The following is a 72,089-nucleotide window of genomic DNA, read 5'->3' as shown; positions in this document are numbered from 1 at the left end:
CTTCTACAAAAATGCTCAAGGGATAGTAAGTGCTCTTGCAAACCAAGAGCCGATTTAGCAATCAGAATAAAGTCATCTGCATACAAAATAAGCCTTATACAAATAGATACCATCACCCCCTTTAACCACTCCTCAAGCTTGTCGATATATAAACCAAAAAGGGTAGGAAACAATGGGAAACCTTGCTTGACTCCGATATCACTTCTAAAACTTTCAGAAATGTTTGCTAAAGTTCTAATTTTGACTTTCACCTCTTCATACAACATATGCACAACTGCTCTCAAATGTTTAGGAACCCTAAGTGCCTCCATTCTCTGCCAAAGTTTATCCCTAGGAACTGAGAAATTCTTTTCTGAAATCAACAAAGCAACAAAAGACTTCTTCCTTTTTCTCCCAAACTTTTTTAATGATGTGCCTTAAAATTATGCAATGATTAATGTTTAGGTCTAAATTCTGCTTGCCCTTTAGCACGCTTATCTCTTTTTTCTGCCCACTTGCTAATTTTGTTTTCTAGCATGCTTCCAAATAGCTTTGCAAACAAAGGGTTTATCATGATGGTCCTATAATTGGAGGGATTATTGACGTCACCGCTCTTGAAAAGAGGTATTGCTAGACTAGTTGTCCAATCTGTGGGGAGCCCTTGTTGTATGATGTTGTTGAAGATTTTTGTAATGTGAGGTGCACGAATCTTTGAGCCCCACTTTAGATATTCTGCTTGGAGTTCAACTAAGTCTTTTGCTTTTCCAACACCCAACTTCTTGATACCCATCTCTACCTCTTGTATTATGAAGAGTTCAGTATCAACGTTGACCAAGGGGGGGGTCAACCTTGGGAACCTGCTCATAGAGTTGTCTTGCATAGTCAAACCATTTAGAAGCTGTAATAGTATTTCCAATTTGTATCTTTTTTGGTTGGAGCTCCTTCCAGAATAATTTGGGATTATTTTTTCCAAGGAAGATTAGTTCTTCCCTCCTTGAAACCATGAAATTAGCCTTTTCCTTGCTTAATAACTGCTTGTAAGATGTAAGCTTTATGTTATCCTTGTTTGACTTTTTCCACATTCTCCTTGCCTTTTTGCATTCCTAGTCAAACCAAGCATTAACCGGAAAGCAAATTGTTTCAGACTTCTTAATTTTGTTCTTTTGCACTTTGCAAGTGCGCATTGAATTAAATGTGTTAATTCATGACTATGAATACTGTGAATTGTAATTTTCTCCTTCTCAAATAGCCTCTCTAGCGTCATTTTAAAGGTGTTACAATTTTCTGGGGTCAAAAGAATTCTATCCGGTGGGAGATTTTGTTGGACGTGCTAAATTTTAAACTCTAATTGTATCTTTCCAATCTAAGAAAAACATAAATAAATTGGCTTGTGATCTGATTTCAAATCCCACCGCTGATCTCCAACCAAAATTTCTTCCATTTTCTCACACAAACCATGCGAGCAAATTACATAATCTACCACACTTGCTCCATTGTAAGTATTGCAAGTGAAATTATCGGACTTTGCCCATCTAGTCAAGCCATTACAAATGACTAAATCAAAGGCCCCACATCGAGTAAGCGATTGTTCACCAAAGCGATTGCAGCCCTTGTCCTCTGAAATTCTTTCCCACAGATGATTACTTTCTTCTGTAAGCCAAATAAGGTCACAATCATCTTTACAACAAAGAATGCTAGCTTGTTCACTTGCAGTCCTAGCATTGAAATCACCCACTATAAGGACTTCACCTGGCTGTGAATATGTTGCAATATCTGCATTTAAAGCTGCAAATGGATCTTTGTGGTCAAGCCCTCTACCTTTGTAGATTTTTGAAACCTGTGGCGCAAAATAGCATGTTGCAATTCTGATGTGGTTTCCATTTTCTGATATTTTAAACCAAATGAATTGCTTTTTTTAGTCTTCTTTTTCTAACTAAATGAGACGACCTTCTTTCTCCCTTACTAAAACCATGACACCTCCGTGCTCTTTGCCATTCCCTGCTGCCTTGTTCCACACTGCCATCTTCCAATATCCTTCAAACAAAGGTGTCTTGCACCCTTCATGCGCATGTGTTTCTATGAGGCAAATTCTGTCTCTATTTTCCGCAATAGGCCCTAACCCAGGTCCTCGTCTCCATGAGTAACCTCTGCAGTTCCAACAAACTAATCTTAAGGAAACCTAGGTATGACTTGATTGCTATTATTTTGACATACAAGACTCACATTTGAGTTTTTGTTCCTGTGTTCCCATACCGACCTTGCTTTCTGATTTCCTGTTGAAGAGTTTGTTGCCTCTTCATTATTACCATCTTGTTGCTCTGTTCTGGAAGGAAGTCCAAATTGCGCTATCACAACTTTGCCTTTATAAATCCATGCTCTCTTTCCTTCATCTCTTGCTGCGCTAACCTTTAAAATTCCCTCCCTTCTTTCCTCCTGTTGTTTTACAGTTAAATCTTTTTCTAAGAAAAAACGAGAACCCCTCAAGAGATATTTCTTGCTTAGAATAATATATTTATCACGCAAGCTAGACATAATGACTTTATGGGCCTAGCTCTCTCCCCGTTAAACTTACCCACCCTCCATGTTTGGCATATTTGTCCTTACCATAACAACTTGTCTTTTAAGAAGTCTCTTGCAAGGTCAAAAGTACATTCATTTTTCCCATAGTCTTTCACCCCTTTAATAATTATGTTTGCTACCCTAATTTGTCTTTCCTTGCCCTCACTGCCTTGCATGTTGTCAACCTGAATATTTTTTCTCCTTCCTTATTAACTGAATCGCTAATAACTTGAGCCCAAGTTTTAAAAACTTTGGTGGAATCTCCTTTCGTTTCTTCTCTTGCGTTCTCTTCATGGTTGTTTATTTGGGCAATCATTTTCCCTTTATCCTATAATGATTTCACATTCACCACCTCTATACTTTCCACTACAGATTTCTTTATGTTTTGCACCTCTGCCTTCATGCGTTGCCATTTTGTCTTCCCTATCAGGAGAGCTTCTTTCTTTTAAAATTTTATTGCTTTCTGCTAATGTCTTGTTCTCAGCGGTTATTATATGAATTTTATGATCTCTTTCTTGCCCTTTAGCTTCTAAAACCTCCAACCTTTGTTTTGCATTTAACAATTCTTTCACATAAAGATCAGATGACCAGGTGAGAGGTGTGAATGTGAGACCATATAAGGCAAAATCATCGACGACTTTTCCTTTGGACTTCTTGTTGCCACGTGGTTGTGGAGGAGACTTGTTTGAGTGCTTTTTGCGAAGGGCTCGATTACTTTTCTTTTTAGACCATTTCTTCCTTGTTTGCTCCCATTTTAAATGGGCTATTCTTCGTTTTAAAATGCCCCGATATTTTTGAGACAGGTTTTCGGCGTTAATCACATCAAAATTCATTTGCCGACGTGTTTCAAACCAACAAGTGTGGTTCATCCTCAAGACGTCTCAATTCAATAATTACATCCATGCTCCAATATTGTTTGGCATTGACCCAAACCCACTTGCCAGCTTTGGCGAATGAAGCAATTTTCACTTGGCCTAAGTCATTTGTCTCCACATGTTCTGAAATTTCTGGTTCTTTTGTCATGTTTGAATGCATTTGTCGCTGCTTGCTTGGTGCTCGATACCTCTGCTCTCACACTGTTCACTGCTGCCCACACTGCTCAGCTCATGCTGCTCACCACACTGCTTTGCTCAAACGCCCTGCGATTGGTGCAAATCTAGAAGTTTCATCTGCTAAAATAGGTATCCACTTATCTCCAACAAAAGCGTGTCTTTCTCCAACCCTTATGCAGCCGTTAGCGTCTCCAGTTGATGAATATTGATTCAGGGATCTGCAAGTTTCAATACCTTGATGGCTTCACGGATGAGCTAAATAATGTGTAACTTGGATGAAGTATAAACCTATGTTAGAAAGTCCGGCAGCCTCTTATCCTTACGATCATTTCCATGAAAAAACAGGGGAGAAAAGGGGCTGTTCTACTTACAATCTATCGGTAATACAGGTTGATTTGATTGTTCAAATTGTCATCGAGAATAATGGTATAGTGGTTGAAGCAATTGTTTCTGGACTACCGAAGCTGATTAACAAAATGTGAACATTCTCCTCTTGCACGCAGTAATCACAAGGCGACTTTACACTTTTCTGGGCAGATTTTCGGCCTTACAGAAGCTGGGAAACATTTCAACCGCATGTTCAACACAGACATGAACAATTTCAAGAAATTCACCTGAAAATCGACTAAAATTCCTCTGAAGTTCGTTTGTTTGTTTGGAATCGCGGGAATTTCAATAAGGTTTGGAATAAATAAAAAAATTAAAAACAATGAAAACCCTAAAACCTACCCAGCCGCGCTATCTACACTTTAAACTTCACTCTTGCACTCACTCACAACACGCCCCCACAAGTGGTGACCACTGACGGGGCAACCTGTAGGCTGTAACTTTTGCTATACATCTTGCGGCTCATCCATTCATCGAATCATTGCACGGCTGTTGTGTGTGACCATTGTCGACGCGATGACCACAAGTCAGTGCTCACTTCCCATCATCAGTCTAAAGTCTGGACTCGTGCATTCACAGTTCATTGTTCAGTGCAGGGTCGCCTAATAGGGTTTTAGATCGGGTATTAATACCATGTTTAACCGAATTTCCAAGGATGGAGGAGAGACCAGGCCCAAAAGTTCTGAAATCGCGGGAAGCCTGATATAATGGGCTATGCAGTTGGACATTGGGACCTAGATTTGTGTTGAACTCTGGAGTTGGATGCTGGGTTGGAGTCTCGAATTTCCGAGGCCGGAGGAGAGACGACTATCAATTGTTAGTTGATATAGTGGCCGTTGGAGCAAACCGTCCAAGTGGGTAATCAGTGAGTGGAAGAGCTTTCAGGGTTCTCCGTTCCAAACCTCAATTCCAGTGCACAAGTGCTTTTTGTTTTCGTCAATGCGCATATTTTAGATGCTAAATCTCACTTATCAATAGCTCAGAACCTTGGTCCTTTCCTTAGATTAATTTTTAGACCTAATTAATACTAATCAAACAAAAATTTAAAAACGCAAAACCTTCACGCTTCATGGGCACCTCCAAAATCAATTATTGTAGCATGGAAATATGTCAAAAGAGAAGGTGAAGATCTTACATATGAGTTATGTGAATATCAATTCAATAAATCTTTAACAAGAGAAATGGATCACCTCTTTAATATTAACAATGGAAGTGGACATGATGTTGAAGGGCTATACTAAGATATTTGAGAAGCAAAAAAGAATGAAGTGGAGAAAGACAATTGAACTACAATGTTGGAAAGGTGAGAGGAATATTGGCATGTCTTCCTCAAGCACTATTCATTCTACCTCAATCATTGGTGGCTCAAGTTATAACCCAACAAAAATAGTTGGAACCACAATATTAAATCAGTTTGAGAAACTTGTGGAGAGGCAAAAAGTTGATGATGTTATTGCAAAATAAAAATTATGCATGTGCAATTCACTTTGATGTGGCAAGGAACCCCTATTTTAAAAATGCATTCAAAAAGACCATTTATTTTGGCAATGGGTATGATCCTCCTAGATCCGAGCCTTAAAGACCACTTCACTAAATAAAACAAGAGACAGAGTGAAAAACAAGTTGGTTTAGATTAAACAATGTTGGAAGCATAGAAGATGCAGAATTTTGAATCATGGTTGGTCAAATTTGTGTCATCAACCAGTGAATGCGCTTGTTTATTGCCCTCGAGGGGTATTTTTTCTAAGCAGTTAATGCAATGTATCAAGTGAAAACTGCATAATTTATTTTCAAAATTTTTGATGGAACTATTTAAGACGTTGGGGAGAAAAATGTGATCCAAATTGTCACAAATAATGCATCAAGCTATGTTGGTGTGGGGAAGATGATCATGGAAAATATACAAGCATTTATTGAACCCCTTGTGCAACTCACTACTTGGATTATTGTTGCATGATTTAGCCAAATTTCCTTGGATCAATGAGACAATTCGAAGAGCCAAAACAGTTGCAAACTTCATCATCAACCATTGCCAATCTTCGAGCATATCTAGGAAATACATCTAAAGAGTTGTTGAGGCCTTGTGATACAAGGTCTACCACCTTTTATATTACTCTGAAAAGAGTTGTTGAGGAAAAATACAAACCTAAGAGCTATTTTGTGCATTAGTGAATGGGAGATTATAATGTCCTTTCCCAATTGATAGGCTAGGGGAGGACAAAATAGCCTATCCAACTCATAGGATATAGTCTTGATAAACAGGTAAAACTCAATTTTTCAAATGTTGGGGCAACATTGTGTTAAAGTTAGGTTAGTTGGGGCCAAAAAGATCGAAATTAGGGGTTGCATTCGCAACCCTCACGTTTGGGAGCCCATGAAGGAATCTATAAATAAAAGAGACTTGGAATGAAATTGACATCAACGATTTGAATCAAATATATATGTTTCCTTGATTTGTAGGCTTTAAGTGTTTTAAGGCCCCTTATTTTTACTAATTTCGATGGTGAAAGATTCCACCCTTGTTAGTCATCATTTTTTATTCATTTTTCTATTATTTTGTCTTGGCAAATTGTGGAATCTGGCATTGAACAAGTATATTTGTTCCAACAAACCTGGTAACATTTTCAACCAAGTTGGTTACTCGTTGTTGGACAAATTGAGGTATTATGAGGTAGCGAAGATACAAATTGAAGGACCAAGCCATTCTAGAAGCAACAATCAGGTATTCGGCCTTCCTAGGGTTGCAGATCAATTTTGAAGCAGTGAAGTTTTTTGGGTCGCAAAAGTTGTAGGTCAGGGTTGTAGACTAGTGCCAAAGAGCCATAAACCAAGGCTGAAGAGTCATAGGTTAGGGTCGTAAGCCAATATTCTAGTGACAACAAAGGTGTTTTAGGGCACTGATTGAGTGTTGGATTTCTCCCTAAAGCAGTCCAAAGACAATCTAAGGAAGTAGCCTATCAACTTCTGAAGCAGCAACACTTGTTGTTGTTATTCCTCAAACAACCAAGGCTTTTCCATCACAGTGGAAACTTGGAGTAAGGGAAACTGCACCAATAAACTGAATTAAATATCTAGTTTAGTAGCTACAATATTGATCTAGTTACAATTAGAATTTTGTCTACTAAATTTGATATTAAAATCAGAAATGTACTAGTGATCTTTTGGTAAAGTGGATATGTTGTTCTAGAGTAGTGAACGCTAGCTCATTAAGATTTTTGATCACTATTGGATAGCTTATTTGTTGTTGGGAAATCTTATATTTTTCAAATGAATGGATCTATGTGCATGGTATTGTTTAACCTTTTGACATTGTTATGCTCTTAACTTGCAAAATGATACCCAAATACAGAATATGCGAAGAAAAGATACCCAGAACACAAAATAGCAATGATTTTATTATTCAGAGAGTAATGTTCACTTGCCTCTTCGAGGGGGGAACCTCCAATAGAGTAGAGCTCGACTACAAAATAAGACACGATGCTCCTCGCAGGGAGTCTCTATCCTTTATATATGACTCATACATGCAATACCACGGGCCAATACCGTGGGTTGTATTAATACCATCTATTTAATACTACGGCCCATTTGCAACTAACTGTGGTTCCGTCATTAATTGCAGATTAACCACTTACAATTATTAATATGGGCTTTATTGACTCTTGACTATGACGTGATCCCATTACATAAATAAGGGGGTTAGGGTGGGACCCTAACATGCCCTCCCCCTTAAGACGAGCCTTGTCCTCAAGGCTGAAGCTGCGGAAACTGCTGAAGAATAGTGGCTGGTTCCCAAGTTGCATCTTTCGGAGAGGTGTCTTTCCATTTGATGAGGACTTCCTTAATCATGCAGCCACACAGTTGCTTGTCTCGTGTGTCTAGGACCTGTTCGGGTTGAAGCCAGATGGACCCTTCTTCGTCCAATTTAGGTAGACTGGTCTGAATTCTACAATTGTTCCCGATCACTTTCTTGAGGCATGAGACATGGAAAACTGGATGGATTTTTGCAGTAGGTGGCAAGGCCAACTTGTAGGCCATTTCTCCAATGCGCTGAAGTACTTGATATGGTCCGTAGAATTTGGGAGAGAGTTTCTGACACCCCTTGTCCTTGAGTGATGTTTGCTTATATGGTTGTAGTCGTAAAAAGACCTGATCCCCTTCTTGAAATTGGCGCTCTGAGCGATGCTAGTCTACCTATTGCTTCATGCGGTTCTGAGCTTGATGAAGATTCGCTCGAAGATGGGCGAGCATGGTTGTGCGGTGTTGTAGGAGTTGATCCACTGCTTGTACTTTTGAGCATCCCTTGAGATACGAAGTAGGTGAAGGCGGGACTTGACCATATACTGCTTCATAGGGAGTCATTTTGGTGGTGGCATGATAGTTGGTGTTATACCACCATTCAGCCAGAGGTAACCACTATACCCAAAGGTGTTGCTTTTCTGAAGTGAAACACCTAAGGTAGGTTTCTAGAAATTTGTTGACGGCTTCGGTTTGACCATCTGTTTGCGGATGATAGGAAGTACTGAGTTTGAGTTGAGTGCCTTGTATTCTAAAGAGTTCCTGCCAAAAATTACTGGTGAAGATCGGGTCGTGGTCGGACACAATAGAAGTGGGCATGCCATGCAATTTGAAGATCTAATCCATGAAAGATTGAGCAACCAAAGTTGGTGTAAACGGGTGGGGTAGGGCGCAGAAATGAGCATACTTCGACAGTCGGTCCACAACCACCATGATGACTGACTTGTTCCCTAACTTTGGAAGACCTGTAATGAAATCCATAGAAACCTCCGTCCAAATTGATGCCGGAATGGGCAATGGTTGTAATGTGCCTGGTGTGTTGACGGTTTCCCCTTTGTGGCGTTGACAGACATCACATTCTACTATGAAAGTAAGGATGTCCTTTTTCATGCCTGTCCAAAAAAATGATCTTCTGGTGCGAGCATACGTCTTCTGAAAGCCTGAATGTCCTGCAATGGGAGATGAGTGCAATTCTACCAAAACACAACTTTTGAGGGTGGATGTTGGTGATATTACGACTCTGTCCTTGCAGCGAAGAATATCATCCTGCCACGAGTAGCCCTTGGTGGAATTTGGATCTACCTGCAATTGAGAAATGAGTTGGGAGAGCCCGGGGTGTGAAAACCATTCCCTGCGAGCCTCTTCAATCCATTCTGGAATGGGGAGGGAAATTGCTAGCAGAGTACTTTCCTCCTCAAATTGGCGAGATAATGCATCTGCTACACTATTGTATTTCCCTTTCTTGTAAATGATCTCATAATCATATCCCAGCATTTTGGCTAGCCATTTATTTTGTTGTGGGGAGGATAGGCGTTGCTCCAAAAAATATTTAAGACTGTGATGATCTGTGCGGATTTGGAAACGTCGCCCCAATAAGTAAGGTCACCAGGTCTCGACTGCATGTAAGATGGCCATCATTTCCTTCTCGTAGGTAGATTGGACCAGATTCCTCCCACTGAGTTGTTGTCTTGTGAAGGCCAACAGTCGCCCTTCCTGCATTAAGACTGCCCCAATACCTGTACCCGAAGCATCACATTCAATGACAAAAGATTTGGTGAAGTCAGGTAGTGCTAAGACTGGAGTGGAACACATGGCATTTTTTAGAGCTATAAAGGCCTGTTGTGCTTCCTCTTTCCAGAAGAATGAATTTTTCTTTAGGAGTTGGGTGAGGGGCTTCGCTATGCAACCATAGTTGTGAACAAATTTACGATAATAGCCTGTGAGACCCAAAAATCCTCTCAAGCTCTTCAAGGTCTTAAGTTGAGGCCATTCCTGCATTGCCTGGATCTTTTTGGGGTCCACCTTGACACCTTCACGCCCCACAATGTGGCCCAAATACTCTACTTCTGCCATGCCAAACGAACACTTGGACATCTTGACAAATAATTTATGCTTGCGGAGCAGTTGCAAGAGTAGATCTACATGCTGAAGATGTGCGGCCCAAGTGAAACTATAGATGAGGATGTCATTGAAGAAAACAAGACAAATTTCCTGAGATATGGTTTGAGAATGTGGTTCATAAGGTTCTAAAAAGTAGAGGGGGCATTACAAAGACCAAATGGCATAACCAGGAATTCATAATGGCCTTCATGAGTTCTGAAAGCAGTCTTGGGGATGTCGACTTCCTTCATGCGAATTTGGTGGTAGCATGAGCGAAGATCCAGCTTAGTGAAGAATTGAGCCCCATTGAGTTCATCCAGCAAATCATCAACCACCGGGATGGGAAATTTATCTTTGACTGTCAACTTATTGAGGGCCCTAAAGTCGGGACACATCCGCCACTCCCCATCTTTCTTGAGCACCATGACCACTGGGGATGAATAATGACTAATGTTGGGACGAATGACACCTGATTCCAAAAGTTCCTTGATGATTTTTTCTATTTCATTCTTTTGGGTGAACGGATATCTGTATGGGCGAACATTTGGGGGTTGGACCCCTGGAACCAAGGGGATGCTATGATCATGTTCCCCTCGCGAGGGTGGAAGCTCATGAGGCTTGTCAAAGACCGACAGATGGTTATTTAAAATTTGTTGCATCTCAGGATGAATTGGTAGAGGCTTTGTTTCGACTGCCTGGATGGCATTAAATTGAGCTACAACTCCATGATTGCCCTTTTTTAACAATTTTTCCATCCTATGCGAGCTGATGATAGAGGGGGCTCCCGCCTGGAGTCCACGGAGGGTATGTGTGTAGTTGTTCTGCTTAAAACTCATATATAACTCCTGGAAATCCATTGTGATTGGTCCAAGAGTGCAGAGCCATTCCGTGCCGAGGACAATGTCGCAACCCCCCATGTGTATGGAAAACATGTGGGTTTTCAACTGATAATCCCCCATTTGAAGTTTGACATTTTCATAGCGGCCTTCACATTTCATTGTGCCTCCATCCGCAATTTGAACTTGGAAGTTAGAAACTGCTCGTTCAAAACAATGCACTGCTTCTCCGACGTTTTGATGGATGAAATTATGTGTACTTCCACTATCAATCAAGACTACTATTGGGCGATGTTTAATAAAACCTCTGATTTTGAGAGTTTGAGGGGAAGAAATCCCTGCCAAAGCATGCAACGAAATAACTGGTTCGTCAAAGACATTGTCCTTTTGGTTGTCTTCTTCTAGCGGCTCCTGTTCCTCCAGTGGTGGATCTTCCTCTGTTGAGTTGTAGTCAGTGGCATCAATTTGAAAAAATTTGGGCTCCTTGCATTTATGACCTGGGGAGTATTTTTCATCATAGTAGTAACATAGGCCTTGCTTTCTTCTTTCGGCCATTTCCGCAGGTGACACCTTTTGGACCTTAAGTGTTTGAGTTGTGTTGTGAGCCTATGGGGGGTGTTAGCCTCCTGCTGCAGCAGGTTAATCATCTTTCATGATCGACAGTTTTATATGCCAAATATGTCGTGCTATGCATGTTGTAATGCTCCATATTTGCTACAGATGGCCAAAAAGTATCCATAAGAGTAGGTTGGTCTAAGGGCCACTGCTGTGTTCCAATTTTGATTAAGCAATCCATTTTTGGTTTGAGGCAGTTTTTCAGTTGGAGGTACTCAGGCTGGAGTTCACTAACATCTCTATTTTTCTCATCACCCTTATTGTATAAATCCCTATTAGTTTTTCCCTTCCCCTACTACAATCATGTATATAAATCCCCCTATGTAAATACCCCTCCCTGGCATTATAGCCATAATTCTACTAAGTCAAGGAAATCTCAATCCATCTGGGACTGTTTTTAGCCCATCCGTGTCATTGAGGAACTAGTTTGACATCTGGTCAGCTAGTAACCTCTCCCTTAACCCCAAAAACCCCCAAAAACCCATGTTTTCACCTTCCCCTTGTAAAATTTCACCCCACCACTGTAAAAACCCACATTCCACCCCTAACCCAAAGATCCTGCGCATAAACATTAACTCGCGCCTTTATTTAACCCCGCAAACCCGTTTTCCTAAGTCTATAAACCGCCGCGCATATTAAATTCGGAATATTCCTATGAATATTCCTGCCCGTTAACCCCATATCCCGTCGCGTCCGCCGCCAGCCGTCCGATCCACAGCCCCGCAGATCTACGGCTGGTGGGCATCCTTATCCCCGACGCGCCCGGCCTTTAACGTCTGGGAGTTCGGCGGTTTTGCCGCCGTACTCCCGCCACGCGTCAGGCGCCGGGTTGTGGCGGAGCCCCTCCCTCCGAAATCGCCATCCTCCATAAGCGGTGCGCCACATACCGCTTACCGCCTGGTGACGTCACCAACCCACGTCACCCCTGCACAGTCAACAACCCACGTCACCCCCCTTGTACAGTCACCCGATGAGTCACCCGCCTGCGTGGCCTCCTGCCACGTTTCCCACCACCGTACCTGCCACATCATCGTCCGTACGTGATGACATCATGCTGACATCATCCCGCCACGTCGCCATGCTGATGTCATGCTGACGCCACCCACCGTACAATGCTGACGTCATCAGCCTTTTTTGGACGCAGAGGCGCGAAAGTCGCACTTCGGAGCCCCGGAATCGAATTCTGAGGCAGTTTTTGATGACCACAGGTTTTTTTTGGCCAAAATGGAGAATCTTCACGGAATCTTTAAGGAATCTTCGCTCCATGCAGCCCCAGCAAGCCCGAAAAGGCGCAAAAATGATCCATTTTCTTCACAGAAGCATACCAAAATGATCAGAAGACAATTCCAGATGATACAGAGGCCGAAAAACGACCATTTACTGGTGATTAGACACGCAGCACAGCAGATCAGCAGCCCAGATTTTGTCAGAGAGTATCAGTGGAAGAAAGGACGCCAGAAAGAATCAGTCATGATTTTTTAGGGGCTCTAGGCACCTGAACATTGATGAAACCCCCAGAAAATCAAATCGATAAGCATCAGCCCATCCTTGCTTTCAAATCACCGTCAAGACATTTAAGGCACCAGGACATCAAGAAAGCATAAACCCATACCTATTTATTGCAGAAAGCACTGCAGCAAGCCACCAAGGACAACATCATTCATTCAGTTTTGACACATCGGCCCTGAGCACGGCCCGAGACATTCTTTGCATTTATTTCTAGATAGGATTAGGTCAAGTATTCATTTTTATGACCTAATTAGGTCAAGATGTAATAAAGGAACTCTGCAGAGAGTTTTGCCCTATATATACCACCCTCTGTATAGTTTTAAGGGTTGGTTAATTGATAATTTTCACTAGAGACTCGTTGTGTATACCTGAAATTTTATGTAATCAAAGATTGCTTAAAGCTTGGAGAGCGAACTGTCTGTTGTCGATGAATGTGTTAAAGAGTTGGAGATGGAATTCCTGCGCTGCGGCCTGAAGCAATAAGTGTCTCTTATCTTTGTTTATGTGTTTGCCATTATCTAAATAGCAGGAAAAAAAAAATAGCCTAGAATTAGTTTAAATACTCTCTATGCTCAATTCCTGCTATTTCTTGATGTTTTCTTTTGAATGAATTGGTTATGAACATTGAATTCCTTCTGGCTCATGTTTACCCCAGTTCACCTGTGCTGGCCAATTACCTAGGGATTCTTAACTGCTCCTAGGTAGTGCCTTGTTGTTTCCTCTGCTAATCTGTTCGAGAGATTCTTAACTGCCTCTCTTTCTTTAGAATTCTTGCCATCCCTTGAAACCTGAAAGTTGCTTCTGCTTCAGTTATCTTGCTCCATTTTCCCCTCACTGTTATTAAGGAAAGACAACAGAAGTTCCCCCTCCTCGACTCCACGCCCAATGGTTTGAAACATTCAGACTATACTCAGCCTCTCTACCTGAAAGTGTCAGTTTTCCCACCAAAACTCAATCAAAACCCTTGTGCATCATAACTAGCCTAAAATCACCCCCTTCAACAAAGCTAAATCATAAAGAGAGAGCCCTCTCTGACTGCAGGCAGGCTAGGGCTTGCAGTCCAAAGTTGGTTTGTGGTTACCTCGGCCGTATCCCTTTAGGAGTCAAAAGGGACAACCTGAGTGATAACATAATGGCGACTCCACTGGGGAAATGAATCATGTGTCTATTAGTGTGAATCCTCAATTTTGACCAGTTCGCCTCGTTTTCTGGAGAAAGTGTTCCTTTTCTTTAGGGTTTTTTCATGTTCAGCTCTGATCTGTGACGGTGGACAGAGATCAGACACTTCAAAGTTACATCATCCACCTGGCGACTCCACATCATTAACATAATGGCGACTCCGCTGGGGAGATGAATCATGTGTTTATTAGTGCAAATCCTCAATTTTGACCAGTTCGCCTCGTTTTCTGGAGAAAGTGTTCCTTTTCTTCAGGGTTTTTCATGTTCAACTCTGATCTGTGACGGTGGACAGAGATCAGGCACTTTAAGGTTACATCATCCACCTGGAGACTCCACATCATCCTCATAATAAAGACTCCGCTGGAGAAATGAATCCGAATGAATTATATAAGCAGATCACGTTCTTGATTTGGATGATCATCCAAGAGACCATGTTCTTTCTCTTGCACCAAATTTTGCTGTGCATATTGTACTTTAAAAGCGATTTTATGTCAGATTTTTGTGTTTTTCCTTTGGAAAAGATTGTTGAAAAGCCTCCTTGCACATCAGAGCAACAGCTTTCAAATGTTGTTGAAGATCATCATATAGTCAAGGAGGAACCAAAAATAGAGTCCAGTCTTCTAGTTCCTGTACATACTCCCGTGCCTCGTAAAGTTCCTGAAAGATATAAGCCGCTCATTTTGCCTCCTGTGCTTGTTCCCCTGCCGACAAATCATCCTGAATATCTCCCTAGATTTGATGGAGAGAATGGCACTACTGCCTAGAAACATATCCAGGCTTTCGAAGACTATCTTAATACATTTGAAGTGGAAGATGAAGATGTCAGTCTTAGACTCTTTGCCCTTTCTTTGCAAAGCGAAGCTAGGACCTAGTTTAAAGCGTTGCCTGAGGCGAGCATCTCTAAGTTTCAGCAGTGTGCCAAGCTTTTCCTTGATAGATGGATGAACAGAGGTAATCTCTTCTTGCTCATCGAAGAATACAATCATTTAGAAAGGCATCTAGATGAATCTGTTCAGCAGTTTTCAGACAGATTCAATCAAGTTTATCAAGCCATGCCTCTAAATATAAGACCTCCCCTTGATTTAGCTCTATTGCAATATCCTAGAGCATTTGACACAGAAATGGAATTCTGTCTGAGAGAAAGATGCCCGTCCACCTTGAAACAGATGCATGACATAGCTATGGATGTAGAGGCAAATCTAAGAAGGAGGGAGGAACGACGCAAAGCATAGCAAGAAGAAAGATTTCATAGTGTGTTACAAAAGACAGAGGAAATGATGCAGCTGATCACTATGAAAGTAGAAAGTTCAGAGCACCAGAACAGATCTATTTCACATCAGGAAAGTAGTGACATTCACGAACAAACCTGCCACAAAACAGATGACATATTCATCCAGCCATACATGATGGAGCAGTCTCCTGATATACTGCGTGAATATAATAGCTTCTCTTCTTTCAACTCTCTGCCCAAGGATGATCTGTAGGATGAGGATTATGAGCCTAACGACCAAATCAACCTTGCAGAGGAATCAGATCCTATTTTTGCAGGAAGCAGTATTCAGGTTCAACAACCTGAACCCAATGATCAGCGTGCCCATCTCAGCTATGAGGAAAAGAAAGAAAACGCAGAGTGCGTTGATTTCAGTGAAGGAACTTTACCCTTTTGTTTTGAATCTTTTCAATTTATCAAGAATAACTATCATGCTATATATGATCAAGTGTCACCACCTGTTGCTATTGACCGACTGGAGGTTAATCAAGATACTGTTCCAAAGGTATCGCCTCTAGTTTTTCATCCCCAAAGAGCCATTGAATATCAAATTGAGGGGGACCCAGAAGCAGAAGCATATGACCAGATGATCCAAATGGATCCCCTGCCTCTTTGTTTTCAACCATCTGAATTATTCAAAGAAGAAGAAAACCAGCAGCCCGCACAGATCAGTCAGGCCCTATTCGAGCCAGATTGTAATAAATTACAAGCACCTCTGCAAGTACCGAATGACCTATCCGCTGGCAGTTAGAATAATGAAAGAAATCAGTGCACGTCGCCATCAACAAGCTGCAAAGCTCAGTATCGAGTTGACAATGATCTCCCGACTCCAAGGCATGGTAGTGATCCTAAACCTTTGTACAGTTCTTTAATTCAGCCAAAAAATTGTACATATATGTTGCAGGACAGTTTTGTACAGTATTTAAACACCGCAAAGGAGGTCAGTAGCTTCCTGATCTTCTCAAAGATTGACAAAGCCATAACAAATTGCAAAATCTCAGTTGATGTCATTAGCAAGCACAAGCAACAAAACCCACTCATGTTATTATTACTTAAGTGGCTGCGTTGGTTATTTCACTTCACCTAACAGCAAAATGAGTGCTGGTTAGGGTAGGTAGGTAGGTAGGATCAATAAGGCAGCCAACCAAGAGAAATTTGCAGAACACAACAACAATTGAATGCAAGGCAGTCTGACCTGCTGTTCTTGACTTTTCACAAGGAAAAGCCATCCCCAAGTGGAGCCACTGTTAGCCTCCTGCTGCAGCAGGTTAATCATCTTTCATGATCGACAGTTTTACATGCCAAATATGTCGTGCTATGCATGCTGCAATGCTCCATATTTGCTACAGATGGCCAAAAAGTATCCATAAGAGTAGGCTGGTCTAAGGGCCACTGCTGTGTTCCAATTTTGATTAAGCAATCCATTTTTGGTTTGAGGCAGTTTTTCAGTTGGAGGTACTCAGGCTGGAGTTCACTAACATCTCTCTTTTTCTCATCACCCTTATTATATAACTCCCTATTAGTTTTTCCCTTCCCCTATTAAAATCATGTATATAAATCCCCCTATGTAAATACCCCTCCCTGGCATTATAGCCATAATTCTACTAAGTCAGGGAAATCTCAGTCCATCTAGGACTGTTTTTAGCCCATCCGTGTCATTGAGGAACTGGTTTGACATCTGGTCAGCTAGTAACCTCTCCCTTAACCCCAAAAACCCCCAAAAACCCATGTTTTCACCTTCCCCTTGTAAAATTTCACCCCACCGCTGTAAAAACCCACATTCCGCCCCTAACCCAAAGATCCTGCGCATAAACATTAACCCGCACCTTTATTTAACCCCGCAAACCCGTTTTCCTAAGTCTATAACCCGCCGCACATATTAAATTCAGAATATTCCTGAGAATATTCCCGCCTGTTAACCCCATATCCCGTCGCGTCCACCGCAAGCCGTTCGATCCACAGCCCCGCAGATCTATGGCTGGCGGGCATCCTTATCCCCGACGCGCCCGACCTTTAACGTCCGGGAGTTCGGCGGTTTTGCCGCCATACTCCCGCCACGTGTCAGGCGCCGGGTTGTGGCGGAGCCCCTCCCTCCGAAACCGCCATCCTCCATAAGTGGTGCGCCACATACCGCTTACTGCCCGGTGACGTCACCAGCCCACGTCAACCCCCTTGTACAGTCACCCAATGAGTCACCCGCCTGCGTGGCCTCTTGCCACGTGTCCCGGCACCGTACCTACCACGTCATCTTCCGTACGTGATGACATCATGCTGACGTCATCCCGCCACGTCGCCATGCTGACGTCACTCGCCGTACAATGCTGACGTCATCAGCCTTTTTTGGACGCAGAGGCGCGAAAGTTGCACTTCGGAGCCCCGGAATCGAATTCTGAGGCAGTTTTTGATGAGAGATTTGCGCAAATCGCTCATCGCAGGATTTTTTGGGCCAAAATGGAGAATCTTCAGGGAATCTTTAAGGAATCTTTTCTCCATGCAGCCCCAGCAAGCCCGAAAAGGCGCAGAAATGATCCGTTTTCTTCACAGAAGCATACCAAAATGATCAGAAGACAATTCCAGATGATACAAAGGACGAAAAGCGGCCATTTACTGGTGATTAGACACGCAGTACAGCAGATCAGCAGCCCAGATTTTGTCAGAGAGTATCAGTGGAAGAAAGGACGCCAGAAAAAATCAGTCATGATTTTTTAGGGGCTCGAGGCACCTGAACATTGATGAAGCCCCCAGAAAATCAAATCGATAAGCATTAGCCCATCCTTGCTTTCAAATCACCGTCAAGACATTTAAGGCACCAGGACAGCAAGAAAGCATAAACCCATACCCATTTATTGCAGAAAGCACTGCAGCAAGCCACCGAGGACAGCATCATTCATTCAGTTTTGACACATCGGCCCTGAGCACGGCCCAAGACATTCTTTGCATTTATTTCTAGATAGGATTAGGTCAAGTATTCATTTTTATGACCTAGTTAGGTAAAGATGTAATAAAGGAACTCTGCAGAGAGTTTTGCCCTATATATACCACCCTCTGTATAGTTTTAAGGGTTGGTCAATTGATAATTTTCACTAGAGACTCGTTGTGTATACCTGAAATTTTCTGTAATCAAAGATTGCTTAAAGCTTGGAGAGCGAACTGTCTGTTGTCGATGAATGTGTTAAAGAGTTGGAGATGGAATTCCTACGCTGCGGCCTAAAGCAATAAGTGCCTCTTATCTTTGTTTATGTGTTTGCCATTATCTAAATAGCAGGAAAAAAGAATAGCCTAGAATTAGTTTAAATACTCTCTATGCTCAATTCCTGTTGTTTCTTGATGTTTTCTTCTGAATGAATTGGTTATGAACATTGAATTCCTTCTGGCTCATGTTTACCCCAGTTCACCTGTGCTGGCCAATTACCTAGGGATTCTTAACTACTCCTAGGCAGCGCCTTGTTGTTTCCTCTGCTAATCTGTTCGAGAGATTCTTAACTGCCTCTCTTTCTTTAGCATTCTTGCCATCCCTTGAAACCTGAAAGTTGCTTTTGCTTCAGTTATCTTGCTCGATTTTCTCCTCACTGTTATTAAGGAAAGACAGTAGCAGTTCCCCCTCCTCGACTCCGCGCCCAATGGTTTGAAACATTCAGACTATACTCAGCCTCTCTACCTGAAAGTGTCAGTTTTCCCACCAAAACTCAATCAAAACCCTTGTGCATCATAACAAGCCTAAAATCACCCCCTTCAACAAAGCTAAATCATAAAGAGAGAGCCCTCTCTAACTGCAGGCAGGCTAGGGCCTGCAGTCCAAAGTTGGTTTGTGGTTACCTCGGCCGTATCCCTTTAGGAGTCAAAAGGGACAACCTGAGTGATAACATAATGGTGACTCCACTAGGGAAATGAATCATGTGTCTATTAGCGTGAATCCTCAATTTTGACCAGTTCGCCTCGTTTTCTGGAGAAAGTGTTCCTTTTCTTCAGGGTTTTTTCATGTTCAGCTCTGATCTGTGACAGTGGACAGAGATCAGGCACTTCAAAGTTACATCATCCACTTGGCGACTCCACATCATTAACATAATGGCGACTCCGCTGGGGAGATGAATCATGTGTTTATTAGTGCAAATCCTCAATTTTGACCAGTTCGCCTCGTTTTCTGGAGAAAGTGTTCCTTTTCTTCAGGGTTTTTCATGTTCAGCTCTGATCTGTGACGGTGGACAGAGATCAGGCACTTTAAGGTTACATCATCCACCTGGCGACTCCACATCATCCTCATAATAAAGACTCCGCTGGAGAAATGAACCCGAAGGAATTATATAAGCAGATCAGGTTCTTGATTTGGATGATCATCCAAGAGACCATGTTCTTTCTCTTGCACCAAATTTTGTTGTGCATATTGTACTTTAAAAGCGATTTTATGTCAGATTTTTGTGTTTTTCCTTTGGAAAATATTGTTGAAAAGCCTCCTTGCACATCAGAGCAGCAGCTTTCAAATGTTGTTGAAGATCATCATATAGTCAAGGAGGAACCAAAAATAGAGTCCAGTCTTCTAGTTCCTGTACATACTCCCGTGCCTCGTAAAGTTCCTGAAAGATATAAGCCGCTCATTTTGCCTCCTGTGCTTGGTCCCCTGCCGGCAAATCATCCTGAATATCTCCCTAGATTTGATGGAGAGAATGGAACTACTGCCCAGAAACATATCCAGGCTTTTGAAGACTATCTTAATACATTTGAAGTGGAGGATGAAGATGTCAGTCTTAGACTATTTGCCCTTTCTTTGCAAAGCGAAGATAGGACCTAGTTTAAAGCGTTGCCTGAGGCGAGCATCTCTAAGTTTCAACAGTGTGCCAAGCTTTTCCTTGATAGATGGATGATCAAAGGTAATCTCTTCTTGCTCATCGAAGAATAAAATCATTTAGAAAGGCATCCAGATGCATCTCTTCATCAGTTTTCAGACAGATTCAATCAAGTTTATCAAGCCATGCCTCTAAATATAAGACCTCCCCTTGATTTAGCTCTATTGCAATATCCTAGAGCATTTGACACACAAATGGAATTCTATCTGAGAGAAAGATGCCCGTCCACCTTGAAACAGATGCAGGACATAGCTGTGGACGTAGAGGCAAATCTAAGAAGGAGGGAGGAACAGCGCAAAGCAGAGCAAGAAGAAAGATTTCATAGTGTGTTACAAAAGACAGAGGAAATGATGCAGCTGATCACTATGAAAGTAGAAAGTTCAGAGCACCAGAACAGATCTGTTTCACATCAGGAAAGTAGTGACATTCACGAACAAACCTGCCACAAAACAGATGACATATTCATCCAGCCATACATGATGGAGCAGTCTCCTGATATACTGCGTGAATATAATAGCTTCTCTTCTTTCAACTGTCTGCCCAAGGATGATCTGTATGATGAGGATTATGAGCCTAACGACCAAATCAGCCTTGCAGAGGAATCAAATCCTATTTTGGCAGGAAGCAGTATTCAGGTTCAACAACCTGAACCCAATGATCAACGCACCCATCTCAGCTATGAGGAAAAGAAAGAAAACGCAGAGTGCATTGATTTCAGTGAAGGAACTTTACCCTTTTGTTTTGAATCTTTTCAATTTATCAAGAATAACTATCATGCTATATATGATCAAGTGTCACCACCTGTTGCTATTGACCGACTGGAGGTTAATCAAGATACTGTTCCAAAGGTATCGCCTCTAGTTTTGCAGCCCCAAAGAGCCATTGAATATCAGATTGAGGAGGACCCAGAAGCAGAAGCATATGATCAGATGATCCAAATAGATCCCCTGCCTTTTTGTTTTCAACCATCTGAATTATTCAAAGAAGAAGAAAACCAGCAGCCCGCACAGATCAGTCAGGCCCTATTCGAGCCAGATTGTAATAAATTACAAGCACCTCTGCAAGTACCGAATGATCTATCCGCTGGCAGTCATAATAATGAAAGAAATCAGTGCACGTCGCCATCAACAGGCTGCAAGGCTCAGTATCGAGTTGACAATGATCTCCCGACTCCAAGGCATGGTAGTGATCCTGAAACTTTGTACAGTTCTTTAATTCAGACAAAAAATTGTACATATATGTTGCAGGATAGCTTTGTACAGTATTTAAACACCGCAAAGGAGGTCAGTAGCTTCTTGATCTTCTCAAAGATTGACAAAGCCATAACAAATTGCAAAATCTCAGTTGATGTCATTAGCAAGCACAAGCAGCAAAACCCACTCATGTTATTATTACTTAAGTGGCTGCATTGGTTATTTCACTTCACCTAACAGCAAAATGAGTGCTGGTTAGGGTAGGTAGGTAGGTAGGATCAATAAGGCAGCCAGCCAAGAGAAATTTGCAGAACACAACAACAATTGAATGCAAGGCAGTCTGACCTGCTGTTCTTGACTTTTCACAAGGAAAAGCCATCCCCAAGTGGAGCCACTGTTAGCCTCCTGCTGCAGCAAGTTAATCATCTTTCATGATCGACAATTTTACATGCCAAATATGTCGTGCTATGCATGCTGCAATGCTCCATATTTGCTACAGATGGCCAAAAAGTATCCATAAGAGTAGGCTGGTCTAAGGGCCACTGCTGTGTTCCAATTTTGATTAAGCAATCCATTTTTGGTTTGAGGCAGTTTTTCAGTTGGAGGTACTCAGGCTGGAGTTCACTAACATCTCTATTTTTCTCATCACCCTTATTATATAACTCCCTATTAGTTTTTCCCTTCCCCTATTAAAATCATGTATATAAATCCCCCTATGTAAATACCCCTCCCTGGCATTATAGGCATAATTCTATTAAGTCAAGGAAATCTCAGTCCATTTGGGACTGTTTTTAGCCCATCCGTGTCATTGAGGAACTGGTTTGACATCTGGTCAGCTAGTAACCTCTCCCTTAACCCTAAAAACCTCCAAAAACCCATGTTTTCACCTTCCCCTTGTAAAATTTCACCCCACCGCTGTAAAAACCCACATTCCGCCCCTAACCCAAAGATCCTGCGCATAAACATTAACCCGCGCCTTTATTTAACCCCGCAAACCCGTTTTCCTAAGTCTATAACCCGCCGCGCATATTAAATTCAGAATATTCCTGTGAATATTCCCGCCCGTTAACCCCATATCCCGTCGCGTCCGCCGCCAGCCGTCCGATCCACAGCCCCGCAAATCTACGGCTGGCGGGCATCCTTATCCCCGACGCGCCCGGCCTTTAACGTCCAGGAGTTCGGCGGTTTTTCCATCGTACTCCCGCCACGCGTCAGGCGCCGGGTTGTGGCGGAGCCCCTCCCTCCAAAACCGCCATCCTCCATAAGCGGTGCGCCACATACCGCTTACCGCCCGGTGACGTCACCAGCCCACGTCACCCCTGCACAGTCAACAGCCCACGTCACCCCCCTTGTACAGTCACCCGATGAGTCACCCGCCTACGTGGCCTCCTACCACGTCACTACCACATGTCCCGCCACTGTACCTGCCACATCATCATCCATACGTGATGACGTCATCCCGCCACGTCGCCATGTTGACGTCACCCGCCATACAATGCTGACGCCATGTTGACGTCATCAACCTTTTTTGGACGCAGAGGCGCGAAAGTCACACTTCGGAGCCCCGGAATTGAATTCTGAGGCAGCTTTTGATGAGCGATTTGCGCCTAGGATTTTTTCGGCCAAAATGGATAATCTTCAGGGAATATTTAAGGAATCTTCGCTCCATGCAGCCCCAGCAAGCCCGAAAAGGCGCAGAAATGATCCGTTTTCTTCATAGAAGCATACCAAAATGATCAGAAGACAATTCCAGATGATACAGAGGCCGAACAACGGCCATTTACTGGTGATTAGACACGCAGCACAGCAGATCAGCAGCCCAGATTTTTTCAGAGAGTATCAGTGGAAGAAAGGACGCCAGAAATAATCAGTCATGATTTTTTAGGGGCTCGAGGCACCTGAACATTGATGAAGCCCCTAGAAAATCAACTCGTTAAGCATCAGCCCATCCTTGCTTTCAAATCACTGCCAAGACATTTAAGGCACCAGGACAGCAAGAAAGCATAAAACCATACCCATTTATTGCAGAAAGCACCGCAGCAAGCCACCGAGGACAGCATCATTCATTCAGTTTTGACACATCGGCCCTGAGCACGGCCCGAGACATTCTTTGCATTTATTTCTAGATAGGATTAGGTCAAGTATTCATTTTTATGACCTAATTAGGTCAAGATGTAATAAATAAACTCTGCAGAGAGTTTTGCCCTATATATACCACCCTCTGTATAGTTTTAAGGGTTGGTCAATTGATAATTTTCACTAGAGACTCGTTGTGTATACCTGAAATTTTCTGTAATTAAAGATTGCTTAAAGCTTGGAGAGCGAACTGTCTGTTGTCGATGAATGTGTTAAAGAGTTGGAGATGGAATTCCTGCACTGCGGCCTGAAGCAATAAGTGCCTCTTATCTTTGTTTATGTGTTTGCCATTATCTAAATAGAAGGAAAAAAGAATAGCCTAGAATTAGTTTAAATACTCTCTATGCTCAATTCCTGCTGTTTCTTGATGTTTTCTTCTGAATGAATTGGTTATGAACATTGAATTCCTTCTGGCTCATGTTTACCCCAGTTAACCTGTGCTAGCCAATTACCTAGGGATTCTTAACTGCTCCTAGGTAGCGCCTTGTTGTTTCCTCTGCTAATCTGTTCGAGAGATTCTTAACTGCCTCTCTTTCTTTAGCATTCTTGCCATCCCTTGAAACCTGAAAGTTGCTTCTGCTTCAGTTATCTTGCTCCATTTTCCCCTCATCGTTATTAAGGAAAGACAGCAGCAATTCCCCCTCCTTGACTCCGCGCCCAATGGTTTGAAACATTCAGACTATACTCAGCCTCTCTACATGAAAGTGTCAGTTTTCCCACCAAAACTCAATCAAAACCCTTGTGCATCATAACTAGCCTAAAATCACCCCCTTCAACAAAGCTAAATCATAAAGAGAGAGCCCTCTCTGACTGCAGGCAGGCTAGGGACTGCAGTCCAAAGTTGGTTTGTGGTTACCTCGGCCGTATCCCTTTAGGAGTCAAAAGGGACAACCTGAGTGATAACAGGGGGCGACCTTTAGCGGAGAAATTTGGGCGACTGTATTGGGCTGCTAATGCACGTTCCACGTTACGAGCTACCTTGCAAGCCTCCGTCCATGTGGGAGGGTGGTGCAGTAGGACTTGGGCTTTGATAGCTTCTTTAAGACCGCTGATAAAACATTCTGTGTAGAACACATCTTAGAGACCCTAAGTGCGGAAGGCTAAGGCTTCAAAAGCTGTAATATATTCATCCACTGTACCAGTCTGTCGGAGCTTAGTAGGACAACCCAAAAAAGATGATTCCTGGTCAAAGCGGTCTTAAAGAGATTTGGTGAATTTGGTCCAAGTCCTAGAAGGTCCAGTGCAACGTTGATGCCATTCCCACCATTGCCACCTTTCATTGTCCAAGTACATGCTCCCCAACATAAGCTGAGTCGCATCATCGAAGATGTGATTCAGTTTGAAATACTGCTCCATTTGTGCTATCCATGCCGACGGGTGAGAACCATCAAATTTATTCATATCCAACTTGGGAGGTCGCTGACTGGGTGGTGGGTGGGTGTGCCAGACGTGAGGAGAGTGGCTAGACTCACCCTCATTGTGTTCAGTGTCATTATACTCCTCCTCGTGGGCTTGCTCCTTTCCCTTCGGGACTATTTTCTCGACCATGCTACATAGTCCGGTAAGCTGAAGGTGGAGGTTGTGCATTGATTCTTCAAGTTTGTCCATCCTTTCATTGGCCATCACTTGAGCTCTAGTTTCTACCATACACCAACTGAATTTTTTGAAAATTGGGACCGCCTAAAATTTTTTCACTAAGAAGTGAATGGTACCACCGTGCTTAGCTCGTCGTCCTGATTTTGATAGCTCCTAACGAAGTTTTACTCCTTCCTTATCGATACTACAGTGGCCAAATCCTCAAAATGTCAATGCGGCCAAAAGTCCTTCGAAAATTATACCCCGGTATAGGAACCCTTCACAACGACTCCGATCTGGTGGATCTGAGAGATCTGAATGGTGGATCTGATTTCGGAACAGACTGCTTCTGCGGATCTGATGGATCTAATAGATTGGAATGGCTGATCTGCGAACTCGAGACTGTGGGACTGATGTCTGCTGCTGCTGCACCCCTTTCCACAGGCGGATCTGGAAGAGATGTTGTGTGATCCCCCGATAGAAAAGGAAACTATGGTCTTGAGGAGTGTCATGTGCTACAGATCGCAATATACATAAGGGTCTGGCAGTAGTACTCGGCCCAATGTTTCAGGGCTCTAACTAAGGAGGATCGACCGTACCCTTAGCCGTACAACCCGACTACCCTATCGTACGGGCAAGTAATCTCCCCGAGTGCTGTTCTCGGTGTACTGTAGCCGCAAGACGGCCAACGGTTTATCTATGGCGAGGTTTCAAGGGAGCCTAGGGGGCTTCCGATATACCCAGAGGGTACGTGGAAGACAATCTGTGCGCGGTTCTATCTAATGCGCTACTACTCGAAGGGGTACCCATAGGGGTTACAAGGGAGTCCAACAGACGTGACCACCTCTTGTATTTCCTGCGTGCATGCCTCCCCAAATCCGCAGGTTTATGTGCTCAACGACAGATCCCATGGTTTAAAGACACCGGAACACGTCTCTAGCCAAATTTTTTTTTTGCTAAGAAATGGAGATCCCACCGGCCCTGGAAAGTGCTCTGATACCACTTGTTATGCTCTTAACCTGCAAAATGATACCCAAATATAGAATATGCGAAGAAAAGATACCCAGAACACATATAGCAATGATTTTATTATTCAGAGAGTAATGTTCACTTGCCTCTTCGAGGGGGCAACCTCCAATAGAGCAGAGCTCGACTACAAAATAAGACACGATGCTCCTCGCAGGGAGTCTCTATCCTTTATATATGACTCATACATGCAATACCACGGGTCAATACCGTGGGTTTTATTAATACCATCTATCTAATACTACAGACCATTTGCAACTAACTGTGGTTCCATCATTAATTGCGGATTAACCACTTACAATTATTAATATGGGCTTTATTGACTCTTGACTATGACGTGATCCCATTACATAAATAAGGGGGTTAGGGTGGGAGATTCACAAACTTCTATTTCCTACTGCACAAGGAGGTCATTCCTGATTCAATGTTGAAACAGTACCCAGAGGTACTTTTTCGATCCACTGAACTTCCTGCCCAATCTGCATTATTAAATCCACTCAATCTGATATCCTTACTCCTGGTGTACAAGAGTCCATTATCGATTGTTCCCTGTAAATACCTGAGAACATGGTTTCTGCCCAGTACGCCCTCTTCGGTTCCACCATGAACTGATTGAGGGTGTTGACAGCGTAGTAAATGTTTGGCCTTGTATTCACCAGATACATCAGGGACCCTATGAGTTTCCTATATAAGGTGGGATCATCATCCTTGTCTTCTGATGCATCAATCTTCTTCCAGTTGGTGATCATTGGAGTAGTCATGGGTCTACAATCCTTCATCCCGAATCTCTTCAGGATTTCTGTAGCATATCTCCCTTGCCCAAGGAAGATCTCTCCCATTTTCTTCCAAAATTCCAACCCTACGAAATAATGCATTCATCCCAAATCCTTCATATCGAATTCTATGGCTCGATTCTTCTTGCAATCCCCAATGAGCCTGGATGATCCTGTCAAAAAGAGATCATCTACATAGAGTCCATAATCGATTGTTCCATATAAATACTTGAGAACATGGTTGCTACCCAGTACGCCCTCTTCGGTTCCACCATGAATGGACTGAGGGTGTTGACAGCATAGTAAATGTTTGGCCTGGTGTCACACGGAATCAGTCAAGGGTGCGGACACAGCTGACCTTCCTAGAAGTCTAAGACATTCTAATGACAAACAAAACAAACTGGAGCTATCCTTCTCTAAACATACATTATGATATGAGAAATCAAGTGTTTCGTTCTTACCTCTGTCCAAACGCTGTTGTAGAAGTCCAGGCTTTGTTGATCTAGATGAGCTCCTCCCTTTCTCCAAAACCTGCAATCACCAACAGTCAAACAATTAAATAGCACCTGATTATAACATAAAACAAAGCATATTCAACATATAGACCAAGGAGTACATGAAATAACCCATTAACAACAAGCTATTGAGAAGAATGGACCAATTTGCATTAAAGGTAATCAAAAGGAACCATTACAACCTGAGCCTTGGTGTTGTGCAAGCTCCTTCCAGGGTCCACAAGAGTCTTCCTCTACTTTGACAAAGCTCACCCACTTCCAAATAGAACAAGTAAAGATGACAATCTCTCCTCACAAGCTTCTAAATGGGAGTCCTAATTCCTGCAGCATTTACCCTTAGAAATCTATAGCTTTCAACCTTCTTCCTTCTGGCTCAATGCCTCTTTTTATAGTGCTCAAGAGGAAGTTAATCAGGCCCACCATCAATGGGATAGTCCCCTCTTTGGATGGGATCACTCCCTTATTGATGGGATAAGTTCCTCTTTGATAGGAGTGCATGAACCATCTGGAGGCGCTCAATACTCATCCAAGAATCTTCTAGAATGCTCTAGAAATGACCACAAGTAAGTTTTTGAAGATAAAACTTGCACATTTTAACCTTTTCAGAGGGACGCACCTGCCCCTTTAGATACAGAGCGTCCTTGGACGCAGACCTTATGAACAAAAGGTGCGTACCCGCAGGCAAGGCTTGAGAGAACCTGCGTACCCAGAGATAAACATGTTTTATAAAGACTTTCTCTCTTTCTTGGAGTTTGATATGAATAGTAGAGGCATAAGACTTGCTCAAAAGGGTAGTATGACTGTTGATTGAGCCATACCGACTGTAAATAGCCATGGTGACATTTTTTAGTGTAACAGATTGCCCCCTAAAGTGCGAAGCCTGGAATAGATTAGGGTTTTGTATTATCTAGGAAGGGTGAAGCGCTTTATCATTTCGAGGATTATCTCATGGAGAACCTGGTTGGAACCTGCAATTTTCAACAAAAAATACATGGATAAGATTATATCATCACTGAGGTAGGCATTCCCATACTCAGATAAAAATTTTAACTAACAGACTAACTACTCTGATACAGAAATGATCTTGTAGTACATCATAATCATAGGCTTTTGTAGACAAAGTATGGGCGCAGCCATCTGTTTATGATTAGTCTACTTAGATAATGAATACAAAACTCCTCGCAGCCTGGACGGTAAAGATTTGATCCAGGGTCTTCATTCCTACTTCTCGAATTGGTACGATTCTAGCCATGCGAATAAATGAGTCGATGTCGAACATGGTAGAAACCACTTGATTACCAGTCGATGATGTGAACGGTTAACAAGCGTGAGAGAGACCACCAGTAATGTCAATGGTTCTCAAAGTACCCAGTACAATCCATGAGATGTGAATGAATGAGTTGGTGTCAAACATTTCACGGAATCCTTCGATCGAAAGTCAATGATGTAAATTGACGTCAAAGGCGAGAAACCTGCCATTGATGCATGCAGACTTCAAGGCACTGACGATTTCTAAGTCATCTCTCTAGATAATGTGCTGATGTCGATAGAAAGAGACTCGTTGTAGGCAAGCCCACAACACGAAATCATTGTTCAAGTTGAAGAAATATTGCTGTAAGGACTGACTCAAGGATGGTCAAATGGATGACAAGTATTTTGCAGATGAAAGTTTTGTTTGCAGACCTCTTGAACACATAACGACACGACATATGGTTTGGTGCTAAATAACTCAAAGTTAATTCTCGGAACCCGGTTGAAGACTTTCCAAAGCGGTTTGACTGTGAGGTAAAAGATTTCCCAACCCAGGTGAATGAAAAGTGTCGTGTCCAAGAGTGGTAATAAAGTTTCTTTTGAGACAAAAGGTAACAAATAGGCTCATTTTTCTCTCTTTTCCCCCACCATTTCTGGCAAGTACCTCTTTATTTTTAACAAGCTTGAGGAGGATAACATATGCTTGATTATAAGCTCATCCTTCGGACGAGTCCAACCCAGTTTTGATTCGAACCCTAGGAAGGAGTGGTTCGTTCTTGTTTGTAATTGAACAGGTCCTTTACTGTGAAATGTTTAACGAGCCCAGTATAGGAGAAACTCGGCGTTTTTCAATTTTAGAGAGTCTGAAAAACTTAAGGAAACTCCAAGTTGAACTTTTTCGTAAATTTGTGTCCCTCAAGCCCGAAAAAGTATAAAATAATACTTGGGGGAACCGCTTGATCTTGCGACCAAGGAGTACTTTCATAGTTAGTGTCACTGACCTGAAAAGTAAAAAGCGATCAAGGACACGTCGTTTTATTTCTGTATCGAGTTTGAAACGACAAAAACACGGCTATCTTTTCCTGATTTTACAGTCAGAAAAGAGCTATAAGGGGACTGTCTTTTAATTCCGTTTTAACGAGTGTAAAAGAAACGCTCGGCAATCTTTTCATGTTTTTTAGGAGTCAAAAAAGGGCTTAAAAGATGACTCTAAGGTTTCACTTTTTCGTAAGTTTTAATGAGTTCGAAAAAATGATAAAAATGTACTCATGGTTTTCAATTTTTCGTAAGTTTTAATGAGTTCGAAAAAATGATAAAAAATGTACTCATATGGCCGACTTTCAATTTAATTTACGAGCAGGAAAAGATGGAAAGAACTCGGCATTTTCATTTTTTTTTTTACGAGAATGAAAGATAGCAAAATAATCTCGGGATTTTCATGAGTTTAACGAGTCTTGAAAATAACTGAAATTGATTCGAGATAGGTTTCATTTTTACAAAAGCTTGAAACAGATAAAAACTATGCTTCAAAGTAGTTTCATTTTTTTTTACAAGCTTGAAACAGATAAAACTGTGCTTGATGCCCCCTAAGCATAACTGCTAGAGCGCATGCCCCCCCAGCTTCATTTCATTCAACCAGTTGGATGAAATGAAGGTTGAGTGATGAGATCATTTGAAAGACTCGACCTAAAACTGTAAGAAAATTATGCAAAACACTGAAATAACTAACCTAAATATACAACTTAACATCTATGAGATCTAGTCAAACTCTCGACTCAATTAGAGGAGGATTTGTTTCATTTTTTAACGAGCTTGACACAGGAAAAGAACTATGCTCGGATTCGGTTTCATGTTTACGCAAGCTTGAAACGAAAAACTATGCTTGTTTTAAGTTCACATGCCCCCAGCATAATGACGCAAATCAAGGTACATGCCCCCCAAGCTTCATTGCATTCAACCAGTTGGATGGAATGAAGCTTTACTTTCAAGATCTTGTAAAGATATGACTTGAAAAGGGAGTTGTTTCATTTTTTAACGAGCTTGACACAAGACAAAGAACCATGCTCATAACTACTCTCTAAGATCTACCTAACAATAAACTCTACTCTAAAAACCTTGATTCATTTTTTAACGAGCTTGACACAAGACAGGGAACTATGCTCTAAAATCCTTGATTCATTTTTTAATGAGGTTGACTCAGTAAAAAGAACTATCCTCTGCTCAACTGATTCATTTTTTAATGAGGTTGACATAGTAAAAAGAACTATCCTCTGCTCAACTGATTCATTTTTTAATGAGGTTGACACAGTAAAAGGAACTTTCCTCACGACTACACTCTAAAATCTACCTACTTAACCTACCTTTGTTTCATTTTTTAACGAGCTTGGCACAAGACAAGGAACTATGCTCAAAAAGTTCGCATGCCCCCAGTATAATGATGCAAAGCGAGGTACATGCCCCCCAGGCTTCATTGCATTCAACCGGCTGGATGAAATGAAGGTTTACTTTCAATATTTAACTTGAAAAGGGAGTTGTTTCATTTTTAAGGAGGTTGACACAAGAAAAGAACTATCCTCTTACCTGATTCATTTTTTAATGAGGTTGACTCAGTAACAGGAACTATCCTCTGACCTGATTCATTTTTTAACGAGGTTGACTCAGTAACAGGAACTATCCTCAAACCCTACTTGCTACAATCTACCTACATATTCTAAAATCTAGCTGATTCATTTTTAATGAGGTTGACTCAGTAAAAGAACTATCCTCATACCTGATTCATTTTTTAACGAGGTTGACTCAGTGACAGGAACTATCCTCTTGCATCTAGTTTCATTTTTTAACGAGGTTGACACAGGAACAAAACTATCCTCGCGGCACTGATCATGGCTTCCAACTGGAAGAAAGACATGTCAATGGACATACCTTGATCATGGCTTCCAAGAGGTCTTCATCAGAAGGAAGAATACTTCTCTGGAAGGAACACATGTCAAGGGACTCAAAAGGGATAAGAACATCGTGTTCAAGTAACCCCATAGAGTTTTCCATGTCAATTACCGGATCTAAATCAACAGTGAGAGGCTCACTTACATCAGTAACTGAAAACATGGGACCGGTTGCCACATAATTAACCCGTGGCAGGGTAGATACCACTTTAGAATCAGGAACATTTAGGGTCGTCATATTATTAGTAGTTGAGACAAGATTAGGGAATGAAAGCTGGTCTACAGTCACAATACTGCCATTGTGAGGGAAAGAAATCACGCGAAAGAGTGTCGATACGACAGCTTTCATTGCATAAACATAGTCTCGCCCAAGGAGTAAATTGAAATCCAAGGGACCTCGAACTACCATAAGATCAATACAAACAGTTTTACCTTCCAAGGTAATAGGAAACTTAGGAAGGATCCCTAAAGGTTCACTAATGGTTCGGTTAAAAGCTTTCAGATTCTGCGTAATAGGCGCAAGCTGAGGGGAACCCAAAGCTTTCCAAACAGTTGAGGATAAAATACTAACAAAAGCACCTTCATCTACCTGAGTACGATGTATGTCCCTACTACCAGCCTTAACAATGATTTGGAAAGGGATGGAGGAAGGAAGACGAGGTTCTGTCAGTTTATTCCAATCAAAGGAAAAGACCTCACTACTTGGAGGGGGTTCTGTAGAAACAGGTGAAATGCCCCCGGCATAGAAGAATCTGATGTAACAAGAAGAACCTGAGCGGTATGAAGTTCACTCTCTAAATGGAAAGTGGGATCGATCGAATGTGAAATTGAATCGACCACTTGATCAACTAACGGATCATCAACCTGAGTGACATGAGTTTCACTCTCCAATGGAAGAGTGTGATCGACGGTACTTGAAACGAGATCAATTACTCCGTCAGTTGACGGTAGGTTGGGAGAAAGTTTACGGTAACCAGTTGGAAATTCTTGCTGTGGAACAGTAAGGTTTTCCAACAATGTTGAGGCTTCATCCATGTGAGGGCAAATGTGAGTTTGATGACTCCCTTTGCATAACTTACAAGGAAACCTAACTTTACCCTTTTTCCCAGGAACCTGACTATCACTGGTTGATGGATCAATGGAAAGTTGATGTGATTTTTCTGACCATACTTCCAGGACCTTTGGAATACCAGGACAATTGACAAGGAAGTGGTCACCCTTACAAAGCCTGCAAGGGTATTTGGGTTTACAGTGCATGTCAGAATTTTCCTCAACACAACTAACACTTACAGCCATGGTTGGTGGGTTGACTTCTTGTTTATCTTGCTTCTTCTTCTTCTTCTTCTTCTTCTTCCCTTTCTTCTTCTTCTTAACCTCCTGGTTACTAGCATCAAGGCTTTTACCAGGCGAAGAGGAAGAAATGGAGGAAGAAAAATTAGGTGAAGAAGGTAAAGGGTCAACAGAAGGTTGGTGATGTTGAGATGGTGAACTCTGTTGAGGTGAAGCATCCGGTTGAGGTGGAACAATTGGAGTATTTTGGGCCAACGAAGTTGAAAATAACCATATCGGTAAACCTATTGTAAATCCAGGTAATGACAAAGTAGCCATATAAGGAGGACCAACATTTCCAAAGTAAGGAAAAGTACTAGGATTCTCATTAGGAGGGGTTCCTAGGTTGATAAATTCCGGAACATTTGCCATTATATTCAACTTCAGTGAATTTTATTAACAATCTTAAAACTAAAATTAACAATTCACAATTCACACCTAACAATTAAAATTCACAATTCACACCGATGGTCTCTAAAAGTAAAAACAAACAAATTAACACGCGCTATCAAATCTAGGAGTCAAACCACACACAAACAGTAACCTTCCGGACCAAAAACACTAGTTGGTGATGAAATCCAACATCGCCGAATTCAGTACAGAAGTGGAGGGTGGAACAGTTACCCCGGCAACCTGCTTAATGAATAGACCGGCACAAGTTCCTCCACTTTAACCGTCTCGAAGTGAAGTGAACCCCCCGGAAAATCCAAGTGAGTATAACCGACGTCTGCTCCAGGTACAGTGGGATCTTCCCTCCACCGTCACCTTGGGTAGAATCCTAAATATTATGGTCAGTAAGGTTACCAACGGCAACAAGTACACCTGGGGGAACAGTCTAAACTCCGACAGCACGCAAGGGCAGAGTAGCAAGCTCAATCCCCTTACTGGTTCCTTGACAGTAATCCAAGGTTTACCGATAAGTGACCCCTGGCTCCTCGACAATGGTTAATCCGAGGTTTACCGTTTGTAATACGTACTGTCTGGCGTCATTCCCAACGAGGGAGGATGGATCCCCTCACTGGTTCGGACACGAGCTCGTGCTTCTCCTTTAAGAGGAGCTTTCCCAGAGTGTAAATGTAACAATTGGATTTGATTCTATCACAAGATCAACTACTTGTTTGGTTTCACTGTCTTGGAGAGTTAAGTACTCACCTACTCCAAGACACTAGCCTAAGCTATGTTGGTGCTTCAGAGCCCTAGAAATGTAAAAATTACTAGATGAATTTTAATTAAGCGCTGTGTTATTGAGGCTGTTATTACTCAAATGGGTAAATGGATACGAAACCAATGGTGTGATGACCCGACTCAACTGAATGCAATCGAATATGATAATGTAATCTTTTCAATTCGATGAATCCTAACTAAAGTAAGGAGAGAGTTTCCATTCACTTCCAACAATGCAAAAAATTGATCATTAAGAGAAAATATAACAAATTCTCTAATGCACTAATTTCATCAAGAAAAACTAATGCAAATCAATTCCAAACCATTTTTTATTTTCTATGTTGTGTAAATTCAAATCAAAGAAAACTGATCTAAATCTACGATTGATTTTTCAGAATGTAAACTATGCAATGGTAATCTTAGCACAATTCACTTGAAAAGTATGCAAGTGTAATCTATGCACATTTTTCATTCATATTCTGAAAATGAGAATTCTAATTATGCAAATGTGATCTATGCAAGAGAATTCTCAAACACAAGACGATTCTAATGTAATCTAAGAACCAATCAAGTGCAAGTCGAGAAAATTGGGTGAGAGTTCCAAAGATCATAAAATAAAAACACTCAAAGGCGATTAACACTCATACACAATTTAGCCCCCCCCGGCGAATGAGGGGGAATTTTTTTTGCAAAAACACAAGCAAAAAGATGCAAAATTGTGAAAGGACTGAGACAAACCTCCAAGTAATGACCAAAGGAAATCAAATCAAGAATTTCTCAAAAAAGAGACTCAAAACACCCAATTGATGAAAGCTTAAAGCAGGAATGCCAATGAAACAAGCTTAGGTGAAGATTCTTGGCAAGGGACTAATGGATCTGGGCAGTAAAAACTAAGAAAAAGCAAAATCTAAGAGGAAAAAATGCAAAAAATGGAATTTTCTTAAATTTTAGCAGGGGACGCAGGCAACCAGTTACACCAGCTGCGGGCCCGCTCTGTGCACACTGCGAAAGTGCGTCCAGGGACGCACTGTGCAGCACTCAGAGGGTGCGTCCTTCTGAAAAACTCAAGAAAAACCAAAATAAAACTAATCCTAAGCTAACCCACCCAGAAACAGAAACACAGAGCCAAAAACCAGAAAAATAAACCAATTTTCTCAGAGCAAAGTTCACACAAAGGAAAAGACTTTTCTCATCAATGGAACTCCCCAGCGGAGTCGCCAATTTGTCACACGGAATCAGTCAAGGGTGCGGACACAGCTGACCTTCCTAGAAGTCTAAGACATTCTAATGACAAACAAAACAAACTGGAGCTATCCTTCTCTAAACATACATTATGATATGAGAAATCAAGTGTTTCGTTCTTACCTCTGTCCAAACGCTGTTGTAGAAGTCCAGGCTTTGTTGATCCAGATGAGCTCCTCCCTTTCTCCAAAACCTGCAATCACCAACAGTCAAACAATTAAATAGCACATGATTATAACATAAAACAAAGCATATTCAACATATAGACCAAGGAGTACATGAAATAACCCATTAACAACAAGCTATTGAGAAGAATGGACCAATTTGCATTAAAAGTAATCAAAAGGAACCATTACAACCTGAGCCTTGGTGTTGTGCAAGCTCCTTCCAGGGTCCACAAGAGTCTTCCTCTACTTTGACAAAGCTCACACACTTCCAAATAGAACAAGTAAAGATGACAATTTCTCCTCACAAGCTTCTAAATGGGAGTCATAATTCCTGCAGCATTTACCCTTAGAAATCTATAGCTTTCAACCTTCTTCCTTCTGGCTCAATGCCTCTTTTTATAGTGCTCAAGAGGAAGTTAATCAGGCCCACCATCAATGGGATAGTCCCCTCTTTGGATGGGATCACTCCCTTATTGATGGGATAAGTTCCTCTTTGATAGGAGTGCATGAACCATCTGGAGGCGCTCAATACTCATCCAAGAATCTTCTAGAATGCTCTAGAAATGACCACAAGTAAGTTTTTGAAGATAAAACTTGCGCATTTTAACCTTTTCAGAGGGACGCACCTGCCCCTTTAGATACAGAGCGTCCTTGGACGCAGACCTTATGAACAAAAGGTGCGTACCCGCAGGCAAGGCTTGAGAGAACCTGCGTACCCAGAGATAAACATGTTTTCTAAAGGCTTTCTCTCTTTCTTGGAGTTTGATATGAATAGTAGAGGCATAAGACTTGCTCAAAAGGGTAGTATGACTGTTGATTGAGCCATACCGACTGTAAATAGCCATGGTGACATTTTTTAGTGTAACACCTGGTATTCACCAAATACATCAGGGACCCTATGAGTTGCCTATATAAGGTGGGATCATCATCCTTGTCTTCTGATGCATCAATCTTCTTCCAGTTGGTGATCATTGGAGTAGCCATGGGTCTACAATCCTCCATCCTGAATCTCTTCAGGATTGCTGTACCATATCTCCCTTGCCCAAGGAAGATCTCTCCCATTTTCTTCCAAACTTCCAACCCTACGAAATATTGCATTCATCCCAAATCCTTCATATCAAATTCTGTGGCTAGATTCTTCTTGCAATCCCCGATGAGCTTGGATGATCCTGTCAAAAAGAGATCATCTACATACAATACTAAGATTAGCAGCTCATTCTCTACAACTAGAGAGTAGATATTTGGATATGCGTCACTCTTGACGAATCCCATCTTCTGCAAGTAGCCATCGATTCGACCATACCATGCTCTAGGTGTCTGTTTCATCCCATACAAGGCTTTCTTCAACCTGCATACATGAGACTTCTTCTCATGTGTCTCAAAGCCCTCTAGTTGTTCAATGTATATCTCTTCTTCTATTACCCCGTTCAAAAAATCCATTTTGACATCCATATGATGAATCTCCCATCCTATTTGAGCTTCAAGAGATATCACAGTCATAATAGACGTATATCTGGGTACCGAGGCGAAGGTCTCCTTGTAGTTAATTCCTTCCTTTTGAGCACACCCCTTAGCCACAAACTTGGCCTTGTATTTCTCAACACTGTCGTCGACAACGTATTTGATTTGGTAGATCCATCTCGAACCTACCACTTATCTGTCTTGAGGCCTTGTGTCGGGCATGGAATCTCCCCAAGGCATGTTTTGGGGCTTAAAGCCAAAGTTTTGACCGAATCTTTTTGTAAAATCTCCATGAATTACGGGTGTGGGGAGTGAAAGTATAATAAAGTCACAGGGTTGTCCACCCTAGTTTTTGTAATGTAATGTCGGCTGGATATACCTACCCATGGTCTGCGGACCATGGGATTGTATAAATAGAGCGAAGCTCTAAGTGTATAGGATAACGAAGGAATAAACTAATAGAAGGAAATCATGAGAAGTCTAAGTGATTGAGTTGAAGTCAAAAGTATGTCTTGTTGACCTAAGTTGTCATTGATGTCAATATGGCAATATTCTAGATACCAGATTATCCATGAAGGGGAAGCAAAGCAGATCCATGAAGAGACAGGAGCAAGGCCATCAGGATAGCCAAGCCATAAGCAAGAGTTTGTTAACGAAGGAGTTAACAAAGGAGGCATATCAAAGCTATCGCTTATGCTTAAGAGTATTGCAGAATATCAAAGCAAGAGAGGCATATTGAAAAAGGCAGAAGCCATCAAGGTATGAAGGTATCAAGAGGAGGTCATTGAAAGACATTTCAAAGCCAAAGGAAGACATTGGAGCAAGAGGAGCCATATCGGAGGAGCATCGCATGTAATACATGCCCAAGAAGAACCGAGAGGAGTTAGCATATCAGAGGAGCAAAGCAGAGCTATCGGAGGAGCAAAACAGAGCTATCAGAGCCATATCGGGAGTAATATATGCCAAGGAGCCATATCGGGAGTAATGTATGCCAAAGAAGGACTATCGGGAGCAATGGATGCCAAAGAAGAACTATCAGGGGTAATATATGTCACTGATGCCAAAAAGCAGAATACATATGTATATGCGGAAGAGTTATAGGAGGCGGAAGAGTTAAAAGAGGCCGAAAACATATATATATGCAATATACACTATCGGAGGTAGAAAACATATACATATATGCAATATACACTATCGAAGGCAGAAAATATACATATATCGGAGCATAGAGGCGGAGTATATGTATATATCAGCGATATCATAATCGGCGGGTTCTACAATGAGCCACTACCTGAAACTGACGACAGCGATATATATGTGCGGACTCGACAAGACATATCTGTTCGGATGTATAAACAGGTGAAGTCCGCTAAGTGTATCGAAGCGTGGTTTTTAAGTGTATTTCATATATTCGAGCTTTAAGTCTTGCCACGTTAAAACATCCAAATTGGATATATATATATATATATATATATATATAATTGCGATATGTTGCGGACCCGCTACAACATTATGCAATGGTTTAATATTATATCGCATCCGCCCATCAGAACTCACATATCGCAATATACAAAGGGGTGTCACCCTTGAAAGCACCGATTGTGATATGTGTTGTGGACCCGATGCAACATTACAGTTTAGCTCAATGCTATATCGCATCTGCAGGAGAATCGGCCATCAGCCATCGGCAATGTCATGAGCTCGACTTATAAAAGACCCCCGGAAGCCGCGACTGCTGATTGCGATTACACAACAGACCCGATGCAATTATAGATGCGAGTGTAATAATTTTGAAGTCTGCCCTTAAGCGTTTTGGTCGGTTTTTCCATATATTCCCGTGTATTGCAAATAGTTGTATTGTGCAGGTGATCCGAATTGGATCCTTAAACATTTCTCATGACTGTTTCAAAATTATGTCAGATCAAATCTTATGAATAAAAAATATCAAAAATGACCTTTGGACAATGGCAATTGTGGCCTGCACAAAGCAACGAGTACCCTTGGTCAAAGAGTGTTGATCATTGGCCCATGGAAACCGCGCATGGACGCAAATTGGCAAATGGGAGGCCCGGATCCAGAAACAAAGGTAGTTTCTGATACACGATTAGCATAAATTGGCAAAGCGCTAATCGCATATCGCAAGACAAAACCCTCAAAGAAGAAAGCCCCGAGCGCTCAGTCATGAGGGAAAACAGGAAACCATGCGGAAAACATTAGAAGGCGGGTCCCATGCCCAAAACCGGAAGGATATTGCATGCACTTCGAGCGGTAAGTGGCTTTGGCCAAGTTTAGCGCGATGCCATACACCGGGCGATGCGTGTCCATCGGATGAGAGAGAAAACCACTTACATAGCGTGAGTAACGGTCGAGCAACTTACCCGCACGATATAGACGAAGACCATAGGATCTGGAGGCTCCAGATCAATGGCGGAGAATCAACCCGATGGATGACCGGATTTGAAGGGAAAATAGACTGAAGCACATAAAGATTTGAGGTCCGACAGGACCGATAGCAAAAGAATCAGTTTCACGGGCAAATCCTGGAGTAATGGAAATAATGACCATTCAAAAGAAAACTGACACTCAGTCTGTAAGGCAACAAGTGGCCACCTCTCTGAGCAGCGTTACACAGTGATGATGATGCAGAGCAAGAAATTCCAGTGAATAGAAGTAGGTGATCCAGAGAGCCGGGAAGAGGAAACGAACAGTTAGGGAGCAGATTGGCTTTAAGCCACGAACAGACAAAGAGCAAAGGGGAACAGAAGAGAAGGAATAGAAGTAGGGAGAAAAAAGTGAATTCTAACCTACAGAGCAAAGGCAACATCGAGCAGACATAACAGAGAGAGTCCGAGAGTCTGTGAACTCCAGAGAAGGATTGAGAGGTTCAAGCAACTCCTCTGTGTATACCTCTCAGGTACTGAGTATCAAATTGGACTCATACCATTGAGACCAATTGAGGTCGAGATTTAGTAAGGGGGAGTCTGTGTACTCTAGAGGCTTGGGAGATCCAAGTACCACCCTACTGATCATGATCTGTTAAGTGAGACTCAAATTGAGCTCCTTATTGTAAAATCTCTGCTTAAGACACAATAGAAAAGGCCACCACTGAAGCTGGACGAGGAGACGTAGCCCAGGAGGATTGGGTGAACTCTTTATTAAATTTATTGTGTTCTATATTTTCTTACTGTGTTTCTCTTATTGTTTCAAGTGTGTGTATTTCGCAATCTTATCGATCCGTTGCTTAAAATAACATAGACACACCCCAACACATGAGTCTATAATACCTTCATTAATTAACTAAGATCATTCACGAGTGATTTTCAGATCAAGTGGTATCAGAGCTCCTAGGTTGTTTAAGGTTAGACAAGCTTGTGTTGGATTTTACTGTTGAATGTTAACTAGATGAAAGCTTAAATTAGGAGAAGGAGAGTTGGTTGAGACTAACCCAGAGATTGGAAGAGTATATCCTCAAAAGAAAATGTTAGAGGAAAGTCCCTTGGGGCCAGACCCTCAATTCATAGATAGTTTCCTGGCCATGAGGTCCATGGTAGAGGAAATGTATAAGGACTTTAAGAAACATAAAGATGAAGATTCATCAGGCTCCAAGCAAGATAAAGGAGAAGAAGAATCTCTCTTCTATGACCACTCAAAAGGGAAAGGGAAAGAAGAAAGCTTTCTCACACCTCCTAATAGCCCTAAACATAAAAAGAAGACATCTTTGATTAAATTAGATGTTAAATTTGATTTACCTATATATGATGGAGAGTTTAATATAGAGAAGTTGGATAATTGGATAATACAAATTGATGTTTATTGCAGAGTGCAGAGTATCGACTCAGACAAGAGTAAGATTCAGCTGGTCAGCCTACGCCTCGAAGGCACTGCCTTGGTATGGTGGGAAGGCAGGACACAAGCTGACATGAAGAAACATGGTAAGATTCTTTCTGTCTGGAGTGAATTTGTTTCTACAATCAAAAAACAGTTCTATCCACTAGCTTACATGCAGCAAGCCATGATGAGCTGGCAAACTCTTCGCCAATTGAAAGGGTAAAGTGTACAGGGTTACGCTCAAGAATCTAGGAAGAGAGCCTTGATTCTAGGAATTTCATTAGACTCACCTAAGACTCTGTTGAAGTACATAGGGGGTCTACACAACTACATGAGGCACACTATCCTCATGTTTAATCCCACTAGTATAGATGAGGTATCTGTTCAATCTAGACATCTAGACGCTAGAGGAAAGAATGGGAACCCAGAAGTTGGGGGATCACCCAAACCCATTTCAAGCAAGAATAAGGAGAAAAGAAAACAAAAATGGAAAGAAAGGAAGGACAATACTACACAAAAGACAAAGTCTTCATGCACTCAGTATAAAAAGGATGGGCATGATGATGAGCACTGTTGGATTCTGCATCCAGAGTTGAGACCTAAGATGTTCGAGGGCAAGAAGAAGAATATTGTTGCAGCTATTCAAAAATATTTGGGGTCGGACTCAGGAGATGAAACAACCATTGCAGCCACAGGTATAAGAGGTAAAAATTCTGAAGCATCTACTAGTAATTCTGCACAATCTATTAATGATGAAGAAAATGAGAGAAAAAGACATGAGCTTTTCCATATTCGAGTTATTTCCAAACATCAAAAGATTGATACTTTGTTTGATAGTGGCTCACAAGTAAATTTAATTTCTGAATCAATTGTAAAGAAGTTGGGATTACTGACTACACCTCACAAGAAACCATACCCATTAGGTTGGTTAAGTGATAAAACACAACTACAAGTGACTAGACAATGTAAACTTAAGTTTTCTTTTGGGTCAGCATTTGTAGATAAGGTTGAGTTAGATATAATTCATCTAGATATATGTGGAATTGTTTTAAGAAGTCCTTACTTGTACGATAGAAAAGCTATTTTATATAGAGCTGAGAACAAGTATCTACTCGTTAAAGATGGAATCGAATACTTTGTAAGAGCTCATAAACTCAAGAATAATTACACTCTCATAAACTTAGGGCAGATGAAACGAATTGTAAATTCATCCAAACAATTTTCACTAATGGTTGTAAAGGAAAATAAACCTGATAAAAGCAATGTATTTGAGGGCTATGATGCTAAACAGCAAGCTAATTTAGAAAAAGTTGTTTCAAAATATGATATCTTGTTTCAAAAACCTAAAGGTCTGCCACCCAAAAAGGAAATAGTGCATGATATTAATTTGCAGCAAGATGCTCCATTGCCTAACATCGGAATATATAGGTTGTCTACTTTAGAGAATCCAGAAATCAAGATGCAGGTGCAGGATTTGCTCAAGAAGGGGTTCATCAGACCTAGCACATCACCACGTGGGTCACCAATTGTTTTGGTGAGAAAGAAAGATGGTTCACGGAGAATGTGCATTGATTACCGAGAACTGAATAAGATAACGATAAAAAATCATTATCCCCTTCCTCGCATAGATGATCTATTAGATCAGTTAAAGGAAGCTGTTTATTTTTCCAAGTTACACTTGCATAGTGGATATCATCAAGTTAGAGTTGCAGAACAAGATGCATGGAAGACTGCTTTCAAAACAAGGCAAGGATTGTATGAGTGGCTGGTTATGCCTTTTGGCTTAACTAATGCTCATGCTACTTTCATGAGAATAGTGAATGATGTACTCAAACCTTTTCTTGATGATTTTGTTATTGTATATTTGGATGACATTCTTATATTTAGCAGAACGTGGGAAGAACATTTAAAGCATGTTAAATAACTAGACACTAAATGTTTTGAAAAGAGAAAAACTTTATGTTAAACTCTCAAAATGTGAATTTGGAAAAACATCTTTGAATTATTAGGGACATATAGTAGGGGGTGGTCAATTGAAGATAGATCCCTCTAAAGTGGTAGTGATTGTAAATTGGCCTAAACCCAAATCTGCTATAGAAGTGAGAAGCTTCTTAGGAGCATCACAATACTGGAGAAAGTTTATTTCTAAATTTTCCTTAGTTGCAGCTCCTTTAAATGCTTTGACAGGATTGAACAAGATGTTTCACTAGGGAGACAAACAGCAGAAAGCCTTCAACACCTTGAAAGAAAAGATTAGTACAGCACTAGTACTAGCACTGTCAGATCTTCAAATACCATTTGAGATCGAAACAGATGTCAGTGACTATGCCATGGGAGCAGTGTTGATACAACACGGTAAACCCATATGTTATCATTCTGAGACAATTAATTCTGCAGTAGTTAACTATCCAACATATGATAAATAATTGTATGCATTAGTATAGAGTGTGAAAAAGTGGAAATATTATTTAATGGGGAAAGAAACAATTATACATACTGATCATCAACCACTTCAATATCTACACTCCCAAACTAAGTTGTAGCAATCAAGACACTATAGGTGGATGGGTTTTCTACAACAGTTTCATTTAGTCATCAGATATAAAAAGGGCATACACAATAAAGTTGCAGATATGTTATCTAGACCTATTATAAATGCATCCACTATACTTGAGCATAATTCAGTACTGAATGAGAGCTACATTGAACAATATGCTCAAGATATAGATTTCAAAGATGTATATGCAACTTTAATTCAAGGCAAACAAATAGAAGAATTGGATTATTATGTTAAGGACCGACTCTTGTATCATTGTGGAAAGCTATACATTCCACAAACTGAAAGAGTAAAGATAATTCAAGAAGCACGCATTTCTTTAATATCAAGTCACTTTGGGGTAAGTAAAACAGTGGAACAACTGCAAATATTTTGTTATTGGCCAAAAATGAATGAGACAATTTCTAGATATGTAAGAGGGTGTACCATGTGTGCTAAGAGCAAGCCTATCAATAGAAAACTAGGCTTATACACTCCACTACCAGTTTCTTCTCATCCTTGGGAAAATGTTTCCATGGGCTTTGTTAGAGAACTGCCCAAATCTAGGAAAGGTCATGACTATTTATATGTTGTTGTGGATAGGTTCAGCAAAATGTGTATTTTGATACATTGTAACAAATAGAGTACAACTGAACAAACTGCAAAGTTGTTCTTTCAGCATGTATGGGTTCATTTTGGATTACCCACTTCCATTGTATCTGATCGAGACACCCGATTTGTTGGGAAGTTTTGGTCGAGTCTGTGGGCAATGATGGACACCAAACTGAAGAAAAGCACAACCTTTCATCCACAGACAGATGGCCAGACAAAAGTGGTCAACATGACAATGATCTAGTTGCTCAGAGGCTATTGTAGTAAGCATCCCAAACTTTGGGATGAACATTTGTGTTATGTGCAGCATGCTTACAACCGAGCAAAACATTCTTCTACACATATATCTCCTTTTGAGACCTGTTTTGGTTTCACACCAAGGTCTCCCTTGAATTTTGTCTTTGGGAAAGACATAGCAGTTGATGGACACAGTGATGTGGACAAGGCAATTAGGTTCATTGAACAAATCCAAGAGATTCACCAAGCAATACAGGAACAGTTGGAAAAGGGTCAAGCCAAATACAAGGCAAAGCATGACAAGCATTGAATGGAGCATAGTTTCCAAGTTGGTGATCAAGTTTGGTTGTATGTCAGCAAATATAGAATGCAAGGTGAAAGTAAAAAGCTATAGCCAATAAGGTATGGACCTTTCAAGATACTTGAGAAAATTGGTGAGAATGCTTTTCTCCTTGATTTACCAGCTTACATGCACATCTACTCAGTCATTAATGCAAATAGCTTGAGACTATTTGAACCTTCATTAATTGAAGATCCCGAAGAGCAAAGTCAATTGCCTTCTATTGATGATCTATTACATGAATATCTCAATGAATTGCAGGAAGACACAATTCTGGATAGGAAGGTGAGGACGACACGTAGGGGAGATGTTGAGTACCTCAGGATTGGACTCAAGGGTTCAAAGCCAAGTGTCATGCGAAAAGAGTCAATTTTATGGACAAAACCGACCTCCCTAGAAGCTAAGGCTTTCTAGTGACAAACAAGACAATCAAGCACTATCTTTCCCTAAATATGCATTTAAAATACAAGCAAACATGTGTTTAAAGCATACCTTTAGTCCAATGCCGTTTGTAGCAGCCAAGCCTCTCCGATCCATATGAGCTCCTCCTTCTCCTCGAAACCTGCATTCACTAACAAGTAAATGGTTACATAGCACCTGAATAACTCATATAATAAAACATATTCATCATAAAGACCAAGGAGTTTATGAAACAAATTATATATAACAACTTGTTGAGAAAAATGAACTTAATTGTATTAATTGGAAACAAAAGAAACCATTACAACCAGTGCCTTGGTGTTGTGCAGGTCCCTCCCAGGGTCCAGCAAGAGTTCTCCTTTACTTTGATCAGCTCACCCACTTCCAAATGAAGCTAAGAAAGGATGGGAATCTCTCCTCTCAAGCTCTATAAGGGAGTCCTAATTTCAGCAGCATCTACCCTTAGGAATGTTCAGCTTTCAACCTCCCTCCCTCTGGCCCAATGCCTGTATTTATAATGCTTTGGAGGAAGTTAATCAGGTCCACCATCAATGGGATAAGCCCCTCTTTCAATGGGATAGCTCCCCTCTTGATGGGATAAGTTCCTCTTTCTTTGGGATGCATGAACCATCTGGAGGCGCTCAATACACGTCAAACCATCTTCTAGAATGCTCTAGAATCGACCACAAGTAACTTTTTTGAAGTAAAACTCGTGCCTTGTGACCTTTACAGGAGTACACATCCACCCCTTTACAGACAGAGCGTACAAGTACGCAGGTGTTATGAACTTGAGGTGCGTACACACAGGCAAGGGTAAGAGAAACTGCGTAACCAGAGTTATATTGATTTTTAAGGACTTTCTCTCTTTCTTGGAGTTTGACATGAGGAGCAGAGGTATAAGACTTGCCAAGGAGGACAGTATGACAGTTGATGGAGCCATACTAACTACAAATAGTCATGGTGACAAATTTTAGTGTAACACCAAGCAGTGAAAAATGGATAGAGATTGGACAAGTGAGACAACTATACCCTTACTTAGTCGATGCTTGAAAACCAACTTTTGGTGGTCCAAAAGCTTTTTCAGTGGGAAGGTCATGATCCGAATTGGATCCTTAAACATTTCTCATAACTGTTTCAAAATTATGTCAGATCAAATCTTATGAATAACAAGTATCAAAAATGACCTCTGGACAATCGCAATTGTGGCCTGCATGGAGCCACGAGGACCCTCGGTCAAAGCGCGCTGCTCGTTGGCCCATGGAGACCGCGCATGGACCCAAATTGGCAAATGGGAGGCCCGGATCCAGAAACAAAGGCAATTTCTGATACGCGATTAGCACTAATCATGTATCGCAGGGGAAAACTCTCAGAGAAGGAAAGCCCCGAGCACTCGATCACAAGGGAAAACAGGAAACTATGCGGAAAACGTCAGAAGGCGGGTCCCATGCCCAAAACTGGCAAGATATCACATGCACTTCGAGCGGTAAGCGGGTTTGACCGAGTTCAGCGTGATGCCATACACCGGGCGACGCGTGTCCAGTGGATGAGAGAGAAAACCGCTTAGATCGCATGAGTAATAGTCGAGCAACTTACCTGCGCGATATAGACGGAGACCGTAGGATCTAGATGCTCCAGATCAACAGCAGAGAATCAACAATAGACAGAGGCACATAAAGATTTGAGGTCCGACATGACCGATGAGCTGGCAGAAGAATCAGTGTCGTGGGAAAATCCTGGAGTAACGGAAATAACGACCATTCAAAAGAAAACTGACACTCAGTCCGTAAGGCGACAAGTGGCCACCTCTTTGTGCAGCGTTACACAGTGATGATGACGCAAAGCAGGGAATTCCAGCGGACAGAGGCAGGCGATCTAGAGAGTCGGGAAGAGGAAACAAATAGTCAGGGAGCAGATTGGCTTTAAGACATAAACAGACAAAGAGAAAAGGGGAATAGAAGAGAAGGAATAGAAGTAGGAGAAAAAAGTGAATTGCAGAGAACAGAGAAGCTGAGTTGACCTGCTGAGCAAAGGCAACATCAAGCAGACGGAACGATGAGAGTTCGAGAGTCTCTGAACTCCAGAGAAGGTTTGAGAGGTTCAAACAACTCCTCTGTGTATACCTGCCAGATACTGAGTACGAAATTAGACTCATACCATTGAGACCAGTTGAGGTCGAGATTCAGCAAGGGGGAGTCAGTATACTCTAGAGGCTTGGGGGATCCAAGTACCACTCTACTAGTCATCATCTATTAAGTGAGACTCAAATTGAGCTCCTTATTGTAAAATATCTGCTTAAGACACAATAGAAAATGCCACCACTGAAGCTGGACTAGGAGACATAGCCTAGGAGGATTGGGTGAACTCCTTATTAAATTTGTTGTGTTATGTATTTGCTTACTGTGTTTCTCTTACTATTTCAAGTGTCTGTGTATTTCGCAATCTTATCGATTCGTTGCTTAAAATAACATAGACAAACCTCAGCACATGAGTCTGTAATACCTTCATTAATTAACTGAGATCATTCACGAGTGATTTTCATATCAGCGGGGTTTGAAGGCCAAAATGCATAAGAAAAGGTTCTGATAGTTCAACAGGCCTAAACAATGGCGCTTGTGATTGCGATGGTGATGTGGCAGGTGGGGCCTCCTGATTGGTACAGTGTCTCCATTAACAGTAAAGCCCTGTATATGAACGTTATTAAAGAGAAAAAAAGGACTTCTCTCTGATATGGTTTAATAAACATCATTTCCTTTGTAAGTCGACCTTCTCTTTTGTATTAACGTGTCCGTGAAGCATTGGTTAATCTAAATAGGCAGAGGAAACTACAGTGATTGAGGAGGGAAGTCGAAGGATCAAGCGAGGCAGAGGAAACTACAGTGACTGAGGAGGAAGACAAAGAGCCAACGGAAAGAGGAAACCGACGGTCAGGGGCATCAGGAAGATACAAAAATAGAGAAAAAGGAAAGTGGAAGTGTTGTTGAAAAAGCTGGAGGAAACAGAGCCAGCTGTAGGGTCCAGTAGAACAAAAAAGGGTCGAAGGACCAACAGGACAGGAGGCATTTGAAGGGTGAGCTTCTCTATTAATCGTGTTACCCTGTGAAAGAATTAATTAGGTACACTATGTAGTCTATAGAACAATTCTGGGATGTAATAAATAAAGTTTTATCTACCATTGTTTGAATGGATAAGTAGTCAGCAGAGAAGTAGTCATGCTGAAGCATTTACTATGACAGTAAGAACAAATGCTTGAACAGGAAGTTGGTTCTTATGCAGAGCTTAATGCAGCTAATAGTAGACTCACTAAAGTTGTGTGCAGACATTATCAGAGGTCATGAAGGCTATTGGAGACTCTATGTGGACAGTATAAAGAGTTGTAAAGACTCCTTCATAAGAATATTGGTTGTCATTGATGTTGTAGCATGGAGACTATAGTGAAGCTATAAACAGACAGAAATCAGTAAAGAAGAGTTCTGCTATCAAACATGCTTTGAGAAGATTGGCTCAGAACCCTTGGGGTTGGTGCCTCAGAAGTAAGAAGGATTGGAGTCCTTGGGGTTAATGCCCCAAAAGTAAGAAGGATTGGAGTCCTTGAGATTGGTGCCTCAGAAGTAGGAAGGATTGGTGTCCTTGGGACTAGTGTCTTAAGAACTGGAAGGGTTGAAGTCCTTGGGAGTTGGTGCTCCTAAGTCCAAGATTGTTGCCTTGGCGAAACAGAGTTGGAGCTCTGGAGGTTGGAGCCTCACAAAAGTCCAAGTTGATGCTTGGCAACTGATTGCAACCATTTATATATTGTATCTGTTTTATTGCAAAGATTATATTAATAAAAGCATTGATATTTGTTGTTCATCTTGTGTTATGAATATAAATGTTTTAACTGGTAAAATAATAGTTGAAAAATAAATATTGATTCACCCCCCCCTCAGTATTTCCAACATGTCTGTGGGTCATAGAGGAGGAGAAGGCTCTACAACGGAGTGCGAGGAGGCCTAGTAGTCTGCATCTAAGTGCGTGGACCCCTGCAGCTGAGTGCACAGGGCAGGTCAAGTCTGTAACCATCGGGAGAATCAATAAAGAGAAGTTTTGCTATAATTCTATGTATATTTTCCTGGTCTAATGCATGATTGGATATAATTTGCAAGTGAACTGTTTATTTACTGCGCGATCGTGTATGAATGTTTTTTATTTCTAATTATAGCTTAAGACATTCAAGTAGGTGAAGGTATCTAATTAAAAATAGAAGATAAGTAAGGTCTCCAGGAATAACATAGAGCTCTGCACATCCCCTGGTTAGGGCTGCACGAAGGCAGTGTATCAGGTAACGAGAAACAGGAAGTGCGCGAAGCGACCTATGCGTAGGAACCAACAAAGGACCAGTCGTACCTCTCAGACATCTCAAGGGTCCAGAAACCTGGTTCTAGCACCCTCCCATACTACTTCGGGTGAGACCTCAGTCCATGCTCCACGGACTATTGCCAAAAGGGCCAGTAGTACAGGGATTTGTTTGGCTAATTAACTCCGAACCTAGGTTAGGCCCCAACAAGCCAACAAATGGTTCTGTTGCCGAGACTGGGATCTGCATAGAGATGTCTGATGTCGTATCACTGGAATCCGACAAAGAAAGGAATTGAATATTGGTTGGACAAAAAGATTCACAAGTTCGCGATGTAGGAAAACAGGAATCCACGACTATCAAAGGAAGAGTGGTTAAATTGCTACTTGTATACGGAGATCCACGAAATTTTCTTTGCATCCTTCCCCACTAAGTTGTACGAGTGGATCTTGAAGCTAGCAGATAGCTAAGGAAGGTGTAAACTCGACAAACCTATTGTGTGGACTCCAGAATTGGTGTGCATACTGGAAGCAGCGGAAGATCAGATCGCACGCACTGTTGATCACTGGCTCGATCGAATCATAGGAGGATTCATCACTGAATTCGCGATAGATACTTCAACCAGCTATAGCAAGGCAAAACGACACTTCCTCAAGGGACCACGAGTAAGTACAACCTTTGAACACTTGGATTAAAATGCTACTATGTGAAAAGTGGGTTATGCAAATAAATTTATATTTGGGGCTACGTGAAGTGGGAGAATCTACAAAAATGAAGGTAGCACAGTACTAAAGACTATCCCCTTGATTTCACCTCTGCGAGGGGGCGAAGAAGCGCTCACAAAGGTCTCGCCAAGAAGTGTGATCAATCTGATAAGGCAGAGAATTCCGCACATACAACCACCACCCACACCACCACCAGTTTCACCGTCTTCACCCCCCTCTTCACCCATACCACTTCCGCCACCACCGCAAAGCAGTATGGCAAGTGCGATAAAGCTACCAGTGTTCAAGGGAGTAGGGAATGAAGATCCAGACTAGTTTTGGTTCATGATAAAATTTGTATGGGAAGCATAGGGTGTCACGGACGACAATATAAAGAAGGCAATGTTGGTCAGTGCTCTACAGGATTACGCGTTGACCTGGTACATTAAGCATTCCAATGACAATCCAAATGCGGGAATCGCAAATATCCAAGTTGTGCTAAACAAATAATTTAGTAGGCCAAAGTCAGAGGCACAGTCGATCATTGGATTCAAGGAAATCATAATGCTACCAAGCAAAACCCCGTGGGAGTTGGATCAAAGACTAAAGTGCACAATTCGCGAAGCGAACATGACATTAACAGATGGGCAACATCGCAAATGGTTTGTAGCATCGTTAACGCCGCATCTACAGAACGCGTTGTCGCAACAAAGGCTAACACTCAGGTTGAGGCTTTGGAGTTCTCGATGAGATTGCACAAGACTCCAATACAAGATCCTAACCTGGGAGTTCAACAAATTCACGCGCAGTTGAAAAAATTGTGCTTGGAGATGCAGAGTTTGAAACAAGATATAACAACCTGCCTAGAGATGCGCGATGAGGTATGGTGCGTAAAATGCAAGGGATAGGGGAACAACGAGGATCACTGCTCGGCGTTTGTGAATTACCTTGCGGAAGGAGGGCCAATGCCACTAAGACCGAAGGCACAAGTAGGACCAAGTGTGGCGCCTGCACTATGGTGCGTGATTTGTCAGATAGGAGGAAAGCATGCTACTGATAATTGTCATCTATTATAGAAGTATATATAGAATTCACAACAGTTGTTCTGTAATTTCTACAGGTCATTAGGACATGATGAGCGCACCTGTAGAAGTTATGAGCTAATGATGGATCGAACTCCTACCTACAGAGTTCAGGCCGAAACACAGCCCCTCGATCAAAACGTAGGAATGACGCGCACTGAATTTCAAGGGCGCGGACGAGGTCGAGGTAGAGGGGAGCCAGGAAGAGGTCGTAGACAACTGATATGTTACAATTGCAAAGGGCCAGGGCATTATGCCTGCAATTGTACGAATCCAAAGCGACCATCATGCTTGTATCGTATGTTGTTTGACCATGAGATGAAGGATTGTCCCACACTGATGGCAAGTTTGCACGATAAAGGAGCACTCCAACCTCCCCCGACTCAGAACCTACAAATGATGAGGTCTGAGCCACACAAGGAAGACCCTAATGTAAATATCGTGCTCCGGAGTGGTATTACGACAGGGGATGACAAAGGCAAGCAACCTGAAGAAAGAACCTGGGTTCGCAAGGCTACAACGAAGGAACCAAAATTTGATTTGGAGTGCGCTAAGGAGATCTTCATGGAGCGAAGCAGAGCTTCACTGGTGCCTCCACTTCAGGAAGCAAAGACAAACTGGAGCCAGAAATGGACCCATCGATGCTCACTACATTCTTGGAGACATGCATGAAGCTACTGCGTGACAACAACGATGTAAATGGGTTGTAAGAACTCATAACTAGATGCTCTGGGACCACGATAGGAGAACCACACATAGTCTGAAAGCTCAGGAAGCACATGACATGAACAGTAAGGGAGATAAGATTAACCGCGAAAATCGGGGAATATGAGATGGACCAAGTGATTCTAGATCTAGGATCGAACACGAACATCCTGCCAAAGAAGACATGGGAGCGCATGGACAGACCTGCGCTACAATTGTCTCCTATCCAACTGCGGATGGCGAACCAGCAAAAGATCCTACCTATGGGAAGATTGCAGGGAATCACAATAGATCTCAAAGGAGCAAGCGCGCTGGCAGATTTCGAAGTAATAGAGATTGTTGATTACATAAATCCCTACCCCGCGCTATTGGGAATAGATTGGGCCACTGGCATGAATGAAGTGATAAATATAAAGAAGTGAAAGATGATCTTTGAGAAAAATTCTCTATGCTTAGTGTTACCCTTAGACCCTATATAAGGATCGCGCTACACGGAGCCAGTGCACAACTACGACATCGATGACGATCTGGACTGCCTATACAAGATAACCACGCGCGAGCAAGATTGGGTAAATCCAACCGCGGATGGCTGAATCTCTTAGGAGTGCGAAAGCTCCTGCACATCTAATTCTAAAGAAGAGATAGAACGATGGCAGAACCGATTAGATGAGGTAACCACGCTCAACTATAACATGATGACGAGATCGCTGCGATGCATAGTGACAGAGGTAAGATATCTGCCTACGTATGACAAGTTAAGTAAGGTAGATGACGAGAAGTTCCAGAACAACAACGCTTTGACGCTCTAAAATGGGTACTGCAAGCTATGCTCGCAAGATGGTGGGGTACACACCGACGAAGTTTTGAGGACTGGCACGAATGCAAAAGGATGATGTGCATGTGATTTGGGAAGCCTCTGATGCGATTAACAAACAAAATTGTCACATGAACCGGCCCGCACACCTACCTATCCAGATGGATACAGGCATATAGTGCGAAACCTATACGAATGTACACCGTCCTCGCGGTAGGGTACATGATCAGTAAGCAAGTTCGGGTAAGGCAATGGCGCAAACAACCCCTCCGGTTGGGACCACGAAGTATGGAAAGACCCAAGTGCGCAGAAGAATATCCACGCAGAACATTTTAACAAAGTACGCGAAGCGCAGAACAAGGTCCACAATGTGAAGCGGACCGACTGGGACCTGCACGTAGCAGTGGTTCTCTGGGCTTATAGGACTGCGTGCAAAAACTTAACTGTAGGCATCACCAAGGCTAGAATATGAAGCAACCACAGTAAGACCTATATTACTTAGAGAGCTTAGACCGCGCATGATAGCACCGGTACATACGACGGTTCGCGAAACCTTGGAAGTAGAAATCCAACAGGGAAATTTTAGACTCCAAGAACTTGAAGAAGAAAGGTACGATTAAGGAAGAAAAACGCTCCAGTGGACACGGAAGTAAAAAAGCTGGAGGACGAGATAAAGAAAGAGTTTCTCGGCAAAAAGACCAGGGTGATAAGGCAGGATGTGTATGATCACAATGATAGGTTTAAGGCCTATCGTCGTGGATTGATCAGTCTGATGCCTTGCCTTGGACTGCACATTGCTAAGCGTATTGACCAGGATAGTGTGTTGCAAATGGTAAAGCACGCGATGCCGACCGTAATAATAAAAGGTGGGTATTCTCTTGGAAACATGATGGATGACTAAGATGAAACTTCACATGGGTGGTGCGACCACCTGACTAGCCGAAGGAAGTATAGTCTTAGTGCTCCATGCAATTGGAAGGAAGCGCGGGACTATAAGCTATTCTGCTAGGGAGCTGTGTGATGTTGGAGCTGCACACAGAAGCAAAGAGTCACAAGGTCCGCGACCACGCACGGGGGATTGTGCTGCTATGTGGGTTGGCCAGAAAGTGACATTGAAGTCACTATTCAGGATGGGATGCTCAAATTGAGACCAAATGGAGCAGGCGCAGGCATTTAAGACGCGAATTATGGACAAGATTTGGGAAAATCTGCCGTAAAAAAAGCATTAATGAACCAGATTTGGGGGGAACAGATGAATTCAAATTCAAAAAGCATTATAAATTACAAAGGGTTGTCCAGCAAACAACACTTGGTCATTTGAAAATTGAGCTATTGAGCAGAGCCCTTATTATTGTGTGCCAAGCATTGATTAAGCCCATGAGTTTGAGAATGATAGATCTTTGGACGGACATGATGGCAACAGCTAAGGATGTTATGGAGATAACAGAACTTACCGCCAAAGAGACCGCGCAGGCCCTGACTGTGGGGGATTCTCTAGAAGGTGCCACGATTGAGGCAGAATTCCCAAAATCACCGCGCACGCCAAGACCCAAGAAGGACAAACAAGCGATGGTTCCTATACTTGTGTCCCCACAAAACCCGATGCGCACCAAGCTGTCAATGGAGGAGAAGGGGAAAGTCGTCACCATAGAGATCGATGAAGAAGAGGAAGACCTGGAGGACCTAATCATCACAGAAGACGAGGACGAAGGCATGGAGGAGGAAACTAAGCCTGCGCACTCCCCGACAAAGTTGCCCGCCTATGTCCCCCCCATGGAAAGGAAAGGCGAGAGTGCCCAAGGACCTTGACGAGACCAAGAGCTGGCTCCAGACCCTGCTCCTCCCAGACAACATTATTTTTTAGAGCACGCACCTGGGACGGGTGCCGATCTTAAAATTCGAAGATAGGGACCTCGCTAACCATGATAAGTTCCCTCACCTTGGGACCTTGCACCTCATGAAGCCTAAGCAGAACACCGCGGCGGGGGTTACAGAATTAGTGCTGCGAAAGTGGTTGCACGAAGTGGAAAAGGCTGGGCCACTGGACATACTCTGGGTGCCGCATTTCCATCACGCCCCAATAACCATTTTCGTCATCAGGAAACTGCTCTGCCTGGTGCATGATGGGTGTTTGTGGTTGGAGGAGCACATCCCCATCATGGCAAACTTGATTCACCACATTTCTCGGCTTCCCTGCAAAGGAGAGGACCCAACGGACATCTAGGAGGGGAAGAGCAATGACTTGGCCATCGCGGATGCCATGAAGAAAAAATACAAGCTGGCGAAGAAAAAAGGGGCTACACCATATCTAGCATCAGTGACAAAGAAGTGAAAGTGGCAACCCAAATACTGGTCATTAAGTTTATGCGCAAGTGCCGCGCAGACGAGGTACCCGCGCCGGTGGTAGGATTGGCTGAGCAATGTGCAAAAGGGGTCCAGTTTCACTGGTCCGAGTTCCTCTACAAGGAGTTTTTAAAGAATTGTCATGAAGCTCAGGAACAGGGAAAAACGTTCCACTATGCATGGCTTCTGTTGTCCATAGTGCTCATAGCAGGGGAATTGTTGGAGAATAGTCAATTCCCCACGATTGATAGAGATATGCCAGAGGCCATGAAGTATGCTTTGCTCTGAGCCACAAAGGATGCCAAGAGGATCCGCGACAGTAAAATATTATGGGTGTTCATGGAGATGAACCTCAAAATGGGGATCAACCTCAAGCTACGGTTTTCGCCCATTGTCTACAATAGCGTGTAGAGTTTTGCGAATTCAAAGCGGACATCCATAACATTTACATCAGAGCGCACAAGGACCCGACTAAACAATGAAGAAAGCTACCCTTTGTAGCCACAGACAACATCATCTTTAACATACTGGAGGCATGGCCGCCGGAGTGGCATGCTCTGGACATCGCAGAGATCGAGAAGTCGGCGGCACAAAGGAAGAAAGACGAGGCCAAACTGCGCATCGCACAATTATCAGAAAAGAGAAGGAAGGGGGCAGCGGTAGTAGAAGTGCAGACAGCGTTGGATGCTGCATAGATGGCAACTGAGCAGGAAAAGGCCGCAGCAGCAGCAGCAAAATAGGAGGCAGCCGCGAAGGCGCGCGAGGGCCAAACGTTGCCTTCGCATGGGCAGGAAGCAGAGGAAGAAGAGGTAGGCGCGGACCCAAAAAACGCGTCAACACAATTGAAGCGCTAGTACTCACCCGAGCGGATAGGATCCCACAAGAAGGTCAAGGCATCAAAATTGTCTATTGACCCGATCACCCTAACCAAGGGTGATTTGCACGACATCAGCAAGACAGTGCGTGATGTCACCTCTGAGGCCCTCCAAAATTTCATGCGAGAAAACCAAATTGTGTTGGGGGCCCTCAAAGCACATCTGCAGGAATTACAGGTGCGCCCTCCTCAGGCTAGTACTCTTTCGACCAGCCTCACAGTCGGAACAACAACAGCAGAACAAATGTTACGCGCACGGATGACGGATACCATAATGTTGTTGGAAGGGGCACTAGTGACAACAAATGAGGCCGATAGGCCTACGATTAGCGTGCTGAAGGGTCTCGGTATCAATATGGCTGCACTCCCGCGAGAGACCTTATATGTTTTGCAGGATGGGATAACCGCAGAGCTGCGAGCTAGGGAGAGTCGCGCATTGTAAGTCCTCATCGAGCAAAAAATCAATATGAAACAATTGAGCTTGCAGGGCGAAGAAGTGGTGTCATAGAATCAAAAACTGGTACAGGTAATAGACGAAGCTTGCCAAAGCGTCCTGGAGCTGGCCATCCCAGCAGACATACCAGCAGAGGCATGCATCCACAGGTTAGCAGCAGGGGTGCGTGAGGCGCGGGAGGAAATGACAAAGGTTTAGCTGGAGTTGAACCTTCAGATCGTCGAGCTGTGGTTAAAGGTGTAACCGTCCACCCCTCCAGAAGTCAGAGAATAGCGCGCTAGCGCTATCACAGTGGGATTGGATGAAATTAGCAGTACAGTGCGAGACTGCACCGACATGGTGGAAGAATCATTTGAGGTCCTCAGAAATCTGCAAGAGGACCCCAACATCTAGTGCTTAGAGGCCAATATGCAAGAACTCAAACAACAGTATGACAACATCAAAGGAACTGCGCAGATGGTGGCCATCACTTAGAGGCTCGTGCGGATGCAACAGGCTAAACCGCTGAAAGAGCAGTGTTACACTAAAATTTGTCACCATGACTATTTGCATTTAGTATGGCTCCATCAACTGTCATACTATCCTCCTTGGCAAGCCTCATACCTCTGCTCTCTATGTCAAACCCCAAGAAAGAGAGAAAGTCATTAAAAATCTATATATCTCTGGGTACGCAGTTTCTCTTAGCCTTACCTGCGTGTACGCACCCCAAGTTCACAATACCTGCGTACTTGTACGCTCTGTCTGTAAAGGGGAGGGTGCGTACTCCTGTAAAGGTCAAAAGGCGCAAGTTTCACTCCAAAAAAGTTACTTGTGGTCATTTCTAGAGCATTCTAGAAGCTTGTTTGACGTGTATGGAGCACCTCCAGATGGTTCATGTATCCCTATCAAAGAGGAGCTTATCCCATCAAGAGGGGAGCTATCCCATCCAAAGAGGGGTTTATCCCATTGATGGTGGACCTGAATAAATTCCTCTAGAGCACTATAAATACAGGCATTGGGCCAGAGGGAGGGGAGGTTGAAAGCTGAACATTCCTAAGGGTAGATGCTGCTGGAATTAGGACTCCCTTGTAAAGCTTGAGAGGAGAGATTCCCATCCTTTCCTAGCCTTATTTGAGAGTGGGTGAGCTGATCAAAGTAAAGGAAAACTCTTGCTGGACCCTAGGAGGGACCTGCACAACACCAAGGCTCAGGTTGTAATGGTTCCTTTTGTTTCCACTTAATACAAATGAACTCATTTTTCTCAACAGATTGTTATTCATGATTTGTTTCATATACTCCTTGGTCTGTATGATGGATATGTATTGTTTTATGAGTTTATCAGGTGCTATTTAATCTTTTGGCTTGTTAGTGAATGCAGGTTTCAAAGAGAAGGAGGAGCTCATCCGGATCGGCGAGGCTGGACTACTACAAAGTGTTGGACTAAAGGTATGTTAAAATCACCTGATTATTTGTATTCTCAATGCATGTTTAGAGAAAGGTAGTGTTTATTTGTCTTGTTTGTCACTAGAAAACCTTTGCTTCTAGGGAGGTTGGTTTTGTTCGCATTATCGAATCTTTCCGCATGACAAAATGGCAACTCCGCTGGGGAATCCATTGATGTGCATGATTTTTCCTTTGTATGAAATTTTGATCTGAGAAAAGTCGTTTGTTTTCTGGTTTTTTGGCTGTCTGACTGTGTTTTTGGGTGGGCTAGCTTAGGGTTAAATTAGATTTTAGTTTTTCTTTTTTTTGCTAGAAGTACACAGCCTCTGTGTTGAGCACAGTGCGTACCTATACGCACTGCAGCTTTGTGCACAGAGCGTACCCACACCTGTGCAAACAGGTCGCCTGCGTACCCTGTCAAAATTAAGAAAATTTCAATTTTCTTCTTTTTGCCTTTTAGTTTTTGTTTTTAATTTGTTTTTTCTGCCCAGATCCATTGGTTATCTGCTATCAATCTTCACCTAAGCTTGTTTCGTCAGTGTCGAGAGTTTTAGTGAAATTCATAGAGATTTTGCCCTAGGGTTTGATTTTTGCACTGGTCCTATAGTGACTTTGGCTTTAGAGGTTGTCAAACTTTGGATCTCCCTGGTTTTGTTCAGTCCTCTTAGGAGTCGGACCTTTCATAGAATCCACCCTTGTGAGAAACCTACCTTTGTGTTCTCTCTTTGCCAAATCTCGAAAGAGTTTGTTGATTGAACTTTGAATTTTATTCTTGAGAAAAAGAACAAAAGATTTTGATTTTTGTTTTTGACTGGTTTTTGGTTCTGCATCAACTAGTCCTTAGTTACATTTTGACTGAGTAAAACATCCAGGAATCATCTTTAGTAGGCTTTTGCCTCGTTAGATTTACTTTTAGGTGAATTTTCTCTTAGATTTGCTTTTGAGTGAAATTGAGTTGATTTGATTTCCATAGATTTTTTAACTTTGATTTATGTTAAGGTAAGTTTTACATGCTTTATTAATTAGGAAAAATACAAAAAATATCTTTTGAAAGAAAGTTTACTTTGGTAGCATTTGAGTCTTTGAAAGGAAAAGGAATTTTCATGAAGTAATTAGTGGTCATGTGTTGTATGTTTTGGAAAAGATAAAGAGTTTGTTTCTTTGATTTTCATTGCCAAGAAAGTTGCCTTTATATCAATTTTGCATTCTCCAACTCTCTTAGCTACGGAATTCATTGAAAAAGAAAATTAGTATAAATCATCCTAAGTGCATCTTTTTAGTGGATTTCGGTCGAGTCTACACACCATTAGTTTCATCTCCACTACCTTTTGTCTTAAAGAAAAGCCATAAAAATTAACGCTTAAAGTAAAATCAACTTAGTAAATTTTTATTTACTAGGGCTCTGAAACACCAATATAGATAAGGCTAGTGTCTTGGAGTAGGAGAGTAATTAACTCTCTAAGACAGTAAACCAAACAAGTAGCTCATCTTGTGGTAGGATAAATCCAACTGTTTCATTTGTACTCTGGGAAAGCTCCTCTTAAAGGAGAAGCACGAGACCGTGTCCGAACCAGTGAGGGGATCAATCCTCCTTCATTGGGAAAGACGCAAGATACGCACGTACTACAAACGGTAAACCTCGGATTATTGTCGAGGAGCCTGGGGTCACTTGTCGGTAAACCTTGGATTATTGTCAAGGAGCCGGCAAGGGGATTGAGCTTGTTACTCTGCCCTTGCGTGCTATTGGGTCGTAGACTGTTCCCCCAGGTATATTTGTTGCTGTTGGTAACCTTAGTGACCATTATCTTTAGGATTCTACCGAGGTGACGGTGGAGGGAAGATCCCACTGTACCTGGAGCAGATGTCGGCTAGACTCACTTGGATTTTCCGGGGGGTTCACTTCACTCGAGACGGTTAAAGTGGAGGAACTTGTGCCGGTCTATTCATTAAGCAGGTTGCCGGGGTAACTGTTCCGCCCACCACTTTTGTACTAAATTCGGTGACGTTGGGTTTCATCTCCAACTAGTGTTTTCGGTCCGGAAGGCTACTATTTGTGTATGGTTTGACGCCCTAGATTCTTTAGGCGTGTGATTCAAATTTGTTTGGTTCTTTAGAGACTTTAGGTGGTTTGCTTTGAGATTTTACTTTGTTTGCGTGTGTAGTAGTTAAAAGTTTTTAGCTGTGGCTGAATTACCGAGACAGTCCCGTAGACTTCGGGGCAAGTCTCCTGAGATTGTTACCGTGGCCGATTTGTTGACGAAGTCCCGTAGACTTCGGGGCGAACCTCCTGAAGAGGTTTCGGGTCATTACGAAGGTTTGAAAGTCCTTGTAACTCCTAGTGGCAGTAAAGTAGGTTCACCCGAAGAAGGAGAATCGTCGTTGGTAGTCCATCCAGATTACCAAGGTCTAGAAACAGGTTATAATCCCGAAGCTGTTGCAGTTTCCGAGCTTGCTGGTAGTTTTTCATCTACTAGTGATATAGGCGAAGAACCTAAAATATCTGAACCTGTTACTCCAACTTCTAGTGCACCTGATTCACCTAGGCTAGAAAGAGTCATCACCGAAAATCTTCCTGCTGGTTTGATAGCTATTGAAGAACTTGCTCCAGAGGAAGAATTTGGCGTATCTATCCTTGAAGATCAACCTACTATTGATCTAAGGGAGTGTGAATCCATCTTTTACAGTCCTCCTAGAAGTACTACTTGGTACCTTTCGTTAACCAATTATCTAGACAACTCAGGGATAAGTTTTTCTCCACCTCGTACTCCTTTTCCACCTGGAGGTATTTATACTCCTGTAAATATGTCTGGTCAGTCGTCCGTGTTTACTCAAGCTCCTGAATCGTTTTTGTACGACGGTCCTTCTGTTCCCTCTGGGTATCAGTCACTTTCTGGTACTTTTGCAAGAGCATCTCCTCAACCCATTGAACATGGGTTATTAGCTGGAAACAATGGTAACAAACCATTGGGTGTAGGGGACATTTACATGATGTCAGGTTCAGTTCCCGGTTCTCAACCTTAAGGTGGCCAATTACCACCTGGGGGGCAGCCTCAATTAACGCCTAGGGGGCAACCTCAAGGTACACAAATTGCGTCTGGGGGGCAACCTCAAGGACAGTATGTACCCATAGTACAATACATTCCTCAAGGTCAACCCCAGCCTCAATATGTACCCCACGGTCAACCTCAGTATCAATTCATAGCTCAAGGTCAACCCCAGTATCAGTATTTACCTCAAGGGTATCAACCTCAAGGTCAATACTCGAGTCAAGGTTATCAACCACCTCAAGGTCAATCTTATGTTCAAGGTACGGGAAATGTACCTTTCAATTATCAATCCTACCCTCAATCCGGTTATGGATATCAATATCCTTAACCTGTCATGGGTCAATACCTCGGAATGAACATAGTGTGGAATCCATCGCAAGTTCAACAGATATTGCAGCCAAGCGTACAGTTGTCATCTCAAACTGGACAACCCTTAGTTGCTGGTTCATCCCAGCAACCAGTCCAGTCTAATGTTCAAACTTCTGTACCTTCGGTAGTTACTCAGTCGCCAATTGCACCTAGTACACCATCTCAAACGACTGTTGCAACTACCGCAACATCTGTTCCTTTCACCACACTTGCTTCTGGAGTATCGACAGCTCCGGTTTCTACTATCTCTGCAACTACTCCTCAGACATATTTACCATTGTCTGGATCTACGATTCAAACTACGGTTCAGATGCCTGTAGGACAACCTGGTTTAAGTACAGTTGTCACTAGTCAACCCCAATTCTCTTATCAACCGTACCAGGGACAGTACCAATACGGGCCTGCTGTCCAACAGCCGGTTTACCAGTATCAACCGTATCCTGGGTACACTTATCAACAACCTCAGCAACCCCAGTACGGTCTAGTTAATCCTGGTTTTCCAGGAGGATATAATATCCTGAATGCGATTCCTATTCCAAGTTATCCTGGATATCCTCCTCCTGGGACTGGTGTTGTGACCCAGAGTTTTAGGGATCCTAATCGGCAATTACCATTTATCGCAACTTTGGATTTACCAGACTTGTCGCGCCTAACGAACGATCCAATAAATTATCTTCCGTTCTGGTCACCAATGCCAAATAAGTTGCCCAGTGATATACCCAAGTTCGAAGGTAAGTCTGGAGAGGATCCGTCCAATCATGTGATGACTTACCACCTCTGGTGCGCTTCAAATTCCATCTCGGATGATTCGATCCGCTTACGTCTTTTCCAGCGTACGCTCATTGGTCTCGCGGCCAAGTGGTACATTGAGTTACCACGGGCCTATTTTTACAATTTTAGTCAGTTAGCTACCTCGTTCCTAACTCATTTTCAGTTTCCGATCAGATATGATAATGGTACGGAGCTACTAACTTCACTAAAACAGTCGATGTCCATTTATATTTCCGATCATATACATGAATGGAGACGTCGACGACGATTAGTGAAAGTTTTTATCTCGGACCAAATCTTAGCTGAATGGTTTGTTAAATCATTATTACCGAAGATTACTGAAGATGTAGCTAAGGCCGGAGTAGTTACTGAAGAGCAAATAATTGCTCAAGCGCAGTACCTTGTGTTGAGAAGGTAAATCCCCTCTACGGATAGAGGCGATCCCTACTAGCCCAACAGGGGTCTAGCAACAATCACACAATGCTGCCACGCATGTTCCTAGTTACAATTAGACAAGAAGTAAGGAGCACCTACTTGGATTCCTGCGCTGTCGTTTGTCGAGGTGATGTTTCCCTTGCTCCTTCGCTTCAGCTGGTCATAGTCTTCCGCGATCCTCGCGAACGGACACCTGCACACACGAAGGGAAAGCAAACGCAAGCGTGAAATCTAGTAAAAGTAACTATATGCCAGTCAGAAAAGACATAATTCACATTTATCCATTGCATAAACAAACGAGAATGGAACAATAATAGCAGTCATCTATTATTAATCAGAATAGAGAAGAGTACAACCAAATGTTCTGACGTCGATAAACTTCTCAGGAGGGATCAGTCAGCATGTATCTCAAGCATTCACCTTTGAGGATGGTTCTCCCAAGACAAACTAGTCTCTCTCTCTCACACAAATGTCACAAACAAACTTCCCAAAGCAATCAATCACTTCCACTCCTAACACACCACACCTATAGCAGCAATCTGAGCACTACAAGCTCTTGTATAATCCAAGCTAAGTCTAGCTATTTTCTAACTAGCTGCTCATGGTAATGGTGGAAGTTTATATAGGAGAAGGAGTCTCCTAAAAAGGTGGAAGGATGAGCTTATCTGCAAGGGGAGTAGTTTCAAAAGGTCGAACAGACATGCCATAGAAGGGAGTCGACATTCACAAAGCTAACAACCAAGCCTGGAGAGATCTGGAAGGCTGGTTGTTTGAACAAATTCGCCCAAACTGGATCAGCGCGGATTATATGGAGACTTCCGCGCTGTCAGCACATGACAACAACTGAACAAGCCATGTCAGCGCGGAAGGACACGTGAAAGCCGCGCTGTGCGTCATCGCGGAAAAGTGATGTTCTTCCGCGATGGCAGCGCACGAAATAGACTGTGGGGCGCTGGTCATCGCGGTTATTTTAGGAACAGACGCGCTGATGCACAAAACTTTGGAAAAATGGGTTTTTAGCCAGTTCAGGGATCAAACACTTAGTGATTGTGACTTCTTGGACACAGCAGGGTGACTGACAGGAAGGCAGTGATAAATTACTGTGTAACAGATGCCCCCTAAAGCATGAAGACCGAGAGAGTGGGAGGGGTGAAATGCTTTACAACACACGCCGAACTGAAACACCACCAGGAAGTACCGAAAAATCTCTGACAATCATGTACACGCAGTCTAGGTATGGGCGCAGCCATCCAAAAGACATGCAAGACTGGTCTATGGTATGGACGCAGCCACCCAGCTAAAGAGACCATAATAAAGACAAGGTATGGTCGCAGCCATCCATGAAGACTCAGGTATGGGCGCAGCCATCCATCGATGAGTCATGTAATGATCATCCACAAAATCGCAGCCTGGACCACAGTGAGCAAGGATCCAGGGTCTTGCGCTCCATCTCGACCCGAACAGAGTACAGGTCCACACATGTGAATACAGGGGTTGGAGTCGAACATGTATGAACATCGCCTGATTACCGGTCAATGATGAGAACCGTTAACAGACGCGAGAGGTACCACCAATAATGACAATGGCCCTCAAGGTACTATAGGTACAATCCGTAGCGTGTGAATCAATGAGTTGGTGTCGAACACCCACGGAATCATTCGATCGTAGGTCAATGATGTAAACCTTGCGTCGAACACGAGGAACCTGCCATTGAGGCATGCAGGCTCCAAGGCACCTGGAAGGAGTCTCTAAGTCACTTTCTCGGATAATGAGTTGAAGTCGACGAGAAGTGGCCTTGATCGAAGGTGGGCCATAATGATTCCCACATCAGCGACACGAGACAGAGGTATAATAATTTGTGATGAGATAGCGAACGAGGTTGCTTTGTGGCAGAGGACAACTTCTCTTGAACACATAACGGCACTATAACGGATTTGGCAGTACTTGACATCAAATGAGCTGCGGGTAGGATGATGATGGCAATAAACAGATGAGAGGTCAAATAGGATGTCCCAAACCCATGGAGGTTAGCGAAAACGAGATGAGATGACCCCACCCAGACACGAAACAGCGGAGTGCCGTGTTCAAGAGCGACGTACTGCCGAGACGACTGTAATCAAAGTTCCGTTTTCCCCACCTTTGCAGGCAGGTACCCCGATTATTTTTGGACGACAAGCTTGACGGGGGTAACATATGCTTGATGTGTGTCATGTTGACAATATCCGATGTCATTGAGTGTTTAACGAGCCTGACAAAGGAAAAACTCGGCTTCTTTTCTTGTTTCGAGAGTCTGAAAAGAATGCGGAAAAGGAGGCTCCAGGGGGGTCCTTTTTCGTACAGTTGTGTCTCTCGAGCCCGAAAAAGTATAAAACTGTGCTCGAAAGAACCGCCCGGTCATTACAACCGAGGAGTACTTTTCATAAATAGTGTCGCCGACCGGAAAAAGTAAAAAAGTGGTCGAAGACACGTCGTTTTAAAGCCAATATCGAGCGCGAAACGACAAGCACCCGGCGATCTTTTTGGTTTAACGGTCGGAAAAAGAGCTTAAAAACGACCGCCTTTCGTTCCCTTTAACGAGCTGAAAGGGAGCTCGGCCATCTTCTCTTGTTTTAACGTCGGAGAAGAGCTTAGAGACGACACTTTGGGAATCACATGAATCGTGGACTGTCATGACCAAGCGGCGATACCTGTACCTGCACAAGGGCACTACCCGCATAAATCCATTCGATATACGTAAAAACATTTTGAAACATGCTTGAAAATAGAACCAAGGCTAGTTTTATGGCAAAAAATGGTAAAAACCCAAAAAATATGGTAATTTAGGAGTTTTTACTATAAATAGGGGGGGGTAATAAGTCATTTTTACCATTTTACTATTTGGAGTGCGAAGGACGTGGAGAAGCCAAAAGTTGACGGAGCGATTTCCAGCCCATCCGGAGACCATTTTCAGATCTGCTTCTTCCAGGTAGGTTCCCGTTCCTTTGCCCTGCATCCTGGTTCATTTTAGGAGTTTTTTAACGGTCGGATAGGCCCAATTGGGCATTTTTTATTTGCATGGGTGCGCCCTCGGTCAGCGCGGAAATTGCCCACGGGGTCGCGCTGATCGAAAAATAGGCAATGTAACCAACTTCGGGTCAGCGCGGAAAAGGCGTGTTCTTCCGCGCTGACCTCGCATTTTTAACAAAGAGCTGCCATTGTCAGCGCGGCTGTTTCTAAAACAGTCGCGCTGGCGCGGAAAAATTTTGTTTTTTTGAAAATGAACGTGAATTTTTACCTGGAAGCACTTCTGACCGGTTTTATTGTTCATGCAGGACATCATGGCTTTTCAATGGCAAGAGAGAGTCCACGATGTGGAGGATGTGGCTGCTTGGGGAGACGTAAATTGTTGCAACGCCATGCGGGCGTGTGGATTCATGAAATTCTTCCTGACGCCGCGCCTAAGGGCCCAACATGATTTGCTGGAGCTGCTGATCAGGGCATGGAACCCGGTGGACCAAAAATTCACCATCCGCGGTCACGACATCGAGTTCGATCATATGGACATCTTCTTCTTGACTGGGCTGTCGCGCCGAGGTGGGAGGCCCATCCTAGAGGGGCAGCGACCTAGCGGTGGTACCCTGGATGACTTAATGGCTGAGGTTTGCCCAGGGGCAGTAAAGACGCGGAGTGGGAAGTGCTCGATCCCCACAGTGAGAGACATAGTGTTGCGCACCATCCTGTTCATGGTGACCCGGGCAGCGGGCAGCATGGCGAACCATGAGGCGTCCAAGACTCATCTCCTACTAGCCCTCGAGTGTCTCGAGCCTACCGTGTTCGACTGGTGCACTGCAGTGTGCAACAATATGAAAAGGCAGTTGAGCAACTGCCGTCGCGGAGAGACGAAGCAGTTCGGGTATGGATCGATCCTGGTCCCGCTTATTCTGGAGCGAGTACCAGCCATGCGGCTGCAGTCTATGGCTGTGGATGCCCCCAGAGATCCTCGAGAGACGAGGGCCACTCGATGGGCTCGGATTATGCCACGTGGGGGTGGCGGCCGACCACATAGCTGGGGGGTATACTTCAGAGACTGGTTGGACCAACAGGAGATCTTCGTACAGGATTGGCCATATGCAGGGATGGATTTCCGCAATGATCCTGACTTGGTGCTGCCTCCGGGTGAACAGTGGGATGATGCAGGTATGACACTTTTTGTCTTTTTGAGTTTTGTATATTATTTTTTTTATTATGTACGTGTCCTAATAAATGTCTTGTCACGCAGATGTAGGGCCTACTAGACCGATTGGCCTGGCTGTCACGGCACGGAGAGAGGGCCCAGGAGCCGGAGCTTTGGCCTTAGCCCCTCCAGAGGCCAACACGCCAGAGGTTGTGGCTCGCAACCTTGAGGGGTTGCTGGAGGGGGTACCGGATTTCCAGGGGGTTGAGGAGGTCCCTGTGGAGCATCAGATCCACACAGTGGGTGTGGAACCCAGAGTGCACCGCCTTCTGAGGCGGGTAGCACGAGCGGCCGTGTACTACAGAGAGCACCACCCAGCCGATTAGTCACCTAGGTTTTATTTCCACTGTTTATTTTGAGACATTATGACTCGGATGTATTGAGATTTTTGGACACGTACTTCTATTTTTGAGCGCCTCAGTGCGCCACACGATATATATATATATACATACCGGTTTTTTGGATGAGTCGTTGTTACATGTGATGATGCGTTTGTTCAGTACAATTTGTGATCTTATGTATGGATTCGCATGACACTCGACTCATGGATTTTATATATTTAATGCAAGCTTAAAAACACACGTGCAAACTATGCTTGGAATGATTTATTTACATATGCTTATGGTCTTACTATGCCGTTCTTTCCTTTTTTGTATGATGTTTATCTGTTTCGCAAATGTCTGTCTAATACACGATTTGCCAATGCATCGGTCAACGTATTTAATCGTCTTGGAATATGCTGATAAGTAATGAAATCAAAACTCCGTTCTAACAATCTCACACGTAGGTATAACTTTAATATGCGCTGGTCTCTGACGGAATATTGCCTGTTCAGTTGATGGACCACCAACTGGGAGTCTAGGTTTACCACTAGCTCTCGGATGCCGAGGTCAACTGCTTCGGCAAGCAATTCTATTACAGCACTGTACTCGGCAACATTGTTAGTGGTACGACCTAGGCACACACCCTGTAGGTTTATCAACTCCCCGTGAGGATCGTAGATCACCCACGCTGCCGAAGACAAATTACAAGTACTACGGCAGGCACCATCAGCGAAACCAACATAAGGAGTACGAGACATCTGCGCAGGAAAGAGAAAGCATAATAAGGGGCAAAAACACGCCTTCACACCAAAGCGAAAGAAACTCATGCAGTAAAAACTCAAAAACACACGTATATACAAAGTGACTGTGAGCAGTTATGCATAGTACTTCTTCAGATAGAGCCCATTTCGGGGCTTGTCAAGAGGATTCCCTTCATAATCAATCAACTCATATGCGCCTTTTTGTAAAACACGTTTCACGATGTAGGGGCCTAACCACATAGATTCGAGTTTTCCTGCCCCCAGCTTATCTTTAGCTTGATCGTAGAGCAGTACTAAATCTCCCTCAACAAAGGAACGAGGATGAATATTCTGATCGAAGTGAGCCTTGACTCTCTTCTTCTGTGCTTCAATAGCCAGAGAGGCCAAACGACGAGTCTCGTCTAACCGTTCTAGGTAAAGAAGTCGTTCCTCCACCGAAGTGGTGTTGGGAAGCAACTCGACAGCTAATTTTAATGAAGGGATTTCACATTCGATGGGAAGGGTAGCCTCCAGTCCATAGACCAGTTGAAACGGGGTGAAACCGGTGGCATCCTTCACAGAAGTCCGGTAGGCCCACAAGGCTGGGAAAAGCATTAGATGCCAGTTTGACTTGTGCGTATTGACGGTGCGTTGAAGCATGGTGATCAAGACTTTGTTCACAGCTTCAACTTGACCGTTAGATTGAGGATAGTAGGGTGACGAACTATCTTGACGTAAGCCTAACTGGTTTGTTAACTCCGTCATCATATGATTTCGGAAATGCTTTCCGTGATCTGTAACGATAGCCTGAGGGACTCCGAAGCGAGTGATGATATGATTGAATAGAAACTGCGCCGCTGTGTGACCGTCTTCGTTTAATGTAGGCATTGCTTCAGCCCACTTGGTGAAATAATCCACGGCAACGATAATGTACCCATGCCCCCCGGCCGAACGAGGGTTACAGGACGTATAATCGATGCCCCATTTGGCAAATGGACCTACGGTGACAACAGGGTGCAGTGGTGCAACAGGTGCACGCGTCTTCCGGTGGTAAACCTGGCATTCATGGCATGCGCGTACAGCAAGGATACAATCCTTGAATATAGAAGGCCAGAAATAACCAGCGCGGAGGATCTTTTGAGCGGTAGCGTATCCGGACATGTGGCCACCACAAGCGCCGGAGTGGCAGTCATTCATGACTCGCTCAGCTTCCTCGAGAGTTAAGCATCGGCGAAGAAGGGAATCGACGCCGAGGCGGTACAGGGTGTCGCCCAAAATGCGATACGGTTGAGCCAGATGACGTATCCGTCGTCGGGCTTCCTTTGATGTATTAGGACGAAACGAAGACGTTTGTAAATATACAATGATGTCCCCGTACCATGGGTCGAGAGTGCTGATGAGAAAGAGTGTTTCATCCGGAATTTGCTCCTCTGAATGAGATGGTGCAGATTGAGATGGTAAGGAACAGAGCAGTTCAGCAAAGACCAGTGATTTCTTGGACTTGGCGGCAGTAAATTCCAAGTCGAACTCTTGGAGGATTACGATCCACTTCGAGTATTTGCCCCCCAGCAACTGACGTGATAAAATATAGGTCATGGGGTTGCAGTCGGAGATCACGGTCGTCGTGCGCAATAGGATGTAATGACGGAAACGTTGGACGGCACATACAGCAGCCAATGCCAACTTTTCGACATATGCATAGCGAGTCTCCGTATCAAGGAGGTTGCGACTAAGATAGTATACAACGTCTTCTGAGCCGTCGTCATCATCTTGCACTAAAACCATGCCGATGGTGGTATCGGCGGCGGCCAGATAAAGGGTGTAGTCACGGTGGTAATTTGGAGGTCTTAGGAGCGGAGCTGAGACCAGAAGGTCTTTAAGATGCTCAAAAGATTGCTGAGCGATAGCGTCCCAATGAAAGGGCGTGTCTCGCTTTAGTAATCGCGTGAAACCCTTGGCCACCTCGGCATAATTTGGGATGAATCGTCTGAGAAAATTAGCTTTTCCCTGCAAGCTTTGTAATTGCTGTAGAGTGGCAGGGGGAGGAAGATTCACAATGGCCTCGACTTTAAGGGGATCCAAACGGATGCCTTCTCGGGAGACGATAAACCCGAGTAGTCGGCCAGATTCCACGCAGAAGACACACTTATGCGGATTGAGTCGAATACGGTAGTGTCGACAGCGAAGGAAGATTTCGCGTAAATGAGATGGATGGTCTTGACGTTTAGCTGAGTGAGCGGGTAGATCATCCAGGTAAGGTTGTACGATGTTTCGGATATCATGGAAAGCATACGACATCGCACGCTGGAAAGTGGCACCGGCATTTTTAAGACCGAAAGGTAGCTTCTTGTAAGCGAAGGTGCCCCAAGGACAAATGAAAGCGGTCTTGTGCTGGTCTCCGGGGGCTATGTTGATCTGGTTGTAACCAGAAAAGCCGTCCATAAACGAATAAATTTCGCTTCCTGCGCAATCATCGATAAGCTGATCAATGAAAGGCGTAGGGAAGTTATCTTTTGGACAGGCGCGATTGATATCGCGATAGTCAACACAAACCCGAATAGTGCCCTGTTTTTTATTGACAGGAACTATATTAGATACCCATTCTGTGAGGGGAATGGCATAAATGAAACCAGCTCGAAAAAGCTTTTCAACTTCGGCCTTGATGGCTGCAGCCTTTCGAGGGTGCACCGGGCGTAAACGCTGACGAACAGGCTTAGCCCCGGGATAGGTAGGGATTTCGTGCTCCACGATACTGGGGTCAATGCCGGGCATTTCTTCGTAAGACCATGCGAAAACATCACGAAATTCACGAAATAGATCTGTGTAGATTTGAATTTCCTCGGGAGTACATGTGACTCCAATATGAATATTTTCGACAACTCCTGTTTTGACAGAGATGTCGATAGCCAAAGTTTGTGTAATGTTACCCATGTTCCCTTCCGAGGACACTTGATATAACTGGATAGGTGTTTGGAGAGGGATATGTGGGAGACATGAAGCAAACTTTCCGAGACACGTGGCCATTTCCGAATAGGGAGGGAGGAACGAAGAGCGATGGTGGTGATCAAACCAAGGGAGCTCTTCGGGAGACATAGTCTCGATAATAGCCTCGTCGGATGGGAATGATTCTTTCAGGGGGTCCGAGGTGGCCTTCTCTCCCAACCAGGGGAAGGTTTGAGGTGAATCGGGAACGCTGCTTGGAAAAGCAGGTCCGGAGGTTGAAGCCGATGCAGCAACTATTTCGATGTAGTTGAGCTCGGCTGGGCTCAACGGCATCATCTCGCCCCATGAGTCTTCTTGATTCACGGGAGGGAGAACCCATGGATCAGAATGCGTCCTGATCATGTTAACGGAGGCGAGATTTGGAGGTGGGAGGGGAAAGACTCCCATCAAGGAGGGATCTTTAAATAATCCGGCACCCACGCTCTCGAGCGATTTGAAGGTATGCTCCACGAATGGTACATTCCCTTCAGAAGAGGAAGCAAAAAAGGACAGCTGGTCCACCGTGACGATTTTTCCTTGATGGGGAAAGCGAACGACACGGAATAAAGAGGAAGCCACGGCCTGCATGGCGTAAGTCCAGCTTCGTCCTAGAAGGAGGTTGTAAGTGAGATTAGCGTCAACGACTTCAACCTCGACTTCTACAGTTTTCCCTTCTAAAGAGATAGGTAAACGCGGGAGGATACCAAGTGGACGAGATTCTCTTCCATCGAACGCTTCTAGGGTGGTGGGAGACTGGCTCAGAGCAGGCGAACCAAGAGCCTTCCAACAAGCAACCGACATGATGCAGGTTGAGGCTCCTTCATCAATGACAGTACGGTGAATCGTCTTGCCTTTGATGAGAACTTGTATAAGGAAGGCCACCTGATGAGGTAACCTCTGCGTGAAACCTTCGAGGTCGAAAGAAATGAGATCCGAATCTGCCGGGTCGATGCCACCAATTGCTGATAGCAGGGACTTCCTCTGGGAGGGGCAGCTCTGGAGGACTTCTAACGCGGACATAGCAGACGGAGCCTGAGCTAAGTCCTCGACAATGCTATAATGCTGTGCGGCACGAGCATTGGGGTTATAAGATGACTTCCTGAGTACACCTTTGGGAGGGGGTCGGGGGATCGTCTCGGTGCTGGGCCGTTCAATGTGAAGAGGGCCAGAACTAGACGCGGGAGCGCTGGAGGGGATCTCCGGCTCCTTCCCGGCTGAAGATGGATATTCTTTCGTTCGAGTCGTGACGTGGACAGGGATGGTTCCTGCCATGAATACTTGAGAACCGAACGAGGAAGAGGATTGAGAAGGGTCGGCCACCTGATGCGTCTGCTGGGATGGGAAAGGCTCTTTAAGGACGGCGGGGGACCCTGAAGCACCTTTTAAAAGCCGACTAACCTCGGACCGCCTAGGGCAGTCCTTGGTGTAGTGATCCTCCTCGCAAATGAGGCAGGGATACTTAGGCTTCCGCTTGGCTCCGTCCTCGGTGGGAGGTTTAGGAGAATTTTGCTTAGGTTGTCCGGATTTTTCTTTGGCCTTTCCTTTCTTTTTGCCTTTCGAGGATTTGTCTGCCGCGGTGGACTGAACGGCATTTACCTCGGAGGTATTCCCA

The sequence above is a fragment of the Pinus tabuliformis genome, chromosome 4_2 (assembly GCF_031772625.1).
Source record: "Pinus tabuliformis cultivar Carrire ecotype Pingquan chromosome 4_2, CPIR1, whole genome shotgun sequence".
NCBI lineage: Eukaryota > Viridiplantae > Streptophyta > Pinopsida > Pinales > Pinaceae > Pinus > Pinus tabuliformis.
The sequence above is the reverse complement of the archived record's forward strand: the minus strand, read 5'-3'. Positions refer to the sequence as shown.